This window comes from Nuphar pumila, chromosome 4 (assembly GCF_984573655.1).
Source record: "Nuphar pumila chromosome 4, dmNupPumi1.hap1.1, whole genome shotgun sequence".
Taxonomy (NCBI): Eukaryota; Viridiplantae; Streptophyta; class Magnoliopsida; order Nymphaeales; family Nymphaeaceae; genus Nuphar; species Nuphar pumila.
The window spans coordinates 27,596,036-27,668,124 of record NC_143252.1 but is presented as its reverse complement, the minus strand read 5'-3'; the positions used below and the strand labels follow the sequence as shown (position 1 = coordinate 27,668,124).

Genomic DNA, 72,089 nt, shown 5'->3' with positions numbered 1-72,089 from the left:
AAGCATGACATCAATGTAATGTGTTGCGCATGTACACCAAACAAAGCATTTATATTCCTCGTGCAGCATTAATCCAACAACTTTAAGGTTTATTGCATTATCAGTAATGAATTAAATCATATTTTCAGGCTTAACATCCTCCACCACATCTTTAAAAATCACAAACTCCTTTGTCATCTTTTGTTTATTAAACATATCAACGAATTTAAAAAACATAACACCTTTAGGACAAGAAACCAAAAAATTTACTAGATTTCATTGTCGCTTGTCCGTCCACCTATGTGCCATGATGGTGTAGTCCGTAGTCTTCCAAGACTCTCCGAACTCACCACACCACTGCTTAACTTCTATAATAACTTGCTTCAAAACCATGCCCCTCAATGCATGATAGGTGGGAATCTTGTAACCAGTGCCTATACTGGCTATTGCATCAACCATAGCCTGAAAATGATACAAGTGTGCAACGCTGAATGGTGTACAAGTCTCATAACAAAAACTGTCAATTGATAGATCTGCTTGCTCAATCATTTTCTTGGAGGCCATGGTAGAATGTATATCTGGTTAGGCTCCAAAGGTCGTCTTAGGTAGGAAACAGGAACCATTTTTTCGCCTCCTATTGTTTTTTCAGCCTCTTCCTCTGAGATTCCTTTAATAGCTCATGCATCTAACATTTCGCAGCATCTGGCAGATTCTTAGAAGTGCATGCGGCTATATCTTTCCTTGTGCCGACTAAATGATGCTTCATCCTTGTAATGCCTCTATGAATCTGCCTCTTACAATCAATGTTGTTAAAAGCGCACTTCACTTTACTCTTGAGGGTGAAAACACCTTGAAGCACACCCTATAAAGTGCATGCTCACAAAGCGTACACTTTTTCGAAAAAAAAACATACGCTTCGTGAAGCAAAACGCTTCTACCATGAAGCGTATAATTTATATAAGAGGCGGTCAAATGCTTTGACCATCCCATTTTTAAAGCAAATAAAAAAAAAAGGTTTTGTTGTATCATCCAGACTTAAACCCTCCTATTGGGGGTTTTATGCATAGGCCTTCTCAAAACACTTTTCTTCTACACATACTTGACCAAATACCCAGCAACTGAACCTGTGCACTTCCACCCAGTTCTGAATGTAAACATTTTGTTTTCTTGCCAACGCTGTTAGTTCACTCAGGAACCTTGGTTTGGCATTTTACTGAAGGAAGATGATCACACCCATGAGAAAGAGAAGCAAAATCATGACAGATTTTGAACATGAAAAAAGATGTTCCTGTATGGTGTCCCCTGCTATGGCAACAGCTGCTCTACTCACAATGACTCAATCAATTTTTCCCAAGCCATGTAACTTACATTGCCTTCCTAAACACAATGAAAAACACAGAAAGACAAATTTGGAAGATTTACCATTTCTACAAGGAAATACTTAGCGTACACCATTAGTGACCATGGAGTACGATAGGTAAAATATTGCTATATTAGCAACAGGGAACAGTCCCATATCATCAAGGACAAGGAGGGGGGTGGGGAGCGGGCCTTCTGTGTTTATTTAAGGGAGAACTATGCTCTCTGAACAAAATTTTAATTCATCAAATATGTTATAAATTAAAAGTCGAATTGCAATAATATTGTAATATATTTAAAAGAGGTGAGGGAAATTTGAAATAGGCGAGGAAGAGAGAGAATAATAAAAAAGAATGTTCTTTCTTTTCCGTATCCTTATTTTGGTTTGTGTTTCAAAAAAAATAATAATAACTGGTGATGAATATGATTTAAATTTTGAAATCTCATGACATTATCAAGACTGATTAAGGCTCCGAACATATCACGATACTATCACGATTTTTCAAAATTTCGGCAGTATTTGTGACAATGATTAGGGAAAGAGCTAGTGCACAAGGTCTCTCTGAATCAAATACCTTTCTCTTTCCACAAAGACTTTTAAACAATGTCAGGGATAAAAGATTTAAATTAGGAAATGAACATGAACATGAACAGCATCCCTGTCTGGCTGTCTATAAGCTTTCTTTGCTTATCCCTTAATGCTGGCCAAGAAAACCATCAAAACTTACCTTGGTCCCTGATCTAATACAATCATGTTATAATACAAATATATGGGAATCTGTAGTTGGTTGCCTGAACCACATGACCGCCATTTCTACGGCCTTCAATGTAGTGCATCCGAGGAAACCACAAAGGGATATCGACATTAGAACAATTCCCCCAGTAAGTACAGCATCCTCCTACCAAAGAAAAGTGTGGCTAGCACCATAGATGTCATCTTGATTACAAAACATTTTTTCTAGTAACTCTTAGCTAGGAATCACTATAAAGAACATCCCCCCCCCCCTCCCCCACTCCCGATTCACGTTTGCTACTTGGTAACTCTGTTACCAAGTCTAATCGAATGGAAAAGAATTATTACCAACCCGTAGTCAACACTAATTATAATCAACTGTAAAAACAGAAAAGAAACAAAACGAAACAAAAAAATGGAACCATTTGGTTTGAATCTTCATTACCAGCAATGGGGAGTTCACAAATTCCTCTAATGCGAACCCCACACATCAACAGAAGAAAAACAAACGCAAAAAGAACAATATTTCTTCCTCCATTACCGTTTATGAAAATCGGGTATCGCACGTTATGAAAACACAGAAGATGTATACATTCATTAGAATCAAGAGAAGCAATACTTGCTCGGTCAAGAAACTCGAACAACGGGAACGGGAAAAACCAAAGATAGTGAGAAAATAGTGACACCCCACTTGTTGAATTCCGATCAGAACGGGAAGAAGTAGAGAGAGAGAGAAGCTAACCTGAAGAGCAACAGCCCCAGAAGACGATAAACGAATCGAACCAAGTCTTCTTATCCCTCAGAAGCTTCCTCCTGTCCGTACCATCCATCTCAGAAGAGGGCTTCCACTACCAACTCTCCCTGTGCACCTCCCGGAACAACACTGACGCTGTAGTCTTCTGCCCTCCAATCTGGATCGGATCCTTCTTAATCCGAATCCGAATAAGATCTGATAATGCAATATTGGATCCGGATATAAAATATATGTGGTGATACTGGATCTGGTAAAAGAAGACCTAAATCCAAGTCTTTACATGTAAAAAGTGTGAAAGGATCGGATTGGATTTGAATTTGAGTGCAGATCTAAGATAAAACATTGATCTGAATCTGAAAATAATTTTTATTTTTTTAAGATGAGGAACCTTGACCCAAGCGAAGAAAACCCTAGATGGGACCCCAAGAAGGGGTGGCAAAACCTGACACGATCTGCCAATCCGACCCGCCAACCCGCCTCTTAGGCGGGTTCGGGTTTGGAAAAAACGAACCCGTTTAATAAACGGGTCGACCTGCCTCACCCGTTTATTAAACGGGTCGGGTTCGTGTTAGGGGTATGCCAACCCGCCAACCCGGCTGACCCGTTTAATAAACGGGTTAGGCGGGTCGGTCAACCCGCCAACCCGTCTGCCAACCCGACCCGTCAACCCGCCAACCTGAGAACCCGTTTACCCGACCCAACCCATTTATTAAATGGGTTGGCGGGTCGTGTCGGGTTACCCGTTTATTAAACGGGCCGGGTTCGTGTTTGCCACAGCCGACCCGTTTAATAAACGGGTCGGGTTCAGGTTGAGGTATGCTGACCCACCAACCCGTCGGGTCAACCCGCCAACCCGACACGATTGCCAACCCCTACCCACGACCACCTTGCCTTACGTGGCCCACCGCTGAAAGCTACCATCACCCGTGCGCCAGTGGGGATTGATTTGGTGCCTTTCCTCTCAGCACCCTCACAACCACCCCACTGGCACCACGGGCGACCTGCAGTGGTAATCTGAAAACGATTTGGATGTGTGGATCCGAATTTCATCTTAATACCCTTTTGGATCTTTCTTTCAATGATCCACATCTGCTGATAAAGTGTCAGATTCGGATGAGAAGTTCACCAAACCCAAGCTATTTTGCACCCCCATAGCTCGAGAGCTTCTTTTTTTCTTCTACGGAGGAGTAATGAGAGCTACAGACGGGTTAAGCCAGGGTCCACAACCAACTCAGAATCCAGATCCAGATTCTAATTCAACATTCTCTAGCCCCTTATGGCTGGGGAGTGAAATGAGCCACTTTCTGCTCATGAAAAGCTCATTCTAACTTGTGAAATAGATTGGACAAGCCCAAAGTGAAGAATGAGTATTTGGGCTTGGCTCGACTTGTATAAGCTCGTTCACTAGTGATAAATATATTTTAGGTATATTTTATATCATGAAGTTAGATGGTTGAAGTGTTTGGCTGTAATAAATTTAGGGTTAAAAATCTTATTGTTTAGAACATTGGACCAATGTATCTCATTTGTAAATGAGCCAGTCTGAGCTTAGCTCATTAGGTTTAGAGACCAAAATTTATTATTTTCAATTTTAAAAAACATATTCTTTTTTTTTTTTTTGAACGAGCCAACTCAAACTCAAGTGTGTCATGAACTCAAGCTTGGCTTAGCTTGCTATGAAAAGTAAATGATTATAAAATATTCGGATTAATATTTGGTGCCTCTGAAAAGACTCGGAACAATCATTCATGCATGGACATTATGACATATAAATCATGTCTCTCTCTTTCCTCTCTGGAGTTGGTGCAGAATGAGTTATATAGCATTTAAGTAGAATTCCTGGTGGGGAGAGAGAGGCCTCCCAGACACAAGCTCAACCAAAAAATATATTAATAAGAGAGAGAGAGGACAGCTCAAAAAAACAATAGCAGATGGATGGAAGTGATACCCCACAAAATGCAGGTAGAACATAATTAATAATGAGATTTATTATGTTATTGTGAATTTAAAGGTCAGTTTACTTCTTGAGATATTCCAACTGTTTTACTTAAATGCCTTTTTTCACGTGAAAAAACTACCTATCGGTACCCAAATCTGAAGAGATTCTTTTTCTAACTCCTCTTTGGATCATGGATTTGTGGAATTACTTTTTTGTGTCGATGTTTGAATGCAGATAAGACGTGAACAAAGAAGACACTGCTTTGTTTTCTAGATTTATGTTGGGGACTAATGAAGGTACCGAACCATTAAGCTGTAAATCATGGTTTTGGTGGTATATACTCGGATTAATATTTGGTGCTATTGAAGACAACAAATTATATAAAACTATTGAGCTGAAAATCATAGGTTTTAGATTTTCTTAAAAATTAAATCTTATAAATATGTTGTACAGGAAAAAACGAGTTTTGAATGATGTGATTTTGACAAGAATTTTTAAAGGCTTAAAAAATTATAAGGTCCATAATGCACTAAAATTTCATGACTTAAGAACTCATATTTTTAGATCAAAATAACATGAGGAAGTCCTCGTATATTTTATGCGGACTTTCTCAAGTTCGTTTATATTTTATGTCAGACTTTCTCATCCTCACCTTTGCATGTTTAAGAGAAACAGTCTATCACGATGTTTCACCTCAACCATTTATCATATCAAAATGATCTTAGTGGCAGTAGAAAGTCAATGTCTCGGCCTGCTTCTTTTTATTTTTGTTTTTTCATATTTTCAATGCATGTAACAAGAAAATAACATAGAACTGTTCATCCCTAAATGGTGCATAGCATGTTTCTATTCCTGTTATGGAACTCATAAATGGAAACCCTAGAAGGGATTTGGTTCCTACTCAAAACATGAAAATTATATACTTGTGTTTCAGCTTTTCAACAACCTATAAAAATACAAGTTTTTGACATTTGATCGAAGAGATACAGATATGATAATAGAAATTATTTTGCAAAAAAATAATCACATATTTGAAAAAAAATTGCATATAAAAAAGTTCGCATGTGCAAAGGATAAAAAGCACTTTTAATCTATATATTTACAATTTTGGACATAAAGAGAATATAAAAAATTATAAAAAATTTAAGAAAACACATAAAATTAATAGTATAGAATACTAAATCCAGTCCATCAAGTCCAACCTAGCAAATCCAAGACCAACTTGGGGTCCTGAGTTGTGTCTTTGTTTGGTTTAGCATAAAATATCATTTTCTTACATCATAAAACATGATCCACCCTAACCCTTGGCATACAAACCATACCAAACACATCTTTGTTGTCAAATTGGGCATGAAGCTTTTGCCTTAGGATGAGCTAACTTCGGGTAAAACTAAAGGCTAAGACAAATGCCTCTGACTGCATGTTAGTTGGAGCACATTTGCGGACACAAAGCACTTTGGTTTGTAAACCTTTCTCATTTAAGTGCGCGCCTTTTTTCATCTTCCATAGGGTATGAGGGCTTGTTGTAAATGGTCTACACGTTTTTGTGGATACAAGTGGACTTCAATGTTGTGGTTGAGATTTGCCACAGAAATTTCGTTGCAATGGAAGTTTATTTACCAAATTAGAGTTTGTGAAACAACTTTATCCAAGCCCACAAGATGGCCTGCTTCAAAATTTTAACTAAAAAACTACATTTTTTTATTAATTTTCAAAACTTTCCTGAATTTGTGCTTGTAGTAGAATGATATTGCCTGCTTGATTACTGGACTTCATCAGTCACTTTCTCAATGCTAAATCCATGTCCCGTATTTTAGGGAAGCGTTTGAGTAGATGCCTCTTTGGCTAAAAAGGCAAGCAATGTTGACAATGGCCCTGGGACTTCTATATTGCATGTTTCTTTTTCCTTCATGAATGGTCCTATCTTCTCTAGGTAGAGATAATTTAACTGATTTGGTTCGCAATGGATTGAGATACCCTTTTCTAAAATTAAGGTACTTTCAAGGGAATTTTTAAGAAATACACCTAAATTACAGTAGTCACGTCTTTTTTCTTAATTAAAAATTCAAAGTTTCCTTGGGTCAAATTTGCCATCAAATGTGCTGAAATTACCATTTTTACCTTAAAAAAAACATTTTCTAACGGACACCTTGCCTTTTAGCAATAATAAAAAAAGGCACCCTACCCTTTTAGCAATAATAAAAAATACACCTCACTTGGTGATGCAAAAACATGATGTGGACTCGGTATGCACCGATTCACGATCCAAGATCCAAACGGATCTTGACACACACGAAAGCTTATACGACAATGAGTCCGAACAGGACTCTGAGAAAATAAAATTTCGGGACCTAAACACTCTGATTCGGCAGATGTGGTCCAAATAAAAGTTGTGCGTAACTCACACAACCTTCCAACGAATCCAAAAACACCAAATTCAGATTAGAGGTGTCTGTTCCATGGACTCGGGACCGAGTCTGATAAGCAAGTCTATGACAGACTTCCAGATTTCACGGACAGTCTGTTCGCAGGGGTTTTTGACCCCTCAAATAGTGAATTTTGTAAAAACCACCAACTGAGAAAACATAGGTCAGATCCAAACATTTCCAACGAACTAAGGATTGAAAATTTTTAAGCTCACTACGAGTTGCTACAGATTTTTAAACAAAAAAAAACAGTAGGTGTTTTAGTTATAAAATGTGCTTAAGTTGTAAAACACACATTCACTTTCACAAGAACTTTCGACATGAAAATATAGGAATTAAGAGAAACTCGGTAAGGAACTAATATTAAACAGGATCTCAACTACTTAAACTCTCATTTCAGAATCACAGAACATGCAGGAAATTTTTAGAAATCAAGAAAACTCGATAAACTACCAACAGGATATTGAGATACATTTTTTGAATCACGACTTTCAGTAACAGTAGATTGATTGCAAATTTTGACACAATTAGATAATGAATCAATCAAAACTTTGAACATAAAAGTTTTAGATCTAGGTTCTAGCTTTCCGCATAATCAAAAAAACAATTTGTCATGCAGGGAATCTTTAGATAATTGAAAAATACCGAACACCACTTGGAGTGTTCTGAAACAAACTGGTGACAGTGGAATCCTGTCAAACAAAAACCTATCAGCACTTTTCAAAGGTGCAGAAGGCCGATTCATTCAATGGCCTCGACTATAAAGGTGTAGATAATCGTCTTAGCTTTTCAGGAAGCTAAAGAACGCCAAAAATTGACCAGTATCAAGGCTGATACGATCATTTCTTTAGAGACGTCTCTGTTAACTCGTAATAGAGATTCTCATTTCTTGGAAGAAAACAAGTTTTAAAAGCATACAATAATCCGAGAAACACTTTGAACAAAATAGTCAATTATTAACATAAAATACCTCTAAACATGCATTTGAAATCAACAACTAACTTGCGACAACTTACAAGCAATATGGATTGACTCGAACAAGAGACATAAGATAAAAGTAACGAAAAACAAGAACAAATGAACCAACGATTTTAAGATACAGGTAAAGAAGGTAATGGATGTTGTTGGAAAGCAACCGACACCAAATAAAACACCATGAACTGCAGCTTGAACACCCAACAATGATGAACCCAAGTGCTTACACAACAACATGTCAAGGTCAATCTTCACTGAAGGGATTCTCAAGAAAAAACTCACAAACTCGAGCTTTCCACCAGCAAAAGGGCTTGATGCTGTCAGCAGGAAACTTGCTAGGGATTTTAGCGGCTTAACCGAGCTGAATCACGTAAAATGGTAAACATCAAACCTGTAGGGCATGATCTTAGCTTTCTAACAAGTTAAAGATCATGCAATTTGGATTGGTATCTTGGGAGATATGGTCCAAATACTGAGACTGTCTTCACCCTTCAAACATTTCTTCTCCACCAAGAAAATTTCAAAATTTGTAGAAGAAAAACTACCTTTCCTTGGTCGACCCTCATATCATAAAGGCTCTGGAGCATGGTGAAGATCCATATTAAAGAGGCAAATGGCCTTCCCAAGCCATGCTCTAAAAAAAGGATTTTAACTAGACTATTTTTTGCTAAGGCTATTAAGGGACCAACAAGCATATTTGACTTGGACTAGTCAAGGCTGGATTTTGAATGAGGTCCAAGATGGTCTACCCCCAAATGGCGCCAACTAGGTCCCTCCTTGGAAAGGATCTTGATCCAGATCTAAAACATGCAATGAACTGGATCTTACACAAAACACATTAGAAAATGAAAATGCGAAAAATAAAAATAAAAACTACTCATATTTCCCATACACCCTCTAGTACCACAAAAAGATCATACAGAGCATCAGAACTATCCGGATCCGTAGAATCCGGCTCCTAAAAATAAATAATAAAAAAACATATTTAATGGAATCGAATAATAAAAAAATAATTTGGATAATAAAAAATGGAATCGAATAATAAAATGGAATCTTTGAGAAAGATGCAAAATATCTCAGATATTGTAGCACGATAATAAAAAATGGGTCTGGGTTGGCATGATTGGATCTGAACTGGATCCTATCCTGGATTGGATCTTGGGAATTGAATTTGGATCCAATTTGTCTTCAAAGCTCAGATTTTCAGGATGCTCTGCATCACTTGGCTTGACATAAAGAAAAGTTTTGTGATACATCATTAAATAAACCTTTAAATTCAACTTGGCTAAGGGTATGTTTGGTTGCATCTCATGTTATTCCAAGTGAATCTCATTTTAACAATACCCCAAAACAATCAAAGATAAAACTTTTTTGGTACGTAACCCTAAAAGTAAACCTCATAAAAAGTTTGTTGATAAAAAATGAGTTGACACATAACCTTAAAAGTGAGATTTAAAAAATGATTCTCATTTGTGTGATATTTACTTTCTCATGAGATCTCATGATATTTGAAATCTCACGAGATTTTTAAAGTGAATCTGTGTTGAGTAATATTTTTACTTTTCAAAAATACAACCAAGCGTACCCTTAATGGTTACCCCAAGTTAACGGAAACATGAGTTTGATTAGTGGGAGTTAATATTTGATATTATGAAGGTACAAAACTACTGAGCAGAAAATGCAAACTGGATTTGTTGCAGTATGTGTCTAAATATCTGTCTAACGGTGTCATGCTTAAAGAGTTTAACCCTTCAAAAATTATTTTGATTACAAAGGAGATAAATGCGGAAGACATATCTCGGTTCACGCCCATTTCACTACTTAATAGTTCTATTAATACCCACCTCCAATCCCGCTGAGTAACAAGAGGCCATGGAGAAATGAGAGAAAACACTAAAGGCTTTAGCAATATCCTTTCAAACCGGAGAGGCCCTTTTCCAATGATAGTTGGCCGACCATTGAGTAGGAGGTTCGAGGAGCTTGTATTTTAGTTTAAAAAACTCAGCCAAAGAAAAGTCACCACACGCCAACTGCCACCACCAACGGCACAAGAGCGCAATATTAAGTTGTAATAATCTTCTAATCCCAAGACCACCACCCAACAGAGGCCTTGTTACTAGGGATGACAGTGGATGGGGACGAGGATGGGGAAGGGGGACGAGGTCTTCACCCCTGCCCCATCTCAAAATTCGAACCTCCATCCCTGCTCGGGGATGGATTTTAACCTTCCCCCCCCCCCCCCCCCCTTCTCTATCCCCGTTTCATGTCCTCCATCCCCAGTCCAAACGGGGGTGAAGCCGGGCGGGGCCCCATTTTCCCTCTGTCTATAGTGAGCCCCTAAAGGATTGGGGGTGGGGTGGGGCACTGCAGGCACAGGGCGGAGCGGAGGAAAGCATAAGTGCATCCCCGCCCCCATCTCTGCACGGGGATAGATTTTAACCTTCATCCCCGCCTCCATCCTTGTTTCATGAGCTTCATTCTCAGTCCAAACAGGGCAAGGTTGGGTGGGGCACCATTGTTCCCCGGTCCACTGCCATCCCTTCTTGTTACCCCTGCCTAATTTAGAAGAACCTTAGTAGGACTAGGGGTGGCAAAACCTGACCCGACCCGCCAACCCGCCTCTTAGGCAGGTTGGGCAAAAATGAACCCGTTTAATAAACGGGTTGACTCCCCTAACCCATTTATTAAACGGGTCGGGTTCGTGTTAGGGGTATGCCAACCTGGCTGACCCGTTTAATAAACGGGTTAGGCAGGTGGGTCAACCCGCTAACCCGCCAACCCGTTTACCCGACCCAACCAGTTTATTAAGCGGCTTGGCGGGTCGTGTTGGGTTACCCGTTTAATAAACGGGTCGGGTTCGTGTTTGCCACAACCGACCCATTTAATAAATGGGTCGGGTTCGGGTTGAGGTATGCTGACCCACCAACCCGACCCGCCAACCCGATCAGGTTCGGGTTGAGGTATGCTGACCCACCAACCCGACCCGATTGCCACCCCTAAGTAGGACCTTTGCCACCCAGAGAAAATTTGAGAGTATTTTATTCAGTCTTGCTTCTAATTTTTTTGAAAGATAAAATAACATAAGATGATGTTGTACAAAACTATTTAGGATCGAGTAGATTCGTTGATTTTGAGTCCCGAAACAGTTTTAAAAACTTTCAGAAGTAGCCATATTCTTGTCATTTGAGCAGAATTTTCAGAACCAAATATAACTTCATTCGCATATTGAATGAACGACAAGTTCCCAAGATTTTTAATAGGGAACTTATCGATAAACCCTATCACCATGGCCTTTTTGAAAATAACACGGAGGGATTCACCTACAATGTTGAAGAGGAGATGAGATAGAGAACAACCATGTCAAAGGCCTTGCCTTATATTGAAAAAATGGCCACGCACTCCATAAACTGAGAATGTCATTTGCGCAGTGGAAAGTAATTTCATAATCCACTTAATGGAAATGGTTGGGAGAGCCAAATCTCTCAGGAATTGATGAAGGAACTCCCAACTTACCATGTCAAATGCTTTAAAAAATATCGAGTTTCAATAAGAAAAAAAGGCTTACCTGACTGCTCCATAGAATGAACAATTTTGTTGGCAATAAAGACATTGTCATGCAAATTGTAACCTTTTAGAAAGACACTATCATCTTTTCTGGTTCTGCCCTTTTGTCCAGCTTTTGTTCAAGTCAGCTTGACCGAACCTATCAATGGTACATTAGAAAAACTTAATCTAAGGTCTGATCTTTAGCAAACAACCAGTGCTGAGCACATCTATGTAGTTGGATTGAGTCAATACAGATTGCCCCTACAATTTCTAGCTCAATAGGACTTTCATTAGTACTAAATATTACCCAGTTGACCGAGTGTAAAATTTAAGTGCATTTTTAACAATTTCAAAAAGTTTGGTGTGTTTTAGTTGTTGCTAAAAATTAGGTGGAGCTTCATGAGATTTCCCTTCTAATGAAGAATGGCATTCCCTTGTGGTTGACACACTTCCTTTATGCTATATTTATGTTTTATGACTATTGAAGCTGCTATCATTCTCCTATCACATGCATAAGGATCAGCGTCGACTTTTATTGGCGGTAAATCCTTTACTGGCGCTTTTCTGCAGCCCCAGAAAAGGCCTTGAACCTTGCCGCTATTTGTTACGGATAATAGAAAAGTGCGACAGTAAAAGCAGGCAATAGAAAAAAATTTATATTGAGATTTTCTGCATTTGAAAGTAGCTAATATACTGTATTTTCTTTCTAAAAAAGACATTAATAAACATGATAAATTCCATAAACTCTCTCTCTAACGAGAAGCAAAGATATAGTCAGGCAAAGTATGCAGCATCCACTTCGAATATGACATATTTGAAAGGTGAGAAAAGAAAACAAGGAAACATATTCATTTCTTTTCTTCCTCGGCAATACTTAAATAGTTAAATATTGGAAGATAAGAAGATGACTGGACCTTGAAGTAACATCCTAGCAGTTGGTCTTTCAAGGATCATTCATAAGCAGCATGTGTAGCATTATAGTGTTACTAGCATCAAAATGTTCAAAATAGAAAAGTGACATTTGTCTTAGGTTTTGAACAACTGTAAAAAGAAAAATGGTAGTCCATCATCAACATTAATGCTTCATGAAATATGAGTAAAACTGCAGTCATCAAATTGAACCGGTCCATATTATAATATATTCAGCTCCAAGATAAAAAAAAAATATCCTAACATGAACACTAGCTTTAGATGAAAATCAAACTAACATAGTTCCATTATTTTCATAAATAAAAAACCTGTACAGCATCTGGTGCTTATAAACCTCACCAGGTTTTACAATCTGAGAGGGGAAATTGGGATCGTTGATAGAGTCAAGAAACCCTTGTGTTTCCAAGCAAAGTCCATCACACTCTATAAGTGTATCCACCTTTTCCCATAACATCCTTTAATTTGTTGGTAGTGTAAAACTACAATCCTTAGGCAGTGGTCCATAGCTCCAATACCCTACCCGACCTCAGGTCATGAACAATCACTGCCCGTCATAGTCCATGTCTATTGAGACGTGAGTCTAGCAGAGAGAATTTAATGTGGAGAATCGGAGGAGTATACACATGGTATAACACATATGTGAAGGAATAGAGTCACATACCTGTCCCTGCCATTGCGCTGATGTGAGAGACAAACGATTTCCTCAGTCGAACTGCTCCTATTGATAAGTACATGCCTTTAAGCAGTGGGTGAGAAGGGACCGATCTTTGTAAGCCTTCAAATTTCACACATATACCACTGCCCATCATGTGGTATATATAGGTATCCAAGGGATACCTTCGAAAGGTCACCATGCATCATACCAAAAGGTATGATGCATGGGAAGAGACACATACAAAGGGACACTTTATTGCCCAACATTCTCTCACTTAACCCGAGTACGTGACAGTTCATGTGGATAGGTCTTAAGTCCACTTTATCAGTCCAAATGTATTGTTATGCTAAACTCTTAAACTTTATAAGCAAACTTGATGCTTAACCAACAAAAGAAAGAAAGAGAGAATCATATCTTTATTACCAAAATGTGATCACATAAAAGTCAGTGTACATGATTATAGGGTTTCAAACAAGCTCATCCTCTTAACATGTTCAACATATAATCCCGGGGCCAAACCCTTAGTAAGAGGATCAACTATCATTTTCTTAGTCCTTATGTTATCAATATACACCAAAAAATTCTTTGTTCACTCCTTTACAACAAAATGCTTCAACTCCATATGCTTACAAGACATAGTACTTTTGTTGTTATTGGAGAAGGATACAACAACTTCATTATCACAAAATTCTTTCAGTGGTCTCTCAATGGATTCAACCACCTAAAGTCCTGAGATGAAGTTTCGCAACCAAATGGCCTGTGAAGTTGTCTCGAATAGAGCTATGAACTTAGCCTCCATGGTGTGGGCAACAGTAGTGGACTGCTTTTCACTCCTCTAAGAAACCACACCACCAGTTAGCAGAAATATGTATCTTATGGTAGACTTTCTACTGTCAGGACAACCTTCTAGATTTGCATCTGAATAGTCAATAACCTCAAGGTGGTTCATCTTTTTATAGGTTAACATATAGTCATTTGTCCCTTGCAGATAGCATATGACTTTCTTAGCAGCCTTCCAGTGAGTTAGACCCGAATTCGACTTAAATCTGCCAAGAACCTTGACTGCAAATGATATGTCAGGGTGAGTGCATGTCTGAGTGTACTGCAAGTTGCCGACCACTGATGCATATGGTATTAGGGTCATCTGTCATTTTTTTTCTTTAGTCTGTGGGCAATCCTTAAGGCTCAATTTATTCCCTTTTAATATGGGTGCCGTAGTAGGAGCACAATGCTTCATCCCATATCTTTTGACAACTTTATTAATATAAGTTTTACCTAGTACTCCTTTAGATCTATCTCGACGGATCTCAATGTTGAGAACATAGGCACCCTCTCCAAAGTCTTTTATTTCAAAATGAAAAGATAAAAATTGTTTGGTTTTTGTCAGCATATCCTTATCGTTGGTTGCAAGTAAGATATCATCCACATAAAGTACCAGAATTGTGAACTTACTCCCACTTGTCTTGAGGTATACACATCGATCAACGATGTTCTCTGTGAATCCAAAAGTCAAAATGACTTTGATGAACTTTGTATATCATTGATGAGAGGCATGTTTAAGTCCATATATTGACTTTTTCAACTTGCAAACCAAATGGTCTGACTTACCTTTATAGAAACTCAAAGGTTGATCTATGTATACCTCTTCACTTAATTCACCATTTAGAAAAGTTGTTTTTTCATCCATTTGGTGTAGCTCTAGATCAAAATGAGCTACTAGGGCAAAAATAATTCTCATCGACTCCTTAGTTGAGATAGGAGAAAATGTCTCATTGTAGTCAATGCCCTCTATTTGAGCGAAACATTTAGCAACCAGCCTTGCCTTATACTTTTTGATATTACCTTTAGAGTCTCTTTTGGTCTTGAAGACCCACTTGCACCCTACGGGCTTTTGACAAGATCTCATACTTGGTTTTTGGCCATAGAGTCTAGCTCTTCTTTCATGGCCTTTATCCAAGATGAAGATTGCTCACACTCAACAACTTTCTTAAAAGAAGAAGAATCATCAATATCTATGAAATCATTGGGCGCTTGTAGATATTCCACATAATCTAGATGGATAGCTGATCTTTTAATTATTGTGGATCTCTTGATAGGTGAACCAAATTGATCAACTCGTGGATGCACTTCAACATGATCCACAAATCGTTCTTCTTGAGTTAGTGCATCACTAATTGGATCGACTTCTGTTTCATCATTCGATTGAATAATGAAAGAAAGTTTTAAATTTTCAGGCGGAGTAACTTTAGCCTGAATTTCCTCAAAAGAGAGGTTTTGCAATGCATTTATACCAACTGAACCATTTTCTAAAAATCTAACTTTATCTGTTTCTATTATTTGTGGTGTACGAGATGGATAATAAAACCTGAAACCTTTTGACCTTTCTGGATAACCAATGAAAAAAACATTGATTGTTCTGAGGTCAAAAGCCTTGATGTGAGAATTATATAATTTTGCTTCTGTAGGACAGCCCCATATGTGCATGTAACTTAGACATGGTTTCCTACCTGTCCACAACTCATAAGGTATTATTGTTATGGCCTTAGTAGGAACCTTATTTAAGACATGCACGATTGTTCGCAGAGCTTCACCCCACAGGGTGATGGGAAGGGTTGAGTAGTTCAACATTGCATGTACCATTTTTTTAAGCATGTGATTTCTTCTTTCAGCTACACCATTCTAGTATGCACTTCCCGCATGGTGTACTAAGAGACTATTTCTTCCTTTATAATAAATCGCGCTAATGGTCCTTCCTAATGTCCCATCTCAGTGAAATGCCCATAGTACTCGCCACCTCGATCTGATCTTACTATTTTTATTACGTCTCTTGTTTGTTTCTTTTCTTCTTTCTTGAAGTCTTTAAAAACATTATAGACTTCAGATTTTTCAAATAACAAGTAGAGATACATGTACCATGAGTAATCATCAATGAAGGTGACGAAGTACATTTCTCCTGTATGGCAAGGAGAGAAGGGTTCACATACATCTCTATGAACAATTTCCAACTTGTGGTTGCTCCTTTTGGATTGCATAAAGGCCAAGTAAACCAAACATAGTTTCTTAACTGTAAAATCAATGAATTTAAGAATCCCTTCTTTCACAAGTCGTTGGATCCTATCTTTAGAGATATGACCCAAACGACGATGCTAGAGCATATAGGATTGTTCATCTAATAAGCCACGTTTATTGCTAATCAACACATTTTTCGAGAAAAGGGTTTCACAAATTTGGATATTAGTTTCCTGACGATATAATCTGTCATATGCATTTATAGAACCAACAATAAATGAATTCTTATAAATAGTCATTTTTGAATTTTCAAATTTAAAACAATATCCAATGAAATCCAGTTTTGATACAGAAATGAGGTTTTTGTTGTATGTTGGTACATAAAATGTATCAAATAAGTCCAAAAATAAACTCATTTCTCAAAATCACTATGTAGGTTCTAACAACCTTAACATGTGAGCACATCTTGTTTCCTAAGAAGATGCTCATTTTATGATCCATTGGATCCCTTTTGTTCAGGAAGACTTGCAAGGTCTTGGCAATATGGACAGTGGCACCCGAATCAATCCACCAATTATTAGTTGGAATGTTGATCAAATTACATTCATGAGAAACGAATGACAAATTACCTTTCTTTGCCAACCATTTATTGTGCCTCATGCAGTTTGCCTTTAAATGTCCATTCTTCTTGCCGAAAAAGCACTTGATAGAAGATTTTTCATGGGACTTGGCGCTTGACCCATTGGACACAGATGCATTTGAGTTTCTCTTTGCCTTTTTCATAATGGCATTCTTCTTTGGTCCATGCTTTTTGTAACTTTTATGAGAAGATACATGAGCACCATGTATCTTCTCTCCTTTCAGTCTCTCTTCTTCCTCAACACACTTAGACATCAAGTCATTGAATGCCCATTTGTCATTATGAGTGTTGTAAGAGATCTTAAAATGTCAATATTCACTAGATAGAGAAGTCATTATTAAGTGGACCAGGAAGGAATCAGATATGTTGACCTTCATGTCATTCAATTGAGTTGTTATATTTCTTATTTCTACAATGTGTTGCAGGATGTTCCCCCCACCAGTATATTTCATAGATATTAACCTTGTCATCAAGGTGCTAGCCATTGCTTTATGTGAACTGACAAATTGTGCCTCTATAGCTTTTAGAAATTCTTTTACTGTACTACATGTGGGTAGGGATGGCAGTGGACCGGGGGAAAGCGGGGCCCCGCTCCACCTTGCCCCGTTAGGACCGGGGATGAAGGGTATGAAACGGGGATGGAGGCAGGGACGAAGGTTAAAATCCATCCCCATCCTGGGGTGGAGGCGGGGATGGACGTGCACTTTTCCCCGTCCCTGCCACGATCCCCGCCTCATCCCCATCCCAACCCCGCCCCGACCACTTTTCCTCGCAATATCCCCGCCCTGCCTCGCCTCATCCTCGTTTGAATCGGGGATGGAGGACATGAAACGGGGATGAAGGTGGGGGTGGAGGATAAAATCCATCCCCGCTGGGGAGGCAAGGCGGGGTGCAGGATAAAATTTTGAGGCGGGGCGGGGGTGGAGACCTTGTCCCCCGCCCCGCCCCACTGCCATCCCTACATGTGGGTATGATGCTCCTAATATTCTTAGTCACACGAGACTGCAAAAACAGTAGGCTAAGTTTATTTGACCGCTCTCACTTATCAAAATCATTTTTTTGTTCAGTTGTGCTATTGTTAGTCAACGGTGCAGGCTCAGGCTTGCGCAAGGCTAAATCTATATCCATATAACTTAATGTGAATTATACATTTTCCTTTCAATCACTAAAATTTAATCTATCTAGAAATGGAATATGACTTGAACCATCAGGAACCACAAAATTGGACACTGTAATGACAAAAAAGACATTCATAAATATTCATGCACATTCGAGATTTGAAAAAGTAAATAAAATAATGAGACATCTTTATCATTTACACTTTTCTAGGAAAGTGCTAGGGGTCATTATGGTCCCACTTTGGTGAGTACCCATAACACGCAAATGCACTTCGCCTCCCACTATTTGATAAAACTGAAAAAACATGTAGCCAGAGACAAGTCGATATGGCACCTTTGGGTGCTACATGTTTCATGTGCTGGGATACACTCTTTTCATTTTATTCTGCTAGACTTTGAACATGACATCACTGCTTTTGGGTAGTTCATCATTTCATTAAGTCTAACACAATTCCAATATTGACTCATTCCATTATTGGTACATAATAACTTAATTAAGCATACATTTGACTACTTTGGTGATTACAAATGCATCTTAATCAAAATTCAAATGTCATACTTTATGTCAATATTGTTCATATGATGCATAAAAATACATATTTCTAAAATATAAATAAAACATCATGCATCATAACACAATGTGTGTAAAATAAACTAGTGTTATACATGGAATGTGCTTAAAACTCCTTAATTGATTCTAAAATTGAATGAATCAATCACAATGATACTCCAAAACAGTCCAAGAAAGTCCAAAAACCATTGAACTGACACAAAAAACATTCAAACCGATCATTTTATTCATAAAAAGTATTCAAAAACATGATGAACCAGTGAAAGTGGCCTTTGAATCAGTCAGAAAAGCAGTGAACCAATCCAGAAAACCCCTGAATCAGTTTGAAAAGGCTTTGAATCGGTCCAAAATACAATGAATCAGACCGAAACAGACAGAACTGGTCCCAGAAAACACTAAACCGGCCCTCAAACTGGTTTTGTACTGCCTGAACCTGTCCCAGAACTCAAAGAATAGAACTGAAAACAGGTAGAACCGGTTCCAGAACCTAATGAACCAGTTTTGGAACCGATTTGTCCAATTTCAGATAGATTTGTTCTGGACTGATTTGTTCTCCTCCTGTCCGGAACGAGAACTGGATTCGGTCGGGTCGGGTTCAATGATAAACAATACCCGAGATCCGAAACAGTAAATGAATTCCAGTACCAGGTCTAAAAATGGGTATTACTCGGGCTCCCATGATCTGATACCTGATGGATCTGAGTAACATATCCGAATCCAAAAAATTCAAGGACCTAGGATCCAAAAACCAAATGGATCTAGGTCTTTGATTTGGATCTCAAAGTGCTCTACGGACCCAAGATCCATAAACTTAATGGATCTAGGTCGTTATGCTGGGTCAGTGACAGTGGCAGACCCGGATCTAGAAAACTTAATAGATCTGGGTTGTGGGTCCGATTCTTGCAACCTGAAGTAGACCCGGATCAAAAAATAGAAATGGATCTGAATTACAGGTTCAAGACTCGAACCCTGCCACGGGCCAGGTCAGGATCCCCCCAGATCGGGTCTACAAACTCCAGACCCGATCCAAAGTTATTTTATTTTTTTATTTCTTGAAACTTCTAAGAGAGAGAAAAGGGGAAATGGTGGGCGACAGATAATAGATCCCGGTGGTAAAATCCTTCCCTGCAGTCCCGGTGGTAAAATCCTTCCCTTCTAAGATTTTTTTTAAAGCAGTATCCCGGTGACGACAGATAATAGATGTTGTCGGTCGGGAGAAGGGAAACGGAAAGTGAAAGATCTGAGTCGAGTCGCCAACTCAGGTCTTGAACTGAAATGGTTTGGTTCCCAAGATGAGCGATCTGACCTGGTTTAGTAGAATCGAGTCTCTGTTTGAGTCGGTTCCAACTGAATCTGACTCAGATCCAAAAGAATTCGAGTCAGAATCGGTTCCAAAAAATGACCCAATAAAAAACATGTTGGTTCCTGTTTTCTCTCTCTTTTTGTTTTAAACATAAATATAGAGTGGGAAAAAACAGGGTCAATGGAAAAATAGTATGGAAGAACTAGTGCTCTGATACCATAATGTGGAGAATCGAAGGAATATACACATGGTATAACACATATATGAAGGGATAGGGCCACATATCTGTCCCTTCCGTTGCGATGATGTGAGACACAGACAATCTCCTCAGCTGAACTACTCATATTGATGAGTACAGGTCTTTAAGCCGTGGGTGAGCAGAGACTGATCTCTGTAAGCCTTCAAATTCCACACCCACACCACTGCCCATCATGTGGTATATATAGGTATCCAAGGGATACCTTCGAAAGGGCACCATGCATCATACATATACCAAAAGATATGATGCATAGGAAAAGACACATACGAAGGGATACTTTATTTTCCAACATTTAAAGGATGTGGGGCATTAGTTGGTCTAGTTCAGCAAGGCAGAAAAAGTTAGTTAATCCATCAGTAAGAGTTCAAAAAGTTGGCACCAAAAGAATGTAACAATTGAATCCAGTAGGCAATCACTAATGCACTATACAAGTACAGGTGAAGTGCCTCAACCAAATCAGTTTTATGGGCATTAGCTAGTTGAATTAGGTAGCATGGGAATACCTCATGATTCCATATTAGGATCATCTAACACGATCAATTCTATGGGAAGTAGTTGTATTAGGTGGTATCCGAACACCTCGTGATTCCAGATTAGGATCATCTAACACATGCAAGGAAGTAAGGAAAGTCGCTTCAATAAACTTTAAACTGCACAAAAAAAAGCACATGATTGCTGAAAACAAAAAATCCAACCTTGTTCACCATCAAAACTGTGATAGGTGAAAGTTATGGCTGAGAATTCTCCATATGTCTTGCTTTTGACAGTCCAAAAGTCCTTGCTAAAACCCTGATGCCCACCTGACGTTATAGTGGAAAATCAAAGTCAATCAAACAGTGAGCGCATAAGGCAATTGATTATAGATAAATAAATATGGTAGAAAAAATAATTACCATGAAGCATGTTTTTTCCTTCGTTTGGTACAAGTTGATAGTGAGTTCCATTAAGAGTGAATTGTGCTCCCTTGATTCAGTTAGTCACTCTTCCAACTATGGCTCTGAAGTATGTTGTGTCATTCTATAATCAATAATCGAGAATTATATAATGGACTGGACTAGATGACAACAAAAGTGAGATGATAAAATTATAGCTTGCAACTAAAGCTATCATGAATGTTGGCATGTGCTCAGAACAAGATAAGATAGGTAGTATTCCCCTTTATTTTCTTCATGAGCATTGCAATTTTCCAAGTTCAGAGGTAAGAAAATAGGGCTCAAAGCAGATCAGCTAAACCTATTCTGAGCTCCCAATGCTAGATTGTCAGGTCCATGTACGATTGACACTAAATTTCCTGAACAAGCAACCTAGAAACCAATAGCCTGAGATGAGCTCAATTATGTAGGAACTGTGTTCAAGCCTTTCTCAGTTTGATCAAGCTTAAGTCAGGTTTCTGAGCTTGATATCTAATCTGGAAGAGATCGTGCAACCAAACCAAACTGAATGCGTCCCAGACAAGCACAGAGAAGGATGTGGACCGAAAATGTTGTAGATAGACTAGCTCGGATACCATGTAGACAAAGGTTCCCACTTTACAGTTTGCATAAATAATAACCACAACAACAACATGGTTTTATGATTAGTGGACTGAGTTCTTCAAAACATGCTTATACAAGATTTTCAGCTATAAGGCCCATGATTAAGGTTTTGGGCTGATACATAAGACTCATGTAGAGCAAACTGGAATCTTTTATAGAAAACAAGAAAGAAACCCGCAAATTTTTGTACACAAGAGTTTAACATTGTCAATAACATATTTTACCATCATTATCAGATTATGCAAATAGTCTAAGGAAACAATCTATAAACACTAACAATAAATAGAATATACCGATATTTATTAGGTAAATCTCCTAATAAATCTCCTAATAATAAACAACACATATCTATTAGGTAATGCTTCACAACAGTCCATCAAACATTGACAATTTCTTCACAAACAATGTACATTTTTACAAATGGTATGCATGCATCACACCTATGCCCATTATTTACTATTCAATGCCTACTATAAGAACAATAAAAAATCTATATCCAAGAGGTTTCACTACCAACATGATAAAATGGGAGAAAGAAGAACTTACAAAGAGGAGAGTTAATCAAACCTGAGAGCAAGTTCAAATCCGAGCCCTGATCCGAATTATATCTAATGTAGTTGAGTTGAATATGCATACAAATTTTATGTAGTTATGCTGGATCCTTTCAAAAAATTAGAAGTTTTAAACAATTGGGTCTGATACAAATCCAAATAGATATCCAACATCAAGTAGCTACCCACTCTAAGAAATTTGTGGATTAGCGACTGACGTAATTCATCGCTAATCCATCGTAAATCTGTCGATAAACTGTTTAGTGACGGATAACTTTCATCATAATTTCCTAGTCGCTAATTAGTGACAGAACATATATGTCGCTACTTTCGTCGCTAATTGGCGATGGATTAGCGAATGCCATGATCCATCGCAAGTCTATCGTTAATCCACAGAGATTTGGTTTTGCGATCGAAACATGTCCATCGCTATTGTAGCGACAGATTACATTCCATCGCAAAACATCAGCCGATTCAATTTTATGATAGATAAATATCCATCCCTAATCTATTGCTAAATTATAGGCCAATATTAATTAGCGACGAATATTATCCATCGCAAAAATTTTAAAAAATAAAAAAAATGTTTAAAATATAAATATCAAGAAAAAAATCTTGTTATACAATTTATATGATTTGTGTATAAAAAATAAAGTACACATAAAAAATACAAATACAAAGTAGGTGGAGAAAATTTAGCACAAGTTATAAGTGAAACAAAATTAATAACCTAGTATAATCCTTGCCAAGTTCTAATTTGTTATAAGTGAACATATACAAAGAGTTTCGTTTGAAACAAATTCAACAGATGAAGCTAATCCTCGCCAAGATTCAGAGCATAATCTTCTTCATTGTCTTGATCTGCCCCTCCATCCATACCCCTCCATCAGCTCCTCTACGCTGATCATCTCCAGCATCCTACAAGAGAACCGAAATGTTAATATTGATAAACAAAATATAATGAAATAAATTATATGCAATGCACCTAATCTAAGGCAATCAAAGTAACATGGTTGAATGACACATAGACTAACAATAAAGTGAAGGACATTAACAAAATTTAGAGGTTGTCAAAAAAATTTCATAGTGATGAAATCATGCTTATATGTATTCTAAGGTTGTCAAAAAACTTTCATAGTGATTCAATCATGCATATATGTGTTATAAGGCAGTCAAAAAAATTTCATACTAATACAATCATTTATATATTTGCTCTAATGAAGGCTAACCAAAAAAATTCATAGAGATTCAATCATGCAGTTATGTGTTCTAAGGTTGTCAAAAGAATGTCATAGTAATTCAAGCATGCATATATGTGCTCTAAGGTTGTCAAAAGAACTTTCATAGTGATTCAATCATGCATATATGTGTTATAAGGTAGTCAAAAAACTTTCATAGTGATGAAATCATGCTTATATGTATTCTAAGGTTGTGAAAAAACTTTTATAGTGATTCAATCATGCATTCATGTGTTCTAAGGTTGTCAAAAAAAATTCACAGTGATTCAATCATGTATATATGTGTTTTAAGGGTTGTCAAAAAAAAATCATAGTGATACAATCATGCATATATGTGTTCTAAGGCTGTTATAAAAATTGTATAGTGATTCAATCATGCATATATGTGTTCTAAAGGTGTCAAAAAAAATTATAGTGATTCAATCATGCATGTATGTGTTCTAAGGTTGTCAAATAAAATTTCATAGTGATTCAATCATGCATATATGTGTTCTAAGGTTGTCAAAAAAAATCATAGTGATTCAATCATGTATATATGTGTTCTAAGGGTTGTCAAAAAAAATCCATAGTGATTCAATCATGCATATATGTGTTCTAAGGTTGTCATAAAAATTGTATAGTGATTCAATCATGCATATATGTGTTATAAGGCAGTATAAAAAATTCATAGTGATTCAATCATGTATATATGTGTTCTAAGGTTGTCAAATAAACTTTCATAGTGATTCAATCATGCATATATGTGTTCTAAAGGTGTCAAAAAATTTCATATTGATTCAATCATGCATATATGTGTTCTAAGGTTGTTAAATAATCTTTCATAGTGATTCAACCATGCATATATGTGTTATGAGGCAGTCAAAATTTTTTTATAGTGATTCAATCATGCATATATGTGTTCTAAGGTTGTCAAAAAACTTTTATAGTGATTCAATCATGCAGATATGTGTTATAAGGCAGTCAAAAAACTTTCATAGTGATGAAATCATGTTTATATGTATTTTAAGGTTATGAAAAAACTTTTATAGTGATTCAATCATGCATATATATGTTATAAGGCAGTAAAAAAACTTTCATAGTGATGAAATCATGCATACATGTGTTCTAATGCTAGCAATAAAAATTTATAGTGATTCAATCATGCATATGTGTTTTAAGGCAGTCAAATTTTTTTATAGTGATTCAATTATGCATATATGTGTTCTAATGATAGCAATAAAAATTCATAGTGATTCAATCATTCATACCTGACGGGCACCAGAGTTCACGTTGAATGCAGACAAAGTTCTCCTGTTTCGAAAAAAGCTGCACAACTCATTACGAACAACGTCGGAAATGACTTCATGTAAAAAGTCATGCACCTCATTCGGGTACTCTTTCCATTGAGTGATCGGTTGTGGTAGATGCTAAAGTAGTGACTTTCCAATTTCCCGTATTACTTCTTATGACTCGAACCTTGCGTTGCACATGAATTGATACACATTAACAATTGACTATCGATATACACTATTTATAAGATAAATATTGGACAAGTGACAATATAATACTTACAGACGACTATCGATATATACTATTCGAATGAGTCATCGTGTGTCAGACTGAGAGGACCCTACATCCGGCGTTGTCTCGTGATGTGTACGAGTAACTGGTGTAGATGGGTCATGTGTAGACGAAACATCATCTACAAAACAATTAGTTAGAAATTCAAACAATGCACATATAAACTAATCAACTGTACATTTATTTAAATGATATACCTATTAAAGGATTATGTGAAGATGAAGGTTGATATTGGCTATCACTGAGCTGAGATCCTATAAAGATAATTAACAAGTAATAATTTTTATATCAATATTTAAGAAAAAACATAATAAAATCCTTTATTTAAATATAACACAAAGACATCTACCTAATGATATCCTACGACTTCCACTTAGTCTTCGACCACTGTGACCTCTATGAGCCATATTCTAACAAATAAAAATGTTATTTGGATCAGTTACATAACTCTTGATCTTAACATGGACATGATATATGTATGAAATATAAAGATTTAAAGGTCCTACATGAATCAGTTTTGTAACTACGTATGTACATGCTAAGTATGCATTGAATGTAACATGATATGCAATTCCATGAACATTGATATATAATTAAATAAAAAATAACTTCATGCAAGCATGGATACAGTCTCGTCAAATATGTACCTACAACAAACACATTCCAATATCCTGCTAACCACAACCATGACTAGCATGGACTCTGAACTAAAAAAATAAGAGCATATGAGAAACTGATGTGGTATGTATTACAAGATGTACTTCACTAGCTCGAGTATGTTTTCTCATCACTTGTTTGACTTTCATATTCTTCTTCTTCCTCATCACTTCATTGATTTTCATATTCTTCTTCTTTCTCCTCCTCCTCTTCGTCTTCTTGATTGGGTGTTCATCCACTTGGTATATCATTTGGATTGCATTCTTCCATACATGTGTCATCAAACAATGGAGATGTGACATGCAAACCATGTGTGACATCGTGACTATAAGAGAAGTGATACATATCATCTGATTGATAGTAATCACCCTCTTCAGCAATCTTGTCTTCCTGCAACCGATCATACTCGAGGTATAGTTTAAACTTTAGCTTGCAAACCGCTCACCATTCATTTCTATCTAACTTTCTTGTATTCGGATATGAAGTATAGTAAACTTGTTGAGCTTGCGAGGCTAATATGAATGGTTCATACGTTTCAAACCTTGATTTATGATTCACCTCCATAATGCCTGAGGCTTTGTCGAGTCTTGTTGATGTGAGATCAAACCAATGACACTTGAATAAAGTTATTGTGTTATTTATGCCTAAGTAAGTCAACTCCATTATTCCTAAGTAAGTCATCAGCATCTCTAAGTAAGTCATAAAATCTACTAGTTGCATCGTTTGTTACTTCTTTCTCTACCCTAGTTTGTACATCACAAAGACCCATAGCAGAACCCAGTTCTGGTCCTGCAACATCAAATATCAATTCCATATATGGATTATTGTGCACCACATCCACCTGTACGTCAAAATTGTTCTAAAATTCTTCACCATGAAGCATCCAATTCTGATAACCACTTACAAAACCCTTCATGTATAGATGATGTCTAATGTCATAAAGTTCTACAAATCAATTATTCTTACACATCGTGTAGAGGTACCTTATCCAACTAATGGGATCCACTGTACTAACACTTGTCGTTATAAATTCAATAAAACTGTCAACACGATCCATATATTCAATCTATACCTCATTATCAACTATCCTCTGGTACATCCATTCATGGTTTACAGTCATTTTATCTTATAATGTTACAGATATTATTTTTACCAGTTAAAAGAGAATCATAATAATGCATCGATAAAAAAAATATCAAATTTGTCATGCATTGTTATATATATATATATATATATATATATATATATATATATATATATATATATATATATATATCACAAAGATATTTAGAAAGATGAAATCACATTCATAAGCACGATACATTCAATTTAAGCATATTTTCAAAATATAATTTCACATGGAGGGCATAATTAATTCAAAAACAACTTCATGCAAGCATGGATACATGACACACACACACACACACACACATATATATATATATCACAAATATATTTAGAAAGATGAAATCACATTCATAAACATAATACATTCAATTTAAGCATATTTTTATAATACAATTTTATATGGAGGGCATATTTAATTCGAAAATAACTTTATGCAAGCATGGATACATGATACACACTGATGTATATATATATATATATATATATATATATCACAAAGATATTTAGAAAGATGAAATCATATTCATAAACACGATATATTCAATTTAAGCATGTTTTTATAATATAATTTTACATGAAGGGTATAATTAATTCAAAAATAACTTCATGCAATCATGAATACAGTCACGTTAAACATTGTAATACATTCAATCATTCATATCATAATAATGTCAAATATGTACCTGCAACAAACACACTCCAATAACCCGCTAACTACTATCATGACTAGCATAGACTCCAAACTACAAAAATAAGAGCACTTCTATTTTCATACATTCAAATCATGCTCAACATGATCTCCGAACTCAGGTAAAGCAGTCCTAGATATCCACAACTAAGTGAGTGTGTGAATATAAAAGTGTTGCATCCAAGAAAGTAAATAACATGTGATGCGCTTGCATCACTTACTCACCATGGGTATTCATCTGATTTGCATTATTTTTGCCTTTGCATTTTTATTTTTATTTTTTTTTGCATTACATTTTTAGCTGCATGCGATGCTTAGCACTAAGCATTGCGTAATTAGCTTAGCTACGTACCTGCAATACACATTTATATATTATAATGCATATTTATATACGACGAAGAGGGACGAGGGCGACAGTGAGAGGGGAGGCATAGTCGGGGCCGAACCCCTCCCTTGTAACCCAAGCAACAGGGAGGGGGTCTCGACCCCTCCCTTACAAAGAAGGAGAAACGGGAGGGGGCTGAGCCCCTCCCTCAAAACCCAAGAAAAAGAAAATAGGGATGGAACTTGACCCCTCCCTGACGAAAAAGAAGGAACAGGTGGAGCAAGGACCTTGCCCCCGCTTGCCGGAAACACCTAGGCAGTAAGGGCAAAGCCTCTACCGACCAGAAGGAATGAAGGACGGGCCCAAAGCCTCTGCCTCGTTCTTTGTCACAGGCGGCAAGGGGTGTGATCTCCCCTACCGACCTGTCGAAAAAACTGGTAAGGGTTCCCCTGCTTGCTGGTCGGAAAAGGGACACAAGCTGAGGCATAACCCCTGCCTGTCGGCCAAAAAAAAAACAAAGGACAGAAAGCCTCTGCCTGTCGGCCAAAAAACAGGAGACAAAGAGAGAGAGAGAGAGAGAGACCTGAGGGGGCCAGAAGGCAGAGGGTGTCGCCAGCGACAAATGGCGCACGGGGGTTCTGGCATTGGGTGGCCTCCGGTGAGGCGAGGATAGGGGCTCAGAGAAGGGAGCAGTGGTGGGGTGGATTCAGTCTGGGTTGCCGACGGCAGGTAGCCGGATGCAGGGAGGGCCGACGGAGGCAAAGGGAGCGATGAAGGCTAAGGCAGAGGGTTAGGGTTCTCTCACTGAGAACCCGATTTGGAGGTAATCAGAGAGAGGAGAGAGAGAGAAAGAGAATTTTGCACCTTAGACGAGCTTATATCGAAAAATAGCGATGGATTAGCGATGAAAAAGTTTCGTGTCAAAATCCGTCATTAAGTAGCAACGAAAAAATTCTGTCGGTAATCCGTCGCTAAGTTGCGATAGAGTTTGACACATAACTTTTCTGTCGCTAATCCATCGTTAATTAGCGACGGAGTTTAAGACAAAATATTTTTGTCGCTAATTCTACAACAAATTTCAATTTTAGCAGTGACTACTTTTCTCTCGCTAATCTGTCGCAACTTTGCGACGAAAATAATCCAGTGCCAATTTTCGTCGCTAATTAACATTTTTCTTGTGGTGATCCCAGTATCAGAAAAGGTCGAAGTCCAACATTAGCTACCCTAATATGAGAAAATATCCAATAATATAAGTATGAAAATCTGATCTAAATACTAATTTGGGTTTTATATTACGATCCATTTCAGAAAAGAAGGTTCTGAATTTGAATTAGATATCTGACCAAATCCATACATATGCAGCATATTTAAAAAAAATAGATTAGATAAGGGTAACGACCTAACCGAGTTCGGGTTCATGGGGTTTCACAGCCTAAGGCCCTGGTGAAGGCCGAGTCAGGTGCAACTATATTAGATCAATACCCGGAGCTGATCCCAATGCCAGCATCAAAACTTGGACTGTGACTAATACAAGAAGCCACACCAAAAAAATGTATGTTTTGGTGTGGCTTCTTGGTGGTACTGTTAACTATACATGATGAAATTTTGGTCATACAAACCTATATATTTGACATACATATATGCATGCATGCGAGCATGTATTATACTTTCTACCCACAATATATGATGTTTAAGCAGTCTTCTAAATCCCGCATCCACTTAATATATGACATTTACATTGGTGCAACCACTTATAAGCAAAAAGTATTTATGGTTAAAATGCTACGGTCTAGTAACCAATGAATTTTATGCTACAGATCTGTGAAGGTGATATGCAGAAGATGACTTTAAACATTGTCAACTAAGCCAAATTGAACAGCATATGACAATGGGAATCTTGCAGCTCCAACAAGATCTTCTTTTTCAGTTATGGATTGCTGAGGTGGTTATCCAATTCCAAACATATTCTGAGAAATCAACCATGTTCTCTATTCAAATGTCTTTCTTAACTCAATTAGATCAACAAGCAGCAAAAACCTGCATCACAACTTATATTTCCAATTCATTAGCTCTAAGAACAGTTTATTTGTCCATACTACTTGTAAAATCAAATTCACTAGTATTGAAATATTTAAAAATTAAAAAATTTAAAAATGACAAAAAATTTGCAATTATCATAGTTGGATCAGTTTAGATTAGAACCTGAAAAACTTGCTGCATGGCTTTGATTTGGTTCCTATACCAGTTGGAAAGGACTCCATTTTGTTGGACATTTCGGATCGGGTTCAACCTTGAGTGACCCCGTTTGACACAAGGCATCCTTAATGTAGGGTATTAGTGGGGAGGGGGGGTTACATGAATGTCATGCATGTAACATTCTCACTCTCTAACCCCCCGTTCTCCTCCCACTATAAATTGAGGCATGGTTGCTTGATGAGTGCAACAAAAGGTGCTCTTTTTCTCTCATTTGGGTTTGTTCACCATCGACTTGACGGCCTGAGCTCATCGTGGGCGTCAATAAGCTGAGAAGAACGCCGAGCACCCATGTCAATGCTCTTTTTGTCCATTTTCACTGTGGGGGCAAGTGTTTTGTTTATTACATTGCGGTTTATGCCTACACATTTCTGTTGCACGAGATTAGTTAAGTTCTTTCAGTTAAATGTCCTCAAATTTCTTGATCTTGATACTCCAACAAAAGACTCAAAAATTATGCATTCAGTCATTAATAAATAAAACATTATCTATGTTCACAACCTCTTTTAAATAATTACGCCGTCGGCATCGTTTAGGGGGATATCTAGCTTTTTACACTAAGGCCATGAATAACTGAGGTGTTTTCTTCTGGTTATCCCTAAAAAAAAAATCGGCCAAGTAAAATTTAAAAAAAACATAACAGTAAAAGAAACCCAAATTAAAATATAAAAAAAAAAGTATTAAAAAAGAAAAACTCCCCATGCAATATTTTGGAAAACATGAGCATCACGATATTTTGAATATGTTACAATGTATTGAATGCTATAAATGGCTACTAAAATATCGTATCTTTTATGATATTTTCAAAATTAATTGTCATTTTTCACACAGATCGCGTGTCAAACACAACAAATGAGTTTAACCTGAAGTAATGCTAGCTAATGCTTATCAGTGAAATTAGCACCAGAGTGCTTCAAAAGGACAGCTTAGAACTGCTGATTGGATATGTGTAATATGGGTCTAACTGATATGGGGACAGCCTTGGGAAACCATTATGGTTATTGGGTCAGCCAGGTCTGATGCAAGTCCTAGTTGGACAAGGACAATTTCCAGTTTTCATATCAGTTTGGTGGGAAAAAAATGTTACTGATTTGGGTCAAGTCACAACCTAATAAAACTAGGATCCGATGTCTATTATATTTAGTGGATCTGGATCTAGAACTACTTGAATCTGACCAGCTCAGCCTGATTATATATATATCAACAAATGCTTTTATCTTACACTATATTGATTGGAGACTAACACCAAAGTATGTGGGACCAAACCAAAATCCAAATTTCTTTTTATTATGTCATTTTTTCATCAACCACCACATCCATGAAAAATAACATGTGAAGCGTCGAAACAAATAGCTGAAAAGGTACCCATGTTTCACACATTATTATAGGGTAATTCACAAAAAGATGCCTAACTTATAGCTATTTACAGAAAGCTGGTTCACATTTTGATAATTACCTTTAGCCGCCTGATTTTATAATTTATGTTTCAAAGACATACTTGGTTTTTCAGTTGACCTTTAATTGTTTAGACAAACAAAGTGAATACATTACTCTCATTTTTTTGAACGAAAGGGTCATAAGATCACATGAGTTGTTCTACACAAAAGGGCAAATTGTCATTTTATATCTTAGGTGGTATTTGAAATGTATTCAGATAAATTAGGTGGTTTAATGTAGCAACACGAACATTGGGTCGCTTTTTGTAAATAGATAAGAAGTTAGGCATCTTTTTTATAAATTACTCCAATATTTTTTTCCCATCTCTTTCCTTGTAAAATGCTTCACGTGATAAGCAAACCCTATGGCCTAAGTTGTTCTCTAGAGCTAAACAGAGCCTCCATAGTGGCAAGAATTCTTGGATTTGACAACACGGATTTCTCACTTACATCATTGTTTTTTCTCCTAAAAATAGAAAAAAAATGTTTCTTTAATTTCTCCTATAGTCATAGGTAGAGTATGGATTCAGTATCTTGCATGTTCTATAAATAGATGTGATCTGTATAGTCTATTTGTATTGGTAAAGTGGGTTTTTAAAAGAATCTAAAAATTAATTGGATATATTTTACCGAATCTTTACAATGAAAAAAATCTAGTTTTTTTTTGTCAAAACAATTCAATTCAGAGCATATTTTTCCAATAAACATATGACAATAAACGCATCTAAAACTAGGGATGGCAGTGGACCAGGGGAAAACGGAGCCCACCCATCCTCGCCCCGTTTGGACCGAGGATGGAGGCTTAAATCAAAACCCGTGCGGGGATGGACTTACGCTTTCCCCCGGCCTGTTTCCATCCCAATCCCCGCCTTACCCCACCCTGCCCCGTCTCCAATCCTTTTTTAGGGATGGCAATGGATCAATAAGAAACGGGACCGCCCCCACCTTGCCCTGTTTGTACCGGGATGGAGGACATAGAACGGGGATGAAGGTTAAAATCAAAACCCGTGCGAGAATGGAGGTAGGGATGGAGGGCAGGATTTTGAAACGGGGCGAGGGTGAAGACCTTGTCCCCCACCCCGGTCCACTGCCACCCTATCTACAACTTCAAATTACTGAAAAAAAAAAAACTTGCATTTCTAACTTTTACAAGTGGTCTATACCGAGTCCGTACTTAAATAGGGAGGACAGACCAACTATTCAGCTAAGATATGTAAAGGGATATACGGAATATGACCAAGTTTATGCAACAAACATTTCTTTATGAAATCTGCATTTTGCACGGATGAGTTCATGAACTTTGTCTGATGCTCCATGTGACGCCTAAACATACACCTAGGCCATCAAAATTGGTCGTATCCTGTCTCATAGCTTGGGCCCTCGATAAGATTGCTTCAACTTAAAACCAAATTGATGAATTTTTATTTTAGTTCTCAATCATTTATCTACTTACATGACTAATAAAATCTTTGGTAATGTAGGCTAGTCTCCACATAAATTCCCAGAAGGTTTGTGGCCAATTAGGGGGGTAAATGATTCGGGTTTCGTTCAAATATCCAAACAAAATCATGTCCATTTTGGTAACACAACTCTATCCCAATTACCACTCAGACTTGGATTCAATCGTTATACTTTTGCATCTGATCGAATCCTAGTTTAAATCAAAATCCGATCCGATTACATGCAAATATATATCCAATTAGAGTATGCAGCCTAATCATTTATGCATTTTTTTATATATTTACACAAAGAAACCACCCCCAGGATCAGAGACCTAGTTGCACTCATTTTGCTTGCCATACTTACGATCATTGTCTTGGCAGTGTAAAACTCCGTGGGCTTACCCTTTGCCCCCAGGGAGTCATCACACTTCTACTTACGCAAGGGGTGATGCCCATGGGATTTGAACTTAGACCACTTGCCTAGCGGCCTATGCCCCATCCCACTAGGCCAAACCCCTTTGGGTCTAATCATAATATAATAATAAATGAAATTGTAACTAAAAACAATGAGAGAAAAACTTACTTGGATGTGCTGATTAGTTGAGATCCATAGTCAATCCTTCTTTGAACAATTCAGAATCCCTAGCATGATTCTTCATCAACTTTAATATCATCTCTTTTTGTTCTTTGAGAATTATTTTATTTTACTGGTAACAATGTCAAATCCTTTCCTAACTTCTCTATCCAATGTGACCATTTTATCAAAAAAAAAAGGGATAATCATATATGTGCTTTAGTCTAAATCCAAATAGGACTCTAAAAGCATGATTGAAAGTGGAAAAAAGACAAAAAATCCGAGTAGAAAAGGTATAGGTTTTCCCAATTGTTCCATATGAGAGAAATTTTTTGACATGAAAATTTTTGTACAAACCTCAATTTTTCATGTCTATATCTCTAGAAATTTAAATAAATTTTCATTTTCAAGCTGACATCTCTGTTAATTCTATTTTCACACATTATACAAAGAAAAGCCAACATTTGCATAAAACCTCTCATAAAGTAATTTTTTCTTTTTAGATGATTTTTTTTTTCAAACATGGCCTAAATCCAATTAACCAAATTCTGACTAAATCCTAAACAAAATTATCATCCTGTTGTAAAGTTGAAATTTCCTAAAATTAGGTCCCAACTCTCATGCATTAAGATGGCGACATCCTAGCCACCAATATCAAGAGTCCGGATCTGGTGCAATCACATGGCACAAAATTTGTGCATTAAGCACCTGATTGCCCTCCATCAAGCCTTGGGCCCCACAACTGACAGGCTCTATCCCTAAGATGGAGGGTGATCCGGTTCTTAATGCACAAATATTTGTGCAATCATGTCGCACCTGATTTTTTCACCTTCATCCTAGGCAATGCAACCCCATGTGTTCTTCATACCCTGGGGCCCACCTAAGATTAGTTCTCTTTAAATTACATCAATGAAAATTCTTGTCATAAAGATATAGAATAGGTCCCTAGTGCATCGTGTAGGCCATGCCATTGAAATTTTCTATAATTAAGTTGATTTGTACTCTGCACTCTGCAGTGTGCATAACTCAATCTGCCATCACCTTAGCTGTGAAGAACTTGGCATGAGACAGCATAATAAAGAGCAGCACACTTTTTGTGCAGTAGTTCCAGCAAAATGGCACTACCCTCAACATCCACATTAAAGGTCTTATGTGATGCAACTAAGGCTGGAATCCACATGATTTTATTTTGAAACTTATTGCTTGCAAAAACACTTCAATCATTTTCTTCACCCTATTTTATATGACATTAAACATATATAAAATATATCTATTACTACCTAATGAGCTTATATTCTCTTTAATAGGAAATAAATGCCCTTTTAAGCTCTCTTTTAAAACTGTACCCAGCACCAAAATTGTTTGGTTCCCAGCCCTAAATACAACATCATGTTGATTCTCGTATTTGGGGTCCAGCCTATGACAATCCAGGCCGAGGCCGGGGCTGGGGCCTAGCCTTTCACTAAGCCAATGATGCAAATTGTAAGCGAGGGCGCAATCGGGTCTAAATCTTCTGTTTGGATCTATGTTTTATATTTAGCTTTTCACTTAGATCATTTGGTGTCTGTTTTTTAGATCTATATTAGAACTAGTGTTTTCTTATTTTTTTATAAATAGTGATTATAGAGACTCTTCACAGTGGTGAATCGATTTTGATAGTTATTTTCATTATTAATTTGTAGTATATTTTATTTTATCATAGATTAACAGATGGTAGTTCGTAGACCATAGATCTTCAAGATCCCATTTTGATGTCTTCATCAGCCAAGAAGCTTGAATGGGTCAGACAAGGCTCCTGTGGCCAATCTATCTATATGTGCATCTCTAATTATGAGTGTTGCCCCAAATTGCTAATGTCATTGGATTGTCACACTTTTCAGATTGAATCCAAACACGTCTTAGGAAAAAGAGGCAAAAGAAAAACTCTTCAACCAAGAATCCCCACCAGGATAGGGTCACGTTTGGAGGCAGGCAAAAGATTGGGAAAGTTCTGCACGAAATGTGAAAAGATTGAATCTTCAAATCCCATACTAAGCAAGTGAAAATCTTTTCATACGAAAAAGATTGCATTTTTTCAGCATTTTCGCAATCTTACACATGAGAAATTTCTACACCTAAAGAGGGTGTTTGATGCTATGAAATTTATCTGTGATAAAAATCCACTGTGGGTAACCCAGCTGCTTTTTAGCTCCATTTTTTTAGGATAAACACCCCCCAAAACGACCAAAAAAGTGGGGGAACTTTTGATAATTTGATGGGGCGCATGGAGCTAGGGCTGGACAATGAGCGGGCTGGGCCAGCCCAGCCCGTTTAGTGGACAGGCTTGACCCGGCCGTTGAGCAATCGGGTTGGGCTTAGACTTGTTTTGGGTCGGGCTTGGGTCCAACACAAAACCCACACCCTGCCAGTTAGGCCCATGGGCCTAATTCAGACCGGCTCGGGTTGTAAGCCATCGTATATTCACAACATTTCTCATTCGTGTCCTTGAATTCATAGGTTGTTTTAGAAAAAATCTTTAAAATGCAAAAGAATACATGGAATCCAAGATGAATCCATTTTTTTTAATAACATACTAAACCCGATCTGAATTATATATATATATATATATATATATATATATATATATATATATATATATATATATATATATATATATATATATATCAAACCCATGCTGGCCCATGATTTTGTCGGATCGGGTTGAAGCCCAGTCCGGGTTGAGCCTTCTTCCGAAAACTAGGCCCAAAACCAACCCGTTTGGGCCGGGCCACGGTCCACCCGACCTGTTGTCCAGCCTTACATGGAGCCCACCAAAAACTGAAAGTTTTTCCTTGATGAAGAAATTGTCAGCACCATCAAACACCCTTAAAGAGGTGAATAAATGGTGGTAAAAATTTTCTTTCCCCATGCATCTCATGCTTTTTGCATCATAATCTTTCATATGAAAATTCAATTTCCTTATGAAAATTTTACCACTTTATATGAAAATTCAACCTACTCGCTTTTTTTTTATGATGAAGAACCCTCATCAAAGCAAGGAAAACCCAAGGTGGGGCCGATGACCAACCTGCCTTACGTGGGGCCCACCTCTAAAAGCTATGGAGACACACCTATGTGCCAGCAGAGTTTGATCTGGTGCCTTCATCTCAGCACCCTCACTACAGTGGCGGAGCCAGAAGTTTTTTTGTTGGGTGGGCAGACTTCGGGTGGTGATCATCGACCTCTGTCGGTGGCGCAGTGGCACGAAGCTTCCATGGTGGTGAAGATCATACATCGAGATCGAAAGCCTGTTTCGGTAGTTGAGCCACCTCCTTCTCGGTGGTGATCCAGCAGCAAGCCGAAGGTCTTCCAACTGAGGTGCCTCCTCAGCTCTCTCTCGGAGGGGACGGTCCTCGCCACAGCATTGAGTCAGAGCAACTCTGTATCGCAGGGAGGCGTGATCTCCACTCTTGCACGACCCTGCTCTGATCTTCTTCGACAAGCATTCGCAAGGAAAGAATGCAACCTCCAAATCGTGGGGAATGAAGAAGAATACCCGAGTAGTATCATATTTCAACTCGGTTTTTAATTCTGGGGTGGGCGACCCTTGGCTCCGCCACTGCCTCACAACCATCCTGTGGGCGACGCAGGCGACCCCCACTGCTAACCTACCTACCTAATATGGCGCCCGCACCTACTTGGTTATCAACTAAAATCCATCAATTCCTTTGCGTCTGCAACTATCCCTGGAAATGATATTGGCTGAAGGAGAACTTTCTTTCCTGTGATTGCATTCTGACATATTTCTAGGAATATGCCAAAAGCAAGAACACAAAAATGAAAGGTCATATAAAGTTGAATATTGTACCTTCTGAGCCCGAGTTCGATCATACCGATTGTTCAATCACCGCGTCAAATACGATACCCACAAACAAATGTATTGTCCCTTCAGCAGTTTTGCCCTCCAAAAGATGAAAACTTTATAGTATGGCAGTATAAGCACTCTGCAATGCCTCAAAGAGGGGATGTAATTGATGTTTTGCCGGTTATGGTAAAGGGTCCGTGATCCAGACAAGTGATGGAAGAGCTAAGCAAGATACGTCACCATGACAATGATGGTTTCCTTGGGGGGAAAAGGATTAAGGCAGTCATCGGGCTGGATGTTTGTCGAGCATGGGATCTGACCCGGATCTAAATTTCAAAACATCGGCATAAAAATACCGACCTAAACATATTATAGCAGGATTTAGTCTAGGACTTCCGTCGGATATCCAACCAGACCCGATCAGATAACAAGTGTGTTATACTACTTTCAAGTAAAAATGCTGATTGACATTAACTTCCCATTTTCTCAACACGACAAAACCTGAACTTGGTACCAGCTGGACTGGATGTCAACGAAGTAGATAAAGCTGTATCTTTATGGGTCGGATATCCGATCCATTTCACAGCCCTGAAAAGGACACATTTTTGTGGAACAACGCTTCTTTTCATGGCCTGTGGATAGGAGTGTCATCGAATCTGGTCTGGTTTGGATCCAGGTGAGTCCAAATCTGGATTTGTTTTGAAGTGAAAGTACCAGGTCTAGATCTGGATCCTATCGGGTCTACTATACCTGGACCCTATATGAATTACATGAACCAGATCTGGTCCATACCCGGTAAAATAATAGATATTTTATATCGACAAATCACGGTTATTAATCGAAACTTGGGTCGGATCCGGGTCTGGTATGAAATTTGATCACGTTAAGAAATTCCGCGTCGGTACTGCCTATGGCATCCAAACACGAGAACCCTTTGTCCAGAGTCCAGACAGTGGTGTCCATCAAAGCCAGCTGTAGCTTGTAGTGCCTCTACCCTAAGGATGGTTTATTTTATCTCGTACGTTGCGTTTTACTGACCACCAAGTGAATAATTACAAAGTTTTTTTTTACTTAACTTAAAAAGTGCCAGATATGATAAAAAATCCAGAACATCATTTTTCACTATTTTTTCTATCCAACTCTGACTGTCCCCAACTAGAGAATCATTATCAGCTAGAAAACTCCAAATTTTGGTTGGTAAAATATTCTATTTATTTGGAGTCAAGAATGATTAAATGCACTGACCAACGGACTTTAAAAAAAAATGAACTGATTTATTCAACTTATTGGCCATACGAGGGTTAAAAAAAAAACACTTGGATATCATTTTTAACCGTTTTTTTTTAACTTCCTCTTTTATATATTTCCTAAAAAAAATTCCTGAGACGTATTCTATTAAAGTCTGAATTCTGAAAAGGACCTTGACCGCCTGCAGTGTTATTATGGTCGACAAAGCGATGTTTGTAACTTCTGCCACTGAACCTTCCAGGCTGAATACTCTCTCTCAAAGAGTCCAAGGGAAGGAACAAAAAAAATGGCGCAAGAATCAAAACCGTATAAGAAAGAAGAACGTGGAATGTTAGAGCTATGTAAAGGTGAACTGCTGTAAACGAAACGTTAGGACTTAGGACAAAAACCATTCACACTCCCCGAGCCCAGTACCAAACTCCCCCACACACACAAGATCCCCGTATCAAACTCCTTACAAAACCACTACAACCATAGTCAATAATAGGTCCCACTATCGAGAGAGAGAGAGAGAGAGAGAGAGAGAGATTTACACATGCCCAGCAAGAAACCCCGGCCCAACTCGCCGTGCCCTGCAAGGCGTAGCACGGAGAGTGCGTGGCGGTGCGACGCCCTCCTCTCATAGGAACCAACAGCTTCCAAAGCGAACACACGCATATCTTACGCGCTTACTCGGTGGTGGCTCGCTTAGTGGGCTCGTCGGTGATGCGCTTGCTGCTGCCATGAGGGCTGCGCGATACGGCGCTCCCGTCCTTCCCGCCCGATCTCGTGGCCTTCCTCGGGATGCACTTGGCCCGTACTCCCTCCGTCTCTTCCTCCGTCACCTCCGATCTGTCCGCCCTGCACAACCCAACAAAGCTCTTTTACTGTACAATGCACGGTGATAACGATAGACGGGATCAATACTCCGGATGTGCCAAACCGGACAACCGTTGCCTTCCCTACAGCCCTACAGCCTTCCACGCGTTTAAATGCAACTCTGGTACCTCTCTCTGGCTTTACGGTTTTACGCATATTCGTGGTACGCGGTTAACCGGAAGATAAAAACAAAAAGGAAAATTTTACTGCGTCGGGTGAAAAAACTGACCCGAGGTTTGCATCAAGCAGGCCAAAGGTCAACCCACGAACCCATTACTACCGCCACCTTCTGCAGAACTGCGCTGCAGAGTGTGCAGCTTTAGTTAGACGGCATTGGAGAACTCGCCCGCCCTAAACGGAGTCCAAGTCAAGCCCACCTAATACCAAACCGAGCCACGCATCAACTGACCGGGTGGGTCCACACATCCCGCTTCGAACCAATGGTTGAGTTGGTGACTCGAGTCAAACTCAGCCAGTGGTCTCATCGCCCAACTAATTTCAGAAATGCTGGCCCAAGAAGCTCGAGTCTCCATGCCTGTTTCACAGAGATACGTGTCCGACCCAGCACACGACTTGTTAAAAACGCAAGTTTCGAAACAACGCCCCTCTCATAGTGCTACAGTCGTGTCGGTTCAACGTGTCCGATTCGTGTTATCCAAGTGACGTTCCTTGCTTACTCAAGAAAGGAAAAGGAAGAGTAGAGAAAAGAGAGAGCAGCCAATTACTGGTTTACCTATCTGCGTTGTAGGAGGACGACCTCTGCAGACGAGGGACCTCCTCGGCGGCCCTCTGGTCCTTCTGGATCTCGATCAGGCTCCCGCTGAAGTACTGCTTCTCCTCCAACCGGACCCTCGCCGCGAGCTTCGGGTTCTCGCCCAGGCAGCACTCCAGCTCGCCGGCGGGGCACGCCCTCTGGTGGCGGTGCGGCCGCGGCCGGTTGACCAGCACGGAGCCGCAGGAGATGAGCTGCATCAGCACGGCCGAGGCCCTCACCTTCGCGTGGTTCACCATCCGCACCGAGAGCTCCGCCGGCGACCCCTCGGCCATCCGGAAGCTCCCCAGCCGGTCGTCGTCCTTCATCATCGCCTCGACCGTCTCCGGATGATCCTTGCCGTCCGTCCCGGACGACGGGCTCGAGGTAGACGGAGGTGGCGACACTTCCTCCACGTTCAGCTCCGTCGATGCCGCCTCGGCGGCCTCTCTCCGGCCGCGCCTCCTCTGGTCGTCCGTCTGCGTCGCGGCGTCCGCGGCCTTCCCGGAGATTTCTGCCAGAGACTCCGATTTGTAGACCTTGTACCTCGTCTGGTGTACGGTTTTCCGGCCAAGAAGGGGACCCGAGTCACCGGATCGCTCGTTGCTGCTGGAGGAAGCTTCCGGAGAGAACTCGCGTTGCTGCTTGGGTTCTTTGGACGAGCCAGAAACAGATGAGACCTTCGCCGGAGGAAGATAGTTGACGATCTCCGACCCCTTGAGTACGTATTCGTGGCCGTGGATCGGGTAAATGAAGTCGTTCTCGGAGAGATCGTGCCAGACGAACCCGTTCTTGTAGCTCCTGCAAGAACGAAGAGGAAATCCGGAAGAATCAGTTCCACAGCAGAATTTCTCACCGGAGAAATATCACGAAATCAGAGATATTCGACAGAGAAGAAAGTATTAAGGAGAAAATGACGCAATTAGGCGGGTAAATTGCGGAAGATGATAGGAAAACCAACAGATTAGTAAAAGTGTGCACACATTCGAAAATGACGGATCAAAGAAACGAGGCGAGATCACCGGATTTTTTATTAGGACGAAATATTTAAAAAAAAGTACACCGAAATAAAATGATCTTACTAATAAAAAAGAGTGAGATTGGTGAGATGGATAGACTATGGAGAAGTAGCAGAGATTAGTACGATATTGAAGAAAAACAGCACAAATTAATGGAATATTATAGAGATTTTAGCAAGAAAATGAAAAAATAAATCAGGAAAAAAGATAACGAAAAAATCCACAAACTAACAAATCCGAAAGAAGAAAAAAAGGCCTAAAAATATATCCACAACAAAATGAAAAAACGAAAAAAATAAAAAATACTTAGGGGTAGTTTATCTTTTTTTCGAATGAGAAAACTACAATTCATGAACCAAAAGAAGATGAAGGAAGAACGAGAAATCAATGCAAGGAAAGGTAAGAAAGGAAAAGAGAAAGGAAAAAAGATTCGTACCTTTTGGACGACCAGGAGTACATAGAGGCGATTCCCTTCCCTCTGAGGAGGTTGAGACGGCTCATCACGTCTGGAAAGAACAAGAACTACCCGATCGATTCAAACTTCAAAGATTCGCAAGAACGAGAAAGAAAAAAAACAAGAAAACCCTAGCGTGATCGAGAAGACTGGCTCACCTCTGAGGTAGAGGCCCTCAGTGGAGGAGAGGGGGACCTCCATGAAGTGGGGGTGCTCGAGCTGGCCGTTCCGGCAGAGGTAATAGACGAGGGGCACCCTCCGCTCCTGCCTCGCCCTCGGCTCCGTCCACACCTTCTTCCGCTCGGGGCTTATCTCCCGGCTCTTCCTCGTCGGAATCTCCACCCTCCCCCCTCCTCCTCTGGCTCTTACCGCCATTGCTTTCCCTCCTCCTACTATCGATCTAGGGTTTCTGAACTCCCCTTGATTCGCTCCTTGAGTTCGAGACGATCAACTACCAAACACAATGAAGAATACGGAAATAACGAGGAGCAGAACGAGAGAGAGGAATGAGAAGGGGTAGGGTATTTATACAGGTGAGGGAGGGAAGGAGGGGACGGTTTTGGGATTTCAAACCAAACGAAGGAGAGGATTAGGGAGGGTTTTTGGTACGTTTTAACTATTGCCCAACGTCATACAAACTTGTTGACTTCTTCTTCTTTTCTCTCTCATTTTATTTTATTTTATTTTGTTTTCTTGAGTACCGGTAAAACAAGGTTAATATTCGTTACTAACGAAGGTACGAAACTAATGAGCTAAAAATCATACGTTCCATTTAGATCGACTCAATCTAACCATATGTATTCAACATTGTTTTCTTGAATACCCGCGACTATACCTTAATCTCTAGCAGAGAGAAAACTATCGAGAAAATAATAGCTTGGCACTGAGTTCCGTTGAAAACGTTCAAAATATTGTTTGTTTTTTGTTCTTTGAAATTGTATGTCGTTTAAAATTAGGATATTTTCTTTTGTAAAAATATTTGGCATGATTTTTATTTATTACCTTCATTTCTGGAGAAGAAATAGTTTTTTTTTTTATCTTTTTATGTATTTGTTATTCCATTTCATATCTATCTTTTTATTTTTCAGCATAGTACTATTTGTGCTTTTTTGAAATATTAGATATTTTCGTTTCCCACAAAAATTGCAATGCCATTTTTTTTTTACCGTTATTTATTTATTTATTGTGTTCTCTAGTGAAGCAGCTTGGTTTTCAACTTCTTCATGTTTCCTTTTTTTTTTGGATTAAACCAAATGAATGTGGTCTATCTGATCTTTTTAGTGAAAACGTATTATGATGGTGTTGTGTAAGGCCCTTTTTCTGAGCTGCTGTCGAGATGAGACCAGAATTCACATCTTCACCAATGGGGGCTCCGCTTGTTTGGTAGGAGCAGCTAGTGCATGTCTCTTTGTGGGACGTTGCAGGTTCCAAACCCAATGGTATAGTTGTATAACTGGTAGGGGTCTGCCTAACCCCAGCTTGCCTTAAAAAAAAAATCATGGAATTGAAATCCTGATTTTACAATATCATCACCGGTAGGATCTCCCCTTCTCATACCAAAACTGGATACCAAACAACAAGGGCTGGTAAATCACCCAAACAAACTGAACAGGACATGTTTACTAGTGGACTGAGCTCGTTACTCAGCAAATACTCATGTTTAGCTGACCTGAGTTCAAGCTTGGCTTGTCTCCAAACTAAACGGGCCCAACACGTGTTGGTTCATGAAAAAACCTTCTTAATATATATGTAGAGGTGGTAGTTGTTAACCACCCGGCTAACCAGGATTTAGAAAGGTTTATCCATGTTTTCTTTAAATCTGCCCATACAAATGTGTTCTACAGGCTTGATTTTACAGGAATCTATTCTTGGTTCATCTGATTCCAATAAGCATGTATGCTTTTATAAGGTTTAAAAGATCGATGGTCTAAGATTTTTTGAAATATTCAAGTCTTAAAAATTATATTTTAATTGAAAAAACATGATCCAAGTGTTACTTCTTAGTAAATCAATCATGCCCAACACATTTGTATGATCAAATTTAAGTAAAATACGAGAACAACTCTTCAAAAGCCCAGTTAATTAAAAAAGTGGTTAACAGCTACCACCCTCTTTCTCTCTCTCTCTCTATATATATATATAAACCAAATCGAACACCTTATGTTCATAACCAACCAAACTAAGCCGAGGAGTCATGAGCTGCTTGAATCACTACTCTCAATGCAAACTCCCGAACAAAGCCCAGTTTGTAGAAATTATTTGAATGAGACAAATCAAAACTTAGCTTTAGTAATTTAGAAAAAAATAGTTTGTATACCATAGCTTGACTGCTGGTATAAATGGTCCCAAAGAAAAAGTTGGGAGAAACAAGTAACCACTTCTCCCAATCAGGGTTTTATAAATGAACCAAATGAACCGAACATAAGGTGTTCATGCTCCGGTCATTTATCGTCACTACAAGAAAAATGCGGATTAACGACGGCTGCTATCTGTCGCTAGTCCGATTAGCGATGGATAACGTCTGTCGCATATTCTTAGTCGCTAATTAGCGACAGAACTGCTTTGTCGCTACTTCCATCGTTAATTTGTGATGGATCAGCGACAAACATGATCTGTCATGAGTTCGTCGCTAAATAAGCATGGATTTGGTTTTGTGATGGATTACATTTCGTCACAAAACTAACTATTAGCGACGGATAATATCCGTCGCTAATCCTTCACAAAATAAAAAAATGTTTTAAATATAAATATTAAGAAACACTAAATTTGTGATAATTATGAAAAAAGGGAGTCAATGATAGTTCATAATAACCCACCCACGAACAAGCATCATATTCGACATTTTTTTTTTGGGCACACAACCTTAGTGCTTCCCATATATATGCATCATCTGCTGAGCAATTTTCAGATGGCATTACTTATATCATCATTGACTGCCATATTTGTTATAAAATATCAAAAAATGTAAAATACTTGGTAATGTATGATTTAGAATACAACAACGGATGAAGAAAACAATATTTGTACTACAAGGAACATCTTCTATGAAGAAGATATACATCTGAGATGAATGTCAACTACATTATAAAAAACCTTAGTTGACTAGACAAGAAAATCCGAACATATCATGATATCTCTCAAGAGTGAATGTCATAAGAGAAGAATCTCACATGAGCTTCCGATGACATCCTCATGTCTCTTTCACATTGCAGTTCCTGAAAATCTTGCAAAAGTTTCTCCTCTAATGCCTTCAACCTAAAATGAATGAACCAAAAATAAATAAATAAATAAGAAGTTCACGAGTCATCATACTAGTGCAATAAGTAATGAAACCGTTCAATTAAGTACAACCTTTCTCTTAAGGAGTGATTTTCATCTTCCAAATGCTTTAGACTGTCAGGGTCTTACTTTCTAAAGACATATGCATTAGATTTATTGAAAAAAAGAGTTGGTTCACTTCCATCGACAACATTGCCATTTTGAAGAATAGCAGCAAAATGTTGTTTTGGTGCCTGTGTATGAAATTAACAAAACATGCAAAAGCAATGAGTATGCACATCTTAAATTGCAACACAATTTCATTATTTAAAAGAATAATACAACTACAAAGGCTGTAAACGGTATGACTTAAGTAGGGTGGCAGATGCAAAAGACAAGTGTTTAACATTTCCATTAATTAACAAGGATGGCAAACCATTACATAGTGAAGATGAAAATACAGCCTCACACCCCATCTTTCACTTAATAAAACAAGAATAACCATTAAGACCAACAAAGTACCCTCAAGCTTAAGCAATATCCAAACTTAAATAAATCTTCATATCCATAACTAGATGCATAGATAGATTAAGGATGTGTACTCAATATACTGTATTCGCTGGAAATAGAGTCTTTTTTTATAGATGCATACTTCCCATGATACTGTATTCCTCTTGCTATGTGTAGACTGTAAAATGATTTTTTATTTTTTATTAATGATGTGGTCCTTCGCTTTTCTTAACATATTAGGGCTTCAGTTGAATTCTCAAATTATTTTGTTTGCTAACATCAACAAATTTTGATGAAGCAGAAACACATGAGCAGAGTGTATCTATTTAGAAAAGCAAAAAGAGAAAAAAAAGGTGGTCATATCCAAAATAATATCCTAATATCAAGAACTCTCTCACCTCCAGATCTTTAATCCTGCGAATATTCGTCATAAAAAAATGAAAAAGCATTAGCCATGTCACATGAGGAGCAAGATAAAACCAGATGTGATTTGAGAGCCTGACCCTTCTCTCTTGTATTTAGGCAGACCGATATAACGTTCAAAAACATCCTCAATATTCTTGTGCCAACAAAACCAACATTCAGAATTCAACAAACAAGAGAGAGCGAGAGATGACCTTTTTCTACTGGAGAACAAGTGGAGTCGCCCAGTTTTATAGAATTATAACCAATACCAACCAAATACAAATAATAAAAAATATATATATCACGAAATTGGTCCTCCTGTACAAAAAAACACCGAGTTACCAAGATTTATATAATTAGGGCTTTCGGTTTTCCCCTCAACAGAACCAAGACAAGAACACAAAGACACAAGGTAAGTCCAAGAAAATCAACATAAACTACATCCCGCACCAACTAAAAAGAATAAGAAGAAGAATCACTAAAAAAAAACAAAAAAAAAAATAGATTTCAGCAATGGACCTCGACTTCAAGCTAAATCATCACCAAGCAAGCTCAGTTGGCAACTTGAAACTTCCCATAAGATAGACACATACATCAATGGATACAGACCAAAAATACTGATAAAGACCATCGGGGAAATTTATTGCTTTAGAAATATGAGGAGACTTGGAAATTATATCCCCACAATGTGCATTGACTTTCAATAATCACAGTAGCAGCACTAACATAATGGAAGAAATGTAGAACAACAGTACAATCAAATTAGTAGACTCATAAATTGTAGCATGATACATTGATATAATTCCATATTCTTTGCAAACTTGTACCAAAGTTGAGCCAGTAATATAATGCTAGAGAATTTGATTGCCAAGCAAAAGGATGTTTGAATATAAGGTCTATAAAGTAAGAAAATGAGTATCCTATATTTTCCTTTTTTGCGAAACATTTAAATTGATGCTACGAGAATATCATAGTAAAACCATTTAACTTCTCATACCTGATGCACCATGTTAAGGAGAATTGTGTGACAAGTCCACCATCATCAATCGCTTTTATGGGCGCATAAGTTGGTTGAGGATCGAAAATGAAAAAAATGGAGGGAAATGCAAGAAAAGGAAGACACAGACACAGGGAGGGCCCCGGGCAAAACAGCCCTGCGAAACCCTCCCCAAAACCCAAAACTATAACTTTTATTAAGCTTTTTGGTTGGCCCGCAAGTGCACCCGCTAATGCACAACCGCTTTCAGCACAACCCATTAGCATCCAAACAGAGCATCCCCCTCTCTAACAAACCCCATTCTACCCCCTCCCATATCCAGCCATAAGTAAACAACCAACAATATTCTGACTATGACAAGAGAACCATCACACCCAAATTATCAAGAAGAACCCCAGAGCCATCCTCAAAATCAACACCCAAATCATCAAGGAGAACCCCAGAGCGATCCTCAAAATCAAGCACATAGCAAAGGGCAACACCAACACTTAAGAGAATCTGAGCACCCACTCACCCGCCCTTCCATGGCAAACCAAAACCAAGGACACGAGCGATCTTCAACAAACAAAATCATGAAAATGGTCACACTTTAAGAAATCCAAGCATTTCTCACCCATCGCCTCTTGAAAACACCGTAAAACTCTCTGATCTTCTATTTTTGGCTTAAAAAGCAGCAACAAAGCCTGCAAATAGTCGGACCCAACCTGTGAAAGGCAGTCCCTGTGAAAGGGAGTCGTCGGTCGACGCTGTGAAAGGCAGTCCCTGCCGAAGCCATGGTCGCACTAGACCAACATCAGAACCCTAGGCCCCTCATCGTAGCTCATCTGGCACACCGAGAAGCACGAGATCTTCCCCATCCCCGCCAACCACACACCTCCGGATGTCAAATCTGAGGCACCTACCTACTCACCCTCTACAGAAACCCTCAGGAACGATGCTTGGGGAAGCCAATTTAAGGTAATCAGAGAGAGGAGGGGGGGGGGGGAGAATTTCGTGCGCCATTTTGTATCGAAAAGTAGCGATGAACAATATCTGTCTCAAAATTTGTCGCTAATTAGCGACGGATTTTGAGAGAAAAAATTTTCATCGCTAATCCGTTGCTAAGTTGCGACGAATTTTGAGACAAAATTTTTCTGTCACTAATTCCGCAACAAATTTCAATTTTAGGGATGATTAGTTTTCTCTAGCTAATCTATCACAAATTTGCGACGAAAATAATTCATCGTAAATTTCTGTCGTAATTAACATTTTTCTTGTAGTGCGTATCAAGCCGAGCCGAACTTGAGTTCATGAAAAACCCAAGCTAAACGAGCCGAGTAAATGCTAGCTCATTTGCAAAAGAATATTTTTTAAAGTTGCAAAATAATAATTTTTTTTAGAGGAAGTAAATTTACAAGAAAAATAGAATTTTGATCCTAAACCTACTAAGCCAAGCTTCAATTGACTCATCTTATAATATAAAATATATCTATTATTAATTAATGAGCCCATATGTCATGAGCCAAGCATTGGTTGTTTCATTTTCCGGCTTGCCAAGCCTATTTCCAGAGTTCGAATGAGCTCTTTATGAGCCGAACAGAAGCCCAGCTACGAGCGGCTCCTCTTCTTTACTAATCCTGCTCTCAATATACATTAAAGAGAGAGTGATGTTTTCTCAAAATTGGGTTTAAGTTAAGCTAAGGTTTGTAAAACCCCGTGTTGTGTTTTATGGTACTTCCCGGGGACATGGGGTTTACACCGTTAAGTATGACAGACTTAGCCAGCACGACTAGGTCTCTGGGTCCCGAGTTTGGCTTCTCCATCTTTCATGGAAAAAAATGAATGCTAGAAGAATAAGGGTGTCATGGGTCGGATCTGGTTCATAGCTAGGTGAGTCCGAACCCGGATCTGACTTTAAGATTCTGGTATCAGGTTTGGACTCAGGTCCGGTTGGGTTTGCCATAAGAAAAACCATACCCGGATCCTATAAGCATTACATGAACGAGACCTGCTCCATATCAAATAAAATAATATTTTTATATTAAAAAATCATGTGTCTTAACCGAAACTCAGATTGGACCTGGGTCTGATATAATTTTTCACAAACCATACCCAGCTCCATATACTAAATAGACCGTTTGAATCCAACCTGATTTTACTCGGATCTCCTTATTTACCACAACCCTATAGGGTTTGGTACAGGTCAGGTCCGGGTGAAACCCGACCCATTGACACCCCTACCTACAAGAAGAATCTTTGTGCCTCTGGTGAACAGTATGGTTGAATGTTTTCTCGGTTTCAAAGATTTCATGTCTGTCTTGTACAAAAATCATGTAACTATATGGCAAGACTAGTGGCGAATCTAGCCATGGTGGGACCCATATGGGCCGATACGGTACGATACGATACTCAAGTGAATAGTTCTGTATCAGCCCAAAATAATAATAAATCATTATGTGTCAGTCATAACGTGACATCGTGTTAAAACTATTAAAATAATTTTAAAATAATATTTAAAAATATTTTTTGATATTTTTTTATTTATTAAAAAATAACCGATTCAGGCTTGCAGCTTATCAATTTTCTGCCGATAGGCACTGATACTGATAACATTGGGTCTGCCTAACCAGGACTTGACTAATGAAAAAAAACACAAGTTTTTTTCCTAGTTATCACAAAAAATGATGAAAACTTGGTCTTGGACTTTAGTTTCAGCATTACCCAATTGCTTAAACGAGTCGGACTCTTGCCAAAATGGGTTGGTTCGAACCGATTAAGGGTGCTGGTATAGGGTTCAGATCCGGATCTGACCAAATAGTACAACCATACATGGATCTGATAAGGATTACATAAACTAGACCCAGTAAAGTAATATTTTTTAAGTTTTTTACATTGAAAATTGTGGATCTTAACTATGACTCAGGTCGGACCCAGGTTTGGTATAAAATGGCATAAACTAGTTTTGAGTCAGACCCAGTACTGGTATAAGTTATATGTGAAAAGATTTTTAAATTTTTTGCTATTTGAAAAATAGTGAAAAATCTTGCTAAAGTTGAAATTAAACAACTAGATATATAAAAAATATAAGCTAAAATTGCATTAAAATTGATTTCATAGAAATCGGTGTACACAAGCTATTAACAAGCATAGCAATCTCGTAACAAACAGATACTTTAAGAGGTTGTTTGATTGCCAAGAGAAAATAGCTATAATGAATGAATTTGTCAAAAAAAAAAAAAACAGCGAGGCTCACTCTTTGTTTAAATCCATTTCAAATTTTTAATAAAATTATCATAAAAAATGTTATCTTAGACAAGTTTTCAAATAAACATTGCTAAGCCTTATGAGATTTAACGAAATTTTCACATTAATTAATCACTAGGTAGAAATAAGAACCTTTGCCACAATGCACTCAAACGGTCCCTAAAAGCTTGAGATAATCAAGTGAATCATTCTAAATGGGACAAAAAAACAATTAAAAAATATTAAACGTGACACATATTAAATTTATTAAAATAATATAAAAAAACAACTACGCCTTCATCCCAAAACAATTGGGGTGGGCGATATGAACCAACAAAGAAAATCATTATGGGTCTTCCACATGAATCCTTCTCCTCCATTCATTTCTATCCTATGCCATGTCGTCGGTGAGGTTCAAAGCATTCATATCCTTTCTTATCACCTCCATCCATGTCTTCCTAGGCCTACCCCGACCTCTTTTAACTAATAATATAAATAATATAAATTTAAGTATTTTTTATATTTATTAAAAAATAACCAATTCAGTCGTGAAGCATATCGATTTTCTGCCAATTGGATAAGTATCGATTGATACAGGGGTTAAAGTTTGCTATACATCCTACAAAGGCTTTGCTCATCAGGTATGAAGGTCACTAAGTTGATCAGATGTCATAAGTTTGAAATCAATAGGTGAAGTCCCTTGCTGCATGGTCAAAGCTAGGTGTAGCCAATGTGCAGTTAGTGTGGATCCTCGAATTTTTTAAAACAAAAAGATGGGTTTTCATGAGGAAAAAAAAATGGTCTGAAATCCAGGTTTGAATTTTAAAAATTGTGGGTTTGATCTTCAAAGTTGAGCATCTTTTTCATTTTTATTGAGCAGGGATCAACCGAACAAGGAGCTCCATATCTTTGTTTTAGAATAGCAACTCGTGAGTGTTCGTGCCTTAGTACGCAGATCCTATAAGAAAAAGCAATCTCACTGGTGGGAGCTATCAATTCTAAATATATATATATATATATATATATATATATATATATATATATATATATATATATATATATATGAATGTTAGGACTTTCAACACTTATAAAAAATTAATATACAGATAAAAATGAGCAAAAGAGAATCAAATTTCACCTTCAAATTTAATATTCATTACTACACTATTAATGGGCACGAAAGAGCACATGTGATACTTTGGCTAGGCACTGGCTTCAAAAAGGAGGGTAAGATAAGATGTTGTGGCCCTAAGCTAGGTTAGGTAGGTTCAACTAGGCTAGCCTAGGTCAACTAAGTACTAAGTAAGGCCGTGCAAAGATTTTAGCAAAGTAAGGGTGTAACTAAGGTTTTGGACTCTAGATACTGAAATAAGAGGATGCCTCATTATTTATAGTTTTTCTAGTGGATCTGAATATGTTTTTTGCATATCATTTTTTCTGATTTGGTCCAAATTATGATGGATGACTCTTAATAGAAAGTTTTTTAACCAATTGTTAAGATTCATCCACGACATATTGCCTAATATAGGTGATTAATTTTTGTAAATAGGTTTTGAATTTAGAATATTTCATTTCGAGTTTCGGAGGGTAAGATAGGATCATGTCGGCAATGCGTTTTCTTAAATCGACGAGAACTGCTGATGACAAATGTGATTTTTTTTGTTAGTGGGTACTGACGATAATTCATGGAGTGATGACGATAATTCAAGAATACTCGCAACAATTATTGTTGTTGGCAGCTAGAAACATGTTTTGACTATAACTTTTGATCTTGATGTACCTAATTTTTGGTTCATTGAAAAACTTATTTTTTTTTTAAATTTTATTTTGGTCAAAAACCTAAAATAAGTTATTTTAAATGACAAAAATTAGATTGAAGTTAAACCTTGCTTTAAAATAGGCTGAAATATATGGATTTTGTTATGAAAAATATCTTAGTAAAAAATAGAGTGTTTATAAATACCTCTATTTTTTGTCGAATGTGCAAAGCTCGATTGAATTATCGTCTTTTACCGTTACAAGTTCACATACGTCTTTGAAAAAGGCAAAAGGTTAGCTCTAACAAAGGATTGTTCGAAAAAAAACATCTTGTAAAAGACAAAGACAACCTAGTTAAGTTCAAGACCTAAACAAAAGCTAAAAATTTTGCAATAAATTTATTCAAAAAGTGAAAATTTTATTGGGATCTAGACCTAATTCTTTCTAACTTTTGATAGTAATTTGAAATAAAGCTAATTTGTGCAACAAGCACCTTATTCGATTCATGTTTCTATTTGAACACTCAACACTTGCATAAAATTAGTGTTGGTATTGTATTTACAATATTAATCATTTCAGAACAAATCAAATTAGAAAACCAGTAATGTATTACATTTACTGTTGTCCCGATCCTTAGCTGATTCGGGACTTGCTAAGCCCCGAGATCCAATTAGTTTGAGGCCTCTACTCTGAATATCAACACCTGATCTGGGTCAGAGTTCAATAGATCTGGCTCAGTTTGAATACTTTGACAGCCCAAAGATCAACAAAATTTTGAAGCCAAGTGCTCCACAAATGGGATGGATAGAAACATCATGGTAGCAAGGTGACAATTATGGGCAATATTTTGAAAATATTGCTAAAAAACATGATATTTTAGGTTAGCATTTCTAGTGGGAAAATGTTACAATGTTTTCATTAAAATGTAAATATTGTGATTTTGTCAAGAAATGATATTTACATTTTTATCTATTATGTTGTGAAAAGGAAAAATCTATTTTTATATATTTTCATATTTATTTATTTTTGCAGATAAAAACAAGGAAATTTTGAAAATTTTCAATTCCCCATGAGAAGTTGGCAGCCGTTATTTTGTCATTTTAACTTGATTCTCGAAAATTATAATTCAACTGCCTGCGTATGAGTTTGATTTGGATTTAAACATCTAGTGGCATTAAATTACTGCACGTTTGGGCACCACTGGGATTCAGGATCTTTAAAGTTCTAGTTACTAGTAGTAATTGGGGATGTAAACGGTTCTGATTCAGGTGCAAATGCCAGATCTAACTAACCAAACATTGGCTAAATTGATTCTGATTGGGAAAAACTCATACCAGATCTGATTTTTCACATGTAATCTGTCTCAGATATCTGTCAAATCCGGATATCCTTGAATCGGTAACAAAAAAACAAAAAAACAAAATCCAAATCAGATTATAATTGGATATGGTTTTGGCTTACCAAACCTGATTAGAGGGAGTCAAAATTCAATCCGATATCCGATAAAATCGGATCCATTGATATCTCTAATAAATGCTTGGCATAGAGGTCACTATAGCTTCATTGTGCCATCAAGTCAAACAGGGGTACCAACAGACTGTATCTGGATCACTGGCTCCTGTCCTCTTCTTTGAGATCAACTGTAACAAGTACAGTGCGGGTCCATGGACCAAGAGTTGCTGAGTGGGTCCCATAAGCTTACAGGGAACAGGGATGAGTATAAATCTGAGATACTCTTGGACCTGGAACCAGTTTACATATGTCTATGGATGTAAACGGTTCGGATGTGGCCAATGGCTTATTCGCCTAATAGGATGGTGGGTCAATGGATTCAAATTCGTATTCAAATTCGGACGGTGAAAAACTCAAACCATATCCAATTTTTTACATGTAAACAGATTCGAATATCCATCAAATTGAGATTTTTGTCAGACCCGGTAGTAAAAAACAAAACAAAACCATGTCCGCATCCAATTATAATCGGATATGGTTTTGGCTTACCAAATGAAACTAAACTAAATCGAATTGGGTCAGTTATCAGATAAAATCTGATTCATTGACATCCCTGCATGTGAATAAGAGGTTTGTTTTTTCCAGTTGGGCATGAAGCATGGCTGAATGAATTCGTCCAAGTTGAGTAGGGTATGGGTTATTGAAGATCGGATATGGGTCTCTCTGTGTTTGACCCGATCTAATTATTCTGCAAACTTGGTCCCATTTGTAGTGAAGCAGAGAACATACCCCTAAAATGGTCGGAAACCGGTCACAGGGATGTAAAGCTCTGGATCTCTTTCAGATGTAAATATTGCATAATTTAGATATGGATATCGAATCGGAATCACTTGTGGATCTTAAAGCTACTTGAAAGTGTGCCTTGTAACTCCGGGCTGTAACAAGCAAAGGAAATTTGTGGTAAAAAAAAACAAAAAATGAAGTAGCTTAGCTTACATAGTCACAAATCTCTCTTTTGCTTACATAGCCCCCGCCTCCCCACTCTCTTTTTCTCCTATTTCAGCGACTCAATTGCTTCCCAACGATTCTCTTGTTGAATTTTCGGTTGACAGTGTTCATGATTTAGATATTGCTATTGCATATTTTCAGTTAATTCATTCGGTTGGTAACACCCCAATTCCCCTGCCCTCCATCCATTTTTTCTGAAAACCGTGGTTAATTTTTTTGTTTTATGTTTTGTATTTTTTATTGCTTTTCTGTTTTATGTTTTTTTGAGATTCTATTTCTGAAAATCATTTTTTTTCTGTTTTCTATTTTCTATTTGTTGTTGTTTTTCTGTTTTATGTTTTTTGAGATTCTATTTCTGAAAATCTATTTTTTCTGTTTTATATTTTTTTCAGTTTTTCTGTTTTATGTTTTTTGAGATTTCATTTTTGAAAATCTATTTTTTCAGTTTTTTATTTTATATTTTTTTATGTTTTTCTGTTTTATATTTTTTGAGATTCTATTTCTGAAAATCTAATTTTTCTGTTTTCTATTTTTATTGTTTTATGATTTTTGATATTTCATTTCTGAAAAATCTATTTTTTTTTTTATGTTTTCTGTTTTATATCGTTTGTTGTTTTTCTGTTTTATGTTTTTTGATATTTTGATTTGGAAAATCTAATTTTTTCTGCTTTCTGTTGTTTTTATGTTTTATGTTTTTTGATATTAAATTTTTGAAAATATATTTTTTATTGTTTTACTGTTTTTTGATAATTTGTTTTTAAAAATCTATTTTTTTATTTTCTATCTTTTATTATTATTTTGTTTTATTATTTTTTAATATTTCATGTTTTTTTTTTACAGCCTCAAACTTTTAACCTTTCAAAATAAAAAAGCCCATATTCTCAAATCCGTTTTTGAAAACTGGTATACGAAAAAGCAACTTTAAAATGGATTTGACAAGTTACTTGTCTAAATTTTGATGGTGCTCTCAAACAAGCAGGTGGGAAGTGGGTTTCATACTTCCCAATTACCATACACGTCGAGATTCCAAACAAGCCCTAAGAGGTGAAACAGTTGATTATGAATCAAAGGTTTCCTTTTGCTCGGGTTATGAGTCCTGTTATCACCTATTATCGCCAAGATGGTAGAAAATCCTGGAGCGATCAGATCAGGTGATCTGCCGAATCATTTTTAGAAAAGTGATTTGGCATCCTCACCATCTACGTATTTACGTCCCAGAAAATCTCATCAAACTGAAGCCAAGAACAATGAACCTATTGATGGTTGGCATCATATCAGATCCAAGAGAGTGTGGGGGAAGAAAACTACTACAGCCACCGTAGACGACAAAAATCCCTTCGACATATTAAGTGATGATGCCATGGAAGAGGAAGAGGGCGATTCCACGGAAAAGATGAGGGAAGTAGACGTCGTAGATGGAGAACGAGGTACCCATGCTGCTTCGTTCGGACATTGGAGCTCAGTCACTGGTTTCCGGTGACAGACCTGGTCACAACTGGTACCTTGCCGATTTTTAAGGTAAGTGCCTTTATGTAACACCATCCCCTCCGACGATTTCTTAAGAGGGGATAAAGTTAAAAACAAAACAAAACAAAACAATGATTCTTCATTAATTTGAGGGAACCGCCTTGGGGGATGAGGTAAAAGCCTTCAGGCAACCCTCCTCCTCCACCCACCAACCGAGTGGCATAGGGAGAGAGACAAGAAAAATTAAAAGAAATTCAGGAGACTTACCGGAACCTCTGTCGTTGGTGATCGCTGGCGAAATAGGTAAGACGCTTCTTCCTTTTCTCCTTCTTGCTTTTTCCGATCAGGCATAGGGCCGGCAACCATGACTGTCGACGAGTTGCCGAGAGAGAGAGAGGGTCGTCAGGGGTCGACCTCTTTGTGTCTGATACAACGGAAGGGGCTGAGCCCCCTTTAATGTATTTTCTTTAAAAAAAAAAGAAAAAAGAAAGACCCGGTCGGTCTGGGTGTTGGTCTAGGTCGCACCCAGACCGAATCAGGCGAGTAAAAAAAAAATCAAGTCAAACTGGTTCTAACTAAACCAGTTCAGATCAAATCGGTTTTTACTGAATCAATTCAGATCAAACCAATTCAGATTGAGTCAGCTCGGGACGAATCAGTTCAACTCGAATTGGTTAAGAATCGAACTGGTTGAGACCGACTCAGACGGATCAAACCAGTCTAGTTCACAGTTCGGGTCTGACTAGGTCTCAATTGGGATCTAGTCTGATCTAAATCAGATCGTTTCTAGATCTAGTTGACCCAGACTGATCCAAATAGAACTGGATCTAGAGAGATCTAGGTCCAGATTGACTGTTCTGGATTCAAAACAAAACTAGATCTGGTTTAGATTAGTACAGGATCTAAAACAAAACTAGATATGGTTTTGATCAATACTGGATCCATATCAGAACTAGATCTGGATCAAACTGAATGGATCAATTCTGAATCCATATCAGAGTTAAGTTTAGATCCAATTTGACAGTTCTGGATCTAGATCAGTAATGGGTCTAGATCCAGTCAGACAGTTTTGGATTCAAATCGGAAATAGATCTGGATTGAGTTGTGATTTAATTTTGAATATTGAAAATAATTATCGAAATAACCAAAGTATCCTTGTGTGTACTCAAGATCTATTTTGGTAAAATAGGCATAAATTTGCACTCCGAACTCAGAATCAAGTGAGGTTTGGTGTGTTGGACTCGTATCATAAAGAAAAATCTTTGTGTTCTTTGGTTTTGGTCAAATCAGGGCACAAAAATCAATGTCTCACAAATTAATTCGGAAGGGATATTTTGATAATTTTGTTAAAATATAAGAGGTGATGTGTATTAATACAAATATGCTTGTGTAATGATCAAATCCTACTATTAAAACTACTTGAGACTCGATTGCGACCAAAACACAAAATTCATATTCGAGGTAAGAGATATTATAAGTAATTTTAGATGTGAATAAACCTCTTTTGTGTTGCATGTTATTTAATATTGTGAATTAGCATAACTTTTGAGTGTGAACATGACATGCATAAAATGGCCATGCATGATATTATGAGATGATTACATAAAGTAAATTAGCATCTCTCTCTCTTTCTCTCCCTTGCTCTCCCACCGTGTTCGACCTCCATTGCTGGACCGTGAGGACCTTCCATCTTGTGGTGATGTGTCACTCCAACGAAGAGAGGAAAGCGCAACCGTTGCCATCTCGAAACTCCAAACAAGTAAGAAGCATTATATTTATATGTGGTGCTCAGTGTCCCGTGTACAAATATCTGCAATAATTTTAAGTTTTGAGCTATCCTGTAATTTGGAATATTCTACTGATTTAAACATGCTTTCTACATCACTATATAGTACAAAACACAATACTATAGCTAAACTCATTCGCACAACCATGATCTTATTTTCATCATTTCTATGGATTTCATGTCAATAATTTTCACATTTATTCAGGGACAAGTTTCTAGACCAATTCAATTATTTTTATATTTATCTTACTCTTACCTTGTGGGTACGCACATGCATTCGATATCGTATCAGACCGAGACCATACGGACGTCTGTTATTTAGTAACTCATAAGATTAGCCATACAGATATCCAAAGAGGACGATCCATGATGAAGAGAGAACTCCCCAGAGGCTAGAACAAGAATTAGGATGCACCCTTGATACTTCTGCAGAAGACTTAGATCTACCACCTAGGACGCACTGGTAATTTTGCCCCCCTAACTCTGTGGACTGGGGACCCAGTGAGATGCCTAGCTCTCACGAAAATACGAAGGTCCACGAAACTTGTATCACCTACCATCTCCAAGGTAAACCATGAGTCCGGTAACATACATCATCTTTCAGGTGTACCCAGAGCCCAGAGAATCTGGTAACATATACCGTCTTTCAGGTTTACCCAGAATCTCAAAGTTTTTTATATTTATGTTTTCATTTAACATTTCTTTAAAACCAGGTGCGAGTCATCGCACCACGAGGGGTCCGGTAACATATACCATCTTTCAGGTGTACTTAGAGCCTCACAACTTTATGATGTTGCATACATTTTTAATTTTCGTTTATTTTCCAGTGCGAGTCATCGCATCACAGGGGATTTTCCCAAAAATCTTGAACCCGACTCAAGGTTCACATATTAATAAATAAAGAACTCAGTTTTTTTATCTCCAAATTAGAAATGTGTTTCTAGCTTTTGAATTTTATTTATTTATTTATTACATATTTATTTATTTATTCAAGACAATCAGGGAATAATTTGTATTTATAAAACTATTTTGGGCTATAAATTACTATATATATATATATATATTATATTTAAATATATATTTGATGGAGTTTGTAAATTATTGGAGTGTATTTGTGTGTTATTTGGCTCTTGGTAATGATTTATATGGTAATTTGCTATTTTTGGCTAATCTTGTTATAAGTGGTATTTTTTTGAGTTTTTGGCATTTGTGATCGCACACGAAGGGTTTGTTGTATTGCTTGGGTAGCGGTCTTTGCAAACTTTGAAACTCCTCGATCTTTTGAGTTTCGATTCATTGTTCTTCACATTATTAAGGTAAGATACCTTAACTGAACTTATAGAGAGCATATTTAGGCACTAATTGTGTAAGCATGATGTTACATTGAATATCTAAATGAATTGCAAATACAAGTTATGCTCACACACTTCACTTAGTTGTGGATATCTAGGACTCTTGTGATTGTAGTTCGGAGATCATGCTTGTCATGATTGTAATTAACAGAATATGGAGTGTGTTTGTTGTAGGTACACCTGTGTGTGAGTTTGAATACCTATACACTTATGAATATATAATATGTACGCAATGTGTGTCATCATACTTTGGTTTGCGCATACTATATTGCTTTGCGTGTTTGTATGAATTTGATACATGGTACATATATAACTACTATGGATATGTATAAGTCGTGTTCGATGCATACTGTGAATGTTATATATATTGTCTTGTCATATGATAGACTTATTTATTCTTGTATAGAAGAATGCATGCGAATGTTATGAATTGTTTTGAACTTGTATGTCTTGTTTGCTTGAGAAATATATGCGTATGATGTATGGTAGGATGGTTAATGAGATTTTGACCAACCCTTATACAATTATATCTAAGGTGATATATCGATTCATGCGGTAAAAAATGCATATGACTTTTATCGTGTGTGCAAATCTTGAACTACGTAGGAGTTATGTATGTTGAGGTTTAGTTGCTTCGTATTATGAAATGTGCATGTTCACATATGCATGCATAGAACTCATATTTTATTTACGCATGCTTCGAGGTTCAATTTACGAAGTACAATATTCTTTGTGGCGATGATATGATGCGTAGGATAATATGCTTATGTATGATATGATTTAAATGCCACATAAAATAAAATTATAAATGTATACGCTAAATGTTTAAGTTCAATAGTGAACTTTGGTTCATGAAGCCTTATTGGTTAAATATGTGATTTTATAATTTTAATGCCATATGAAGTGATATATGATGTGATGCTTTGATTGCATACATGCTTATGCTCGTGTTGATGGCTATCGACCCTGAGAGTGGTCAATTGTATTGATGCATGTATCACAATAGTTTTCAGTGGATATGGTATTCGTTGAGGAACTATTCCCAAAGGATTCTCTGTGAGGGTGTGCATGACCAGATCAGGTAATTTGGCTAGAGTTGTAAGTCTCTGTGAGGAAGTGCATTGTCCATGAATGGGTAGCCCACGAAGACGGTATATTCCTGTTAGGAAGTGCAGTGTTCAAGACCAGGCAAACCATCCATCTAGGGCGGTAACTCCTTGTGAGATTGTACATTTCCCAGACCAGGTGATCCGACGTGGATTTTGTAAATCTTTATTATGAATAAATGAAATATTATGATGAATTATGATGATCTTCTGAGTTGATTGAGATAGTCAATTATGAATCTATAGATTTGGCTGTTCTATTATAGCATGATTATATATTGAACTCAGATATGATAATAAAATCCTTATTGATTTTAGATCTTGATATGAGGTTATGATTGTGATGCTTATGTTAGCGTATAGGTGAATGATACATCACGCCTACAAATGACTAGTTTTGACTTATTAGGTGAATGATACATCACGCCTATATAGTTTCATTGCAAATGATTGCATTATGATTGTCTGAGTAAATATATCACACCTATGTATTATGATTGATGTGTATCATGAATATCTAACTAAATTACTTATAAGGTATGTGTTTCACGTTGGAATGATAAAATATGATTTGACTTATTATTTATAAGAATTATGAATGCATATGAAAATGATGCAATGATCTGAATGTCTTAGATGCATATATATATTTATGTGATGACTTTTATGACTTAATGCATATAGATTATGCTTTATTACGTGAGTTAAGGTTGAATAAATTATGAAGTGATGAAATGCTTTTAAATACTTTATGTTTGAATGCTTGAAATGAATGACTCATAGGACGTTGTTCCCTTGTCTATCACTTGACGATGGATGAATAATATATCTTTACCTTTAAATGCTTGATATATTTTTTTCAAGTTTGAGTTTGGGTTGCTTTACCAGACTTTAGCGAGTCTGACCCCGTTTTATGGGAGACAGGTAATGCAGGTAAAGTATGACAAGTAGTTGGAGCGAAGGGTTGGTCGAGCTGTATCCTCGAGGGTGCACTCTTACCTTGTGATCTTTGTATTCATGATTTTTTTGTTTTAAGTACTTGATCATGTAGAAACTGGAGTATTCTTTTCATACTCTGATTAGAAATGAAATTAAAACTCTTCATATTTCAGTCTTATATTATACGTAGTTTGAAATGTGTATATCCCATACATTTTGATTCGATTGTTATCTTTAGTGTAACCGCGCTCAAAGTCTTAACCGTTTTTAAAAATCATTTTCGCATTATAAGATCTGATTTACTTCTACTTATAAAAAAAAAATGGTCTCGAAATTTCAATATTTGAAATATAATTAAGGTTAAAATTTTTGGGGTGTTACACATGTTAGTCATGATATGTTATGAATATTAGAAAGAGATTATTTTGTGATAACATATCTGTGTGATAAGTTGCTAATAATATGCATTATGATGAGATTATATTTAGACTTGAGTTCCCTTTATTCTATTCATGTTATGTGAATAAATATATTAAGATTAACATGCATAACCCCTTAAATCTCGAAAGTGGTGACCTGTGGTAAGGGCTACCTGGTTCACGACCAGAGTACAACCACCTTGAATAGTGGGCCGTTGGTGATTTAACATTATGGAGACTCTATATCGTTGTGTGCTTAGTATGAGATAAGTGTGAACCCTAACGCCATTCTGAGATTAAAGAGTGAGATCTATTGTGATCATTTCACGATATCACTCGCGAGAGAATGAGTAAAATACAAATTTGAGAACATGGTTCTATGTATTGAACTTAGCTTATGACTTAGGGTTATACTCAAAGAGTGTTTGAGACTCTAGATGACCATGGATGATTGAAAACCATCATGGTTAGGATGTAACCATGTCGAGATTGAGATTGAGCCTGACCTTTTGGCTAGCTATCGATGGGGTCTCCTTTTTGTTTCACTATAGTATCTGGTAGTCCAGGGATCACTAGAAGTATATGGTTCATTATTTGGCCAATATATAAAATTGATGTATTCTACGTGGGTTGCTATGCTTATAAACGGCTATGAATGGTATAACTGACCTAGGGTTAGTTTGGTGTAACAGAGTGTTTAAGAGAGTTAATGGGGGGATAATTAAAACATACAAACTTGTGTGGTGTGTCGAAAACTAAACTCAGACTAAAGGCGTAGAGCCCACTACAATTGTAAGTTAAAATGTTTATTTGCTTATAATTATTCCTTACTAGGTTGTAGACTTATCCTCCTGTATAATTACAACTGTAGGTTCCGGGCACACTAGCACAGGCAGGATGTGATCAACTACTTCTTCAGCAGAGCACTTGATAGCTTTTATTTTTCTAGTCATTGAACATTTATATATTTATTATTTCTTATATTATGAATGATGAACATTATGAAAGAGAGTTATTGAAAAAAGAATAAAAAAATTTCTTTTAGCCATGTTTTCTCTGTGTGAATTATGTATGCTTTTCCTCTCGAAAGTAACACCAACCGAACTTGGACTCTCGAGGTCCAAAATCGGGGTGTTACACTTTCTTGGTTTAAGTAAGATAGGTGGCATGAAAGTTAAGCTGTTGATGGAAAACAGAGAGGCGGTGGGAAACTAGACTCACATGATTTAAACCTTGAACACGTCTATGGGTCCTTGATTATTCACCCTAATCATTTCTCATGAAGATTTTGTTTTGGAATGTGAGAGGCCTTGGTAGATCCTGGGATAGACAAGAAATTAAGTCTATTTTATACAAGAAATAAAGTAGACCTTGCTTTCCTGGTTGAAGCAAATATCATGTTGGGTGCAGTGGAAAAATCTTGCAAGTGTTTCTTAGAGTTTCAATCATTTGACAATTTTGAATGTTCTCTGTTTTGTCTTATTGTATGCTTATGGAACCCGGATGCCATCAGTTGATGTTATTTATTCTTTAGAGCAAATTATTACAGTATATGTAGAGGACAATTTAGGAGATATGGTTGTGTCTAGGGATGATAGTAGACCGAGGGAAAATGAGGCCCCACCCTATTTGGACCTGATGGAGGACATGAAACAAGGATGAATGTTAAAATCAAAACATGGATGAAGGTTAAAATCAAAATCCGTGCAGGTATGGACTTATGCTTTTCCCCTCCCCGCCCCTTTCTCATCTTTAATCCCTGCCTTGCCCTATCCGTAATCCTTTTTTAGGGATGACAGTGGAATGACGGGAAACAGGGCCCTGCCCGACCTCAACTCGTTTGGACCAGGGGTGAAAGACATAAAACAGGGAAGAAGGCGAGGATGAAAGGCAAGATTTTGAGATAGGGCGGGGGTGGAGACCTTGTCCTCCGCCCTGGTCCACTGCCATCCCTACTTGTGTCTAGTGTCTACGACCACAATTATTACATAGAATATAGAGGTTGTAGCAGAGCATGAGACACCACCCTAGTGACTCACCTTGGGTGGTTGCAGGAGATTGAAATATAGTTCTTAATCAACAAGAGAGAATGGGCGCTTCTATTTGCATCTCAGACTATATGCTCTTGGAAATCCTTCTTCCTCACACTAAATTCACATGACATAATAGGCAATACGATCATAGATTGAGGGCATAAAAATTGGATCGTGTTCTGGTGAACTCCATATGGGTAAATCACTATATATCATGAGTCATGGGTGGATGTGCTTTCGAAGAGCTGCTTAGACCATAATGGTGTGATTCTCTGCTACAAAACCAAAAAGATGTATAAATCTTCATTCAAATTATTTGCTATGTGGTCATCATCCCTTGAGTGCAGGAGCATTATAGAGGAATCTTGGTAGCAAAGGCTTCATGGCTTCCCTATGTTCACAGTGACGGCTAAGCTCGACTTGATCAACTCTAAATTAAAAGAATGGGATCGGTGCAATTTCGGTAGTGTGCAAGATAATATCAAGAAGTGCATAGAAAGGCTACATGTGATGCATGTAGACTTAAATTGAATAAGGAAAGTGTCACTTACCAGATATGGCTATGGATGATCTGAATGACACTTCAGTGGAGGTGGGGTGGCTGTCATTCTCCTCAACCAATCAACACCCTCAATGAACCCATGCCAGAAGCAGGACCCTTGAACCCCAGAAATAGTGAGAGATCGATAACACGTGGGTAGTTCACATCACACTACTACAGATCTCCTTATTTATAAGGATATTTGGAGGGAGGTCCATAATGGGTATACATGGACAGTTATGAGGCCTTATAAGTGTTCTGCAACCCCCAAAACCTAAGAGTCTCTTCCATGTATGTTCCTTGATGTACCCATGTTAATATGAGTTACATCCAAGTTAGAAAAACATTTTATCGATGTTCATTATTGTTATCTCGATTCAATTTAATGTGGGTTCATATGCTATCTTGTATCACAAGAGTGAATCATACGAGTCATGAAGATGAACACCTCTATATGAGATGTCATATTTTCATGTACTATAATATTATTCATTTTAAGCGATAGATTCTCAACTACTATAGCTTGTCCAGGATGCATCCTATTTCGAGTATATGTCATATCGAGTTTTCTCCCTATGAGAGGCGACTTACTTTGGGTCTTGCTCAGTTTGACACCCGGGTAAAATACAACTCATGAATAATATACCTCTCGATTGTTGCAACCATTTAAGGTGGTAATTCCCTCATGTACATGAGGGGATTGTAACCAAGAGAAACAAAGACAATTTTGTTTACACAATTTTGAAATATGAATTGAATGCATAATTGTATTTTATGAAATTTAAATATGTTTCTTCATAGTTGTTAATTTAAAATATGTTATATGGTTTCTTGTTAAACTATCATACCTAGATAAACTATATTAGAATTATACCATGCTTTGATGAACTCTGACATTTTTTATGGAAATGTATATTTTAATATTGTGTAATTACTTGAGATTGGTGTATACCTATCAAGCTTTCACGAGTCTGACCCTTTAAAGGGATTTCAGATGATTAATATGCTTGACACTGGATGGCGAGATGCAGGGGCGACGCCAAAAACCAAGACCACTGAGGATCCATGGGTAGACTTAGGATTTTGTTTCATTTTTATCCTAACTATTTGTATACTTGCAACTCTATCCTTTTTATCCATCTTACAATATTTTTGTGAACGATTACTTTTACAGGTATAAATCATTTTGGTTTTTATTTATGAATAGTTCTTTGAGTTTATGCTATTGGTTCATACCTGTAACCTGCTCCAGAGTCTTTCAACCTCTGCATAAAAATATTTATTTTTATTGTTTAAATTTTTAAAAAAATGTATTTATTTTTAAAGTTTTGGGGTGTTACATGAGACCCTTTATTATTCACCTTTTCTAAGGCAAGCATACTAGTCATTATCAATCACTTTGATGAAAACAATAACACTCAAAATTGCTTTGCCTTCTCAATTCTTAAGGAATTGACTTCAATTAGTGAGACTAGTAGATCATATAACTAGAGGCAATTAGGCATTGTACCTTTAGGTACAATCATGCTTCATGGGCTGGTGTATATACCTACTATTACACCTTTTGTGAATTTGAAACACAATGACCTACCATTGGGTAGAATCATTGTTTTATAAAATCACGCACAACTGTAATACCAAATATCGCTCTCAACACGGTCAAGATAACCCTCAATCAATACTATTCACGTTACTTTGGTGATATCAAGGGTGAGTTGATCAAAATCTTTTTTCGTAAGTATATGTAAAGCATGTCCAAACATAAAAATAGTACATACATTCATAATCTCATACTTAAATAGTCATTGAGAACTCAAAACAACATAAAACATACCAAATATCATGCTAAATTTATCAAGAAGTATGAGATTAATAATAAAGATATGCATTTAATAGTCATATCCAGGATTTGGGTCTTATAATAGGTCCTTAAAGACCCTAAACTGGTTACTAAAGCCCTAAAAAAGACCTTGAACTAGTATGAAAAATCTTTTTGGAGGCAAAATTCTAGAAGGCAATCAAAACACCTCATTCTTTCATGCCCCTTTCCACCAAAATATTCTTAAAAACAACATCAAATTCTTTACCAAAGAAGATGGTAACAAAGTGGTTGGGTTAGACTACATTATGAAAAAGCCACACTGTTCTACAAACACTTATTTCAGTGTGAAGGTGTGGATAATGAGTTTGAAGGAATATCATCTCTGCAGGTGAGCCTAGAGGATAATGAGATGCTGATTTCTAGAGTGATAATGATGACTTTAAATTGAAAAAGGAGAGCACTCTAGACCTGAACTATTGGCATGTAAAAACAAACACATACTGGTAGACGTCATGGATGAAGCAAAGTGCGGGTGCTCGACATTCTCCTCAACCTATCGACGCCCACGATGAGCTCAGGTTGTCAAGTCGATGGTGAGCAGGACCTTGAACCCAAATGAGAAATGAGGACACCATGGTTGCACTCAATAAGCATCTATGCCTCAATTTATACAGTGAGGAAAGTAGGAGGTTACATACATGGCATTCATGTATATGAACCCTTCACATGCCATATTGAAAGTGAACTTTTCACATTCACGTAACCCCTTTCCCACTAATTCACCACTAATGTCCCACTAATGCCTTCATTAGTGTCAAACCTGGTCACACTTAAGGTTGAACCCAAATTGAAATGTTCAGCATTCTTCCACTTGACTAATTGACACAGAAAGGCAAAAATTTAAAGTTCATATCATTATCTTGACTTAATTCTTCATGTGGGTTTACATGTTATCTGGTATCGCAAGAATGAATCATGAGTCATGAAGATGAACACATTTTTATGAAATATCATATTTTCATGTACTACAATATAATTCATTTTCAGTGTTTTAGCATGTTAAGATTATCTTTATGAATATGTTGGTCTCTAATTCATTATATTGATCATTTAATATTGTTATTCTGCTATTTTTTCTAACCAAATGAGAGATCTTTTATGCAAAATCAACAATAGTTAAATTCATAAAGAATCAATTTAGTTTCATCAATGTGCTAACATATCACTATAACATATTGTCATACATCAGAAGAAATCAAAAGACCCATCCTCTTTATATGTTAAAAATATAATCCCGATGCTAGCCCTTTAGTAATGAGATATACAATCATTTTCTTCATACCGATTGTATCAATGCATACCAGATGATCCTCAGTCATTTATTTCACAACAAAGTACTTTAACTCCATGTGTCGACATGAGGTTGAACTCTTCTTGTTATTCGATGACATAATTGCTTTATTATCACAAAAAATCTTTGGTGGTCTCCTAATATAGTCCACTATACCAAGATCTATAATGAAGCTTATAATCCATATAGCCTGAGATAAACGCATAAAATCAATAATTTCTACCCCAATGACTTTTAATTTTTTTTTCACTGTCCTATAGTGAGAGATGACACTTCGAATATTCTTAGTCACTCGTGATTGCAAAAGCAATATACTAAAATTATTTGAGTACTCACACTTTTTACAGACAACCTTCAAAGTTACTGCTATATTCTGTGTATGAGTGAAAGATTAATCGATATATACGAGATTCATATTGAAAAGGTAAATGTAAGACCCTTTATTATTTACCTTTTCTGAGATAAGCATAATTGATTTATTATCGTTTCACTTTAATGAAAGTGATAATACTCATAGTCGCTTCATTTCCTTAATTCACAAGGAATTGACTTCAATTGGTGAAACTAGAAGATCATGTAACTAGAAACAATTAAACACTATACCTTTGGGTACAAACATGCTTCATGAGCTGATATACATATTTACTATTAACCATGTATACATTTGGAATACAATGACCTTTCTTTGGGTTGAATCATTGTTTCATAAAGTCACACATAATCCTAATATCGAATTTTAACACGGTCCAAAAAATCCTCAATCAACACAACTCAGATTACTTAGGCGATTCCATGAGTCAGTCAATCAAGATCTTTTACCAAAAACATATTCATTTTAAGGAGCATGCCCATGCACAGAGGATAATGCATATATATGCAATATATTATAAAAAATATAGGTTCATGCTTCAACTTCTATGTATATATAAATTTTAATGAAAACACATTACAAATGTCATAAATTTAGTTATAATTTATGCTTAAAACATTATGAATAACTTAAATAACATAAAACACATGTATTAGACATGCATAAGTCATGTTTTCTTAACTATAAACACGTTTAACTCATAAAAAATGACAAAAACATACTCTTTTGGGTAAAATCCAAGGTTCTGATGCTGAAACCAGTCTAAAAATGCTCTAAACTTGTTTCAAATGGCCCCAAACCGGTTATCTAAGGGTCTGAACCGCTCTCAAAACTTACAAACTGGTCTAAATCATGAACAACTCATAAAACCTTAAAAGCGAATGAGAAAATTCTTGTTCTTTTATTGATTTATGAAAACATGGTCTCCACATTCCGAAACCAGTGAAAAACTGATAAGAACTAGCCAAAAACATCTTCGAACTGGTCCCAAAACGTGCCATATCGGTCATAGAATCAGTTCAACTGTAAATAGTGCATAGACCCCTCTTCAGATCTGATCCGATCCAATCTAGATCCAGATCTAGTTTTAATGGATCTTGAGTTGGATCCTCCGGTTCAAATCCAATTTGGATCTAGACCCATACTGACTGGGTCTTGGGTTGGATCCCATGATCTAAAAACCGATACGGATCCAGATTCATAACAAATATGGGTCAGATTCAGATCCTAAAATTGGGTCAGATCTGGGCCTCAACCTGATCCATAACAAGAATCAGATCAGATCAACGAGGATCTGGTCCAAAAGGACCCAAGTCGGATCCAAGACCATGATCCAATTTGTCTCAGTCCGTCCCAAACCCGAAATACAATAGGATCTACGTCCAATCCATTTGGATGAGACCCAGACCCGAAACCACAAAATGGGTTCAAGACGGATCCGATCATCTACCCGTTGTCTGGATTAGACCCAGACCCAAAACCTAAATAGGTCAGGGTCAGATCCAATGGGTCGGGTACTGACATGATCCATCCGGTTCCTTAGTGGTTCGAGTACGTGGATCGGCCTTGACCCACAATATGACGCTCAATATGACGCAGGCCCAATCAAGCCAAAATGGGTTTGGATCAGGCCTACCACCAAGTCATTATACCCGATCCAACCTGGGTCACAGCTCAGAAAAAGGGGCCCGATGGCCTTCGGCTTTCGGTTTTCTCAAAAAACTAAAGGCCACAGACATCGTGTTAACGCCTCCACACCCTTTTCCAGTGGACGATGATGGCGAGACCTCCGACGATGACGACCATCTCACCATCAGCTCCCTGATGACAATAACCGGATTGCCGACCGAGCCAAAAATCACCTGATGGTGCCACCATCCGTTTCTATAATCGATTACCACAACCCCCCCTACCCTATTTCGGAGGATGGCACCAGTGAAGCCGCTGGCGACGGCGACCGGTAAGGCCATCGACGACGGGGATCGTCTAGGCCTCATCGACGACGGCGATCGGATAGGCCTCATCGAAGACGACGATCGGTGATCGGCTCCCCTCCCTTGCGACAACAACCGGATGGCCGCAGGTAAGGGTTAATTTTTTTTTATACTCATCTGCTGTTGGGGCTGGAGTCGCTACCCGCGGTCTGTCGTCGCCTACCCAGCCTGTGAGGGTGGGCAATGGCGCCGACGAACCCCATCATCTACCACCATTCAACGACAGAGGAGGGAAAAAACAGAAAAGCAATAGCAAAAGGAGATTTCTGCATGCTGACCCTATTTCAACTACCTGACATCACCAACACAGCAACTTGCCCGAACCTCTGTCGACGATGGTGACAATCGCTATTGCGGGTCTCCCTTCGTCAGCGGTGCTGGCAGAGGCGAAGGCCACTCCGTGAGAGAAAGAATTGTTCTCCTGTTTAGACAGGTATACTAAAAGAGAATAAATTGAGCATAAAAGGCTTGTCCTCACAGATGGTAATTATCACATATGCTTAATGGTTGGGAGTTTGCAGTATGCCTGATATTGCATTTGCTGTGGACCGTAACCTAATGTTAGCGTTCTTTAAAATGCTATAACCTAAATGTAAAAACAAATAGCATATGCTCGGCGTTCTCCTCAACCTATCGATGCCTACGACAAGCCATCAAGTTGACGGAGAGCAAGAACCTAAACCCAAATGAGAAATGAAGATACCTTGGTTGCACTCATCAAGCCCCCAAATTTACAAGAAAAAAAGTGAGAGGGTTACATACATGGCATTTATGTATGTCCTGCCATGTTGAATATAAACCTTTCACATTCAAGTAACTTCTTTCCCACTAATTCTTCACTAATGTTATACTAATGCCTTCACTTAAGGTTAGATGTTCAACAAGATGATTCCCAAGAACCGGAAAGCTTCCTCACTCCAGGCCCATTAGGTTTTGTATTTTTTCTATAAAATTATTTCAACTGTCATTGTCAATAGAATGAGGCCCATTCTGCAGCAGATTCTCTCATAACTAAAGAGCTTTTTTAAAAGGTCACATCATCCAAGAGAGCAGCATCATTGCTCACTAAACGGTGGACACCATAGCTAACAACAAAACAACCTCTTTCATCTTTCTTGTTTAAAACGAACCTTGTCAAGGCGAGTTAATTGGCATTTCTTGGAAGGATCCTTGCATTTTTTTGGGTGCAACAAATCATGATGTGCTTTAGGACCCCAAATTTGCTATGTTTATCAATGGCCAACCGGGTCGAGTTCAGGAGTCCTTGGGGAATAAGACGAGGAGACCCTCTTTCTCCATGTCTTTTCCTCATCGTCATGAAAAGATTGTGGAGAAGGTTCATGATTAAAGAAGAAAGACGAGCCATTATTCCATGCAATTCAGTTGGAGCCATTCATTCATTCTATGCTACCGATCTATCTTTTTCTTAAAAGACAGGACACTCGATCATGAATTTCTTTAAAGCTATCAAAGATTTTGAATCCAATTCTGGTTTATTTGTGAGCATTGATTATCATAGCAACATGCCCTTGATAAACAAATCCATGAAATTGGCTCTAATAAGATTTCACCTGAAGAACTTCCTTGATTATCATAGCAACATGCTGCAATATTTATGGTGTTTTGTTAATCAAATCCCAGACAATCTTCTTGTTGTGTGCAGTTGGAATGGTGGAGAAGGCATAGACCGGTTGCAATGGTACCACTTAGAGAGTCGATACCAAAACAAGTTGGGAGAAATCTCGCAAAAGGGCAGAGGCACGGCCCATCTACAAGGCGGTTTGGTCCAAAAATGTGGTTCCCAGGGCAGCCATTACTCTTCGATGGGCTGTGGAGGATAGATTGGTTACGCAGGACTGACTCCAAAAATTTGGATTTCAATTAGCAAGTTGCTGCCCAATGTGCATGGAGATGGCCGAATCGAAAACCCAACTTTTTTTAAGCTGCAAAAGAGCTCGCAGGGTGTGGAAATGGGTCGGCCTTTTGTTTGGAAAGTGGGTAACATCCTATACTACAATGGATCAAGTGATTATCAGGACAAACCACAGGATTGGTTTCCTTCCAGTAATGATATCTGAATGTAACTGCATCTCTTAACCTGTAGGGATCTGCCTAACCCCAGATTGCTAATCCAAAAAAAAAAAAATGGTGCACGTTAAAGGAGGCTTCTGCTCTTTTTCCAAAAAGCGGGAGAGGCAATCAAGAATAGGGATGGCAGTGGACCGGGGCGGGGGACAAGGTCTCTACCCCCGCCCCATCTCAAAATTTCGCCCTTCATCCCCGCCTCCATCCCCGTACCAGTTTTGATCCCCGTTTCATGTCCTCCATCCCTGGTCCAAACAGGGTGGGGCCACATTTCTCTCCAGTCCACTGCCATCCCTAAAGGCAATTTAGTTATTTTACTAAGAGAGATCGGGTCGGGGCAGAAAAAAATTTAAGTCCATCCCCGCCTCCATCCATGCACCGGTTTTGATTTTAACCTTCATCCCCATTTCATGTCCTCCATCCCCGGTCCAAACAGTGCGAGGTGGGGCGGGGCCCC

General features: G+C 37.7%; 1 protein-coding gene and 1 pseudogene across 1 annotated transcript; both read right to left on the bottom strand.

The window, feature by feature from the left end:
- Positions 1-12,909: 12,909 nt before the first annotated feature.
- Positions 12,910-39,332, bottom strand: LOC149839737 (uncharacterized; annotated as a pseudogene).
- Positions 39,007-42,132, bottom strand: LOC149839736 (protein SOSEKI 5-like). The gene is made up of 4 exons (XM_090004920.1): positions 41,916-42,132; positions 41,740-41,809; positions 40,267-41,085; positions 39,007-39,515 (listed from the first exon to the last, which is right to left on the bottom strand). The coding sequence occupies exons 1-4, from the start codon at positions 42,130-42,132 to the stop codon at positions 39,344-39,346; spliced, it is 1,278 nt and encodes a 425-aa protein (XP_089861046.1). The 3' UTR covers positions 39,007-39,343.
- Between the last annotated feature and the right edge of the window lie 29,957 nt (positions 42,133-72,089).

Excerpts from the sequence above, each read along its gene's own strand:
- LOC149839736 (XM_090004920.1), bottom strand. The coding sequence starts at position 42,132 with ATGGCGGTAAGAGCCAGAGGAGGAGGGGGGAGGGTGGAGATTCCGACG. Across the intron at positions 41,810-41,915 it reads TGAGGGCCTCTACCTCAGAG|ACGTGATGAGCCGTCTCAAC; the intron begins GTGAGCCAGTCT and ends TGTTCTTTCCAG. Across the intron at positions 41,086-41,739 it reads TACTCCTGGTCGTCCAAAAG|GAGCTACAAGAACGGGTTCG; the intron begins GTACGAATCTTT and ends TCGTTCTTGCAG.